Source organism: Ascidiella aspersa, chromosome 1 (genome assembly GCF_963924565.1).
Source record: "Ascidiella aspersa chromosome 1, kaAscAspe10.2, whole genome shotgun sequence".
Lineage (NCBI taxonomy): Eukaryota > Metazoa > Chordata > Ascidiacea > Phlebobranchia > Ascidiidae > Ascidiella > Ascidiella aspersa.
The window spans coordinates 15,875,659-15,930,760 of record NC_139447.1 but is presented as its reverse complement, the minus strand read 5'-3'; the positions used below and the strand labels follow the sequence as shown (position 1 = coordinate 15,930,760).

Genomic DNA, 55,102 nt, shown 5'->3' with positions numbered 1-55,102 from the left:
GCCGACCCCTGCTTTAGACAGTATCGTTATCTATAGTAATTTCTACTTGTAGAGCAAAATTCGCTCGAAGTGCGAAAATGCTTCAAATTTACGGGGCCTACAGTTTATACTATAGTAGCTGAAAGTACGATGCATTGTATAGTGCACAAAAAGCAGTTTGTAAAATAGGTAGCAGGCCGAATGATTTACATTGGCTGGCCGTAAGTTGTACCACCGTTTATAGACATAACCTTGGAAGAAGAACTGCATGGACATTGCCTTTGTATACCGTCGTGTGTTCATTTAACGTTTAACCGTTCGCAGAGCTGTTTTGGCAGTATTAATAAGCTAAAAAACAGTTAGTGCAAGTCGGATATTTTTGGCCGGTGCGTTTTATCTGTGAACTTTATGTCTAATAATTCGGAGGTCATTGAATTGCCACGGCGTACGTACCTTGTTATAGCCTTTAGAAAAAGAACATAAATTTGTTTTTACAAAATGTAAAATTTTAGTTTACGAAGGTGAACAATTAGATGTTTCATAGTCACGCAGATAAATGCAATAATTTATACCACGCCATCCGATTAAATGCCGCTTTCACACTAAAAGGTGTGACTCCCAATTGTGGGGAAGTATTTCGTTAACCCATTTCAGGCACAATCAGCAAAAAATAGTCAAGGGACGACCAATGCCTATAGGGTTAGGCTCTATAATAATTAACGATTCCGGAATTTAAATGTTTTATTGAAGGATAATTAAAATGTTTACCACTTTACACACTATTTAGCACGTATTGGGGCTTTGCCTTTCGAAGTCATCATGGTTTGATCGTAAGAAATAAGCTTTCGTATTAATTTGTGACGTAACTGACAAGAACTACTGTAAAAATGATAAATATATCAGTTACTATTCTCCGCCATGCTGATTACCTGTCATTTTGAGCAATATGTGATTCATTAATGTGCATACCGGTATTGCTTCACTGTTTTTCAAAATTATTTATTTTATGATGTCACGTTATATATGGCGTAATTTTGTCATTCCTAAAAAAGTCATGGCCCCGAACAAAACTCCTGAATCCGACCCTGCTTTGAAGCTATAGAACTTATTCTCACCCAAACACACGTGCCTCGTATTTTAAATTCAAAGGGGCACACCCAGTGTTCCCTCTAAGAAAATTTTCTACTGCGCAAATATTTTTTCTAGTGCGCAAGAATATTTTTGTAGTGCGCAAGAATATTTTTGTAGTGCGCAAGATTATTTTAAGGCTGCGTTGGCAGGAGTAATCAGTGTTTTTTGTATTGGGGCAAGGCATGAAAATCTAAAAAATGGCGTCACAAAACGTGACGTCATAAAAACAACAATTTTCAATAAAATTGTATGTGCAACTGCAATCGAGTAAAATATGTTCAAGGATATGGAAACAAAACAGTCTCGCGAACAAAATATCCGAGTTTTTGGGTTAAATTGACAAAATGTCTATTTTTTTTAAATAGTATGGGTGATGCCCTTAGCACACAATAAAAAAAACGAACTAATCGCTCATTTGCATTTATCAAGATCATTTTGTCAATTTTTGAAGGCCATTTTTGACCCCACAAAAAATTACTTTCTAAAAATTGCATTTCGGTTTCATGATCCCGAATTATTGTCAAACACTCCACTGTTGTTTTCGGCACTGTTCTAAACTCATTGTTTTTCTTTACGTTGATAAGAAACATACACAGCATGGATAATGTAAAGTGTAACTGTAAACCGATTAGACAAAGTAATTTATTACGTCACAATCGTCAAGACAGATTTGATTTGTTTATGTGGCTTTTAGTTAAAAACATCAACGAAAATATGGCCAATGCGAAATGCTCAAACAGTTGTGGCAAAAATGTGAAGATATTTTAGTTTTTATTTTAGAATTTAAGTGCGCAAAAGCAAATTTTACTGTACAATTTGTCTGATGTGGCTGCGCAATTGCGCAGTTGCGCACCTTAGCGGGAACACTGGGCACACCATTGATGCAGATAAGTCGAAAGGACACGCAGCAAAGATTTTGAGTAACCCTGCCCTGTGCAGCTTCTGTGATAATGCGAGGCCCGCTAAAGGGTCAAAATGTGTTCACTTTGTAAAGGTGCTCTTTTCTAAAGAAAAGAAATGGTCTTCCGAGTACGGTACACCGTCGTTTTATTTGGTTTTTGCTTTTTTGTTGCTTACAGTTTTACAGAAATATAATTTGTGTGACGTTTTTGGAGAGGGTATAGTGTTAAGTTAAGTGACTTTTTCGGCGAAAACATCAGGTCTAATAATTTTCCTATCATCGTGTTTTTTCGAAAATAGTTAAGAAATTCACCAAATATTTGTTGTATGAAATAAAAAAATTCTTTTCAAATGACTTGAATAACTTTTAGCTCATTTTGGTAAAATGACTAGACTTAATTGACTCTTGGACTTAAGTCATTTAGTCAAATGGCTTGTGTTAAAATTGAGTATTTTTATTTATCATTTTGTAATAAAACTGATCTATTTATCTTAAGTTTCGTATGTAACATTTTTTAGTTAAATTATAATTGCTTACAATCGTATACGGGCGACTTTACCCATTTTACTGGTGTGTATTTGTCTTATTATATCAGTGATCTGACTTGAAGATCATTTGCTCTAGTTGCTCTAATCGCATTTTTTTTTAAATGACTTGACTTGGGCAAATAATAGCTTGGATTGGTACTTGGCTTTGTTCTTCTTTTTTTCTAATGACTTGAATTGAACTTGAGTTATTTCACAAATGGTTTAACTGAGACTTTTATCTTCAAAATGACTTCTTTACAGCACTGGCAATTAATTCTAGGTCATGTCCTGGCCTTATTACATGTACTAGTGATATAGCGATTACATTCCCATCGCGTATACCATTGGTCGGCAAACTGGGGCCGCGGCCCAAATGTGGGCCACAGAGTCATTTATAGTGGACCACGAGTTATTGTTGAATAGTTTATTAGTGTTATAATGTAGTTACGGGCCGCGTGATAGCCGTGCATTCATTGCACTGCGTTTTAAAAGATGATGTGGCTAAGAATTATAGTGTCTCAAGGTGGTTCATGTCCGCGTGCCAAATGTGGCCCTGAGAGTGCCTGTTAAACTATTTTTTTGCCAACTTTAACAATTAACGCAAACATTTTCGAGCTTCGCGCGTATTTTCTTCGTTTTATAGTATAATTTACATGACAATAACACGTTTCCTAAATTGCTTCAGCTGCGACGATACCTATGTGATGGCGTCCAATGCAAGAATTGCGTCCAATGCACTAAATGTATTTTTATCCGTTTTACTTATATCTATTCAGCCCAATCAAATCTTTGATGTGCCATATGCATAAGAAGGACGCATCATTTTAAATAAAGTTTTGACAATTTAAACAATTAAACCCAATTTGTTTTCCCATATGTCCATTTAAACACGATTTTAGCTTCATAATTGCGCGCGAGTTGGTTTGAAAACAACAGTATTTCTTAGAACAATCGTATTATGACGTAATTTGTGGCGTCAATCTAATGGCACCAACTCAAAACAAATATCCTGAATCCCCCTGTTTTTAGGGTGGTTTTATGCAGTGGGCCTTCAATAGCTCTGAAAAGAGTACTTTGGGCCGCAAAAAAAAGTTTGCCGACCACATAAAACCTAAAACATGGCAATTTACCAAAATATTTTTTAAAACCTCTGTTATATTTTGATGCCTGTGCTTAACGTACTTACTATTGTATCTTTGTTTTTGTGGTATTAAGCAATTTAGTTTAAATAAAATTGTTTTTGTGTCATTGTTCCGAGGTTGCAGGGCCGATACGTGGGTCGGCAATATTTCTTATATTTGTTTTCAGCATTACGATTACAACATATGCGGCCCATTACCTTGCTAAGGCTTATATAGTGCCTGTCCGAGTCCAGTCAAATAAAACGATTCCCTAGTTTCGAGCCCGACTTCGACTCCGGAGCCATGCAGTGTACAAATTAACACTACCTGGGTAAGCCCCTTAAGGTGTTTGAATGTACCGGTAGTTTGTTCGAACAAACGAGAGAGAGATATAGACCCTAGAATAAATAAACAATTGAAATATAATCTTGCCAAATTATGTGTTTTTAACCTTTTTATTCTCCCCGTTAAAGTGAAAATCGATATACCCCTTTCGCACTTATAAAACATCTTGTGATCAATACGAGATTGGCTGCTTTGAGTTTAAACTAATTATCATGTGAGCCTAATTACCCTTATCCTGAGCTAAATCGTTTAAATGCTAGCTTTGAAATAAATATTTTCTGCTTTTAATTTGCTGTAAAATGATATTAAATATTAATTTTACTGAGAAGGTAAACTGATTTTTAATTTAATTGGTGAGCAAAAACTGATTTTTAGTCTTATAGATTCAAAATTAGAATATTTTATACTTTGACGTACTCTGTTTGTTAGGATAATAATAGCCTATAACTCCGATCAACAGACCATAACAAAAATAAAAAGGATTACATTTTTTCTAACCTATAAATGTTAACTTGGTTAGCGTTATCGTCAGGTCGTAATAGATTTAGCAATTAAAATCAGTAAATTTAAATACCATTAACTTTATTAATGTTTACGTATAACAAAATGAAGGGCGCTGGCTGGTCTACAGTCCTACCACAGCGATATAACAATTATATATTAAAGCAATGCACAATTTTTGGGTTAAGGTGTCAAAGTGTTTGGGTGAGGGTGTTTTTTGTTATTTTAGAAACAAGAAAAAACAAACAAAGGCTTTATTAAAAAAACAAGCCCTAATTTGTTTTAATGATAAGCCAACGTTGTTTCCTATGTAAATTTTATATTTCCTTCCTAATGTACATTCATGCTAACAGTTGCAAAATTTAGAAATAACTTTATTACAGCCGTGCAAATTTCAGCCTAAGTTTTACTACAACCCACAATTGGGCGCTGGTCTAGAATCCTACCACAGTTATGAAATCAAGGCACAGAATTTGAGTTAGGGTGCGAGTTAGCGTTTGGTTGTGGGTGGGTGAAGTATTATAATATTCTTTATTTAATACTATTACTTGACCCACCCTAACCCAAACGCTAACCCGCGCCCTAACCCAAATAATGTTTGTTGTGGTAGGATTCTAGACCAGCGCCCACAATTGTAATCTGAAAAATCGTCTTCCCGGCACAATATTTTCAATCTGGTTGCCAACGCCCAACTATAGGTACACTATTGAATTATTAATTGAACTTCGATAATTTTAAAGGTTGTTGCATATTTATATTGAAGTAAGTTGTGTCTGACTCCACTAAAATGGGGAGCTTGTTCCGCTCTGAAGAAATGTGCTTGGCACAACTTTATTTGCAAAGTGAAGCAGCATTTGCCTGTGTCAGCGAGCTGGGTGAACTTGGGATGGCTCAATTTCGTGACGTAGGAGAACTTTTTTACATGTCTTATGTTTTATACCTATTTTTAACTCATAAAATCTAAAATCGTTATGCTTTTTTTAAATAGTTTGATTTTCTAAGATACACTGTTCTCAAATGTAACCTAATTAGTGAGTGTTAATATTAAATGTTAATTAAATATTTCTCGCAATTATCTTCAATTTAGTTGACATTTAATAATTGTTTTATAATGATATTCTTTAGCTCAACCCAGAGGTAAATGCTTTCCAACGAAAATTTGTGAATGAAGTTCGAAGATGTGATGAAATGGAAAGAAAACTAAGTAAGAATTTGATGAAATATTTAGCCAGTGTTTTACATGTTTTACCCAAATCACTTTTTATAAATAAATTTGATACAATTTCTTTCTTATATTGACATGAAATAAGGACAATATAGCATCAAAAATAATCAGAAACAGCCAACTAATGTACAGCATAAGCGAGCCTTTTGTTTAGACGCAAAAGCGAACACGTGCTTTGGTAATACTGCCAGGTGCCAGCTGCGAAACCGCTTGGTGTGCAGTCGTTAACTTTAGGAAAAATCTAAACCAAGACCGTGAAAATTGTGTGATTAATTGAGGTAGAATCATCATTCGACTAACAGCAGCCATGTTTTCCAAGTTTCATGTACGGGACTGGCGCTAAATTACAAGAAAGTCTTTCGCCACCTGCTATACTAAACAAAGATATTTCTTTTGGTGTTATTATGCCATGATTAGCGCAACATCTGCGCCAAGTTGTTTGCCAAGTCGCTAAAATACAAGAAAACAAGTGTCAATTGCACTAAACATGTGGTCTTAGAATATGCTTAAAGAGAACAATTTTTGTTAACTATCATAATTAAAAAAATGGTGAAATGCACATGACAGTCGCCATTATACCACCTTTAAGAATCTGCTTCAGCCCAATTACATTAAAAACATTGCCGCTTCGGACAGCTACCACCTTTAAGAATCTGCTTCAGCCCAATTACATTAAAAACATTGCCGCTTCGGACAGCGAATTACGCCCTGACAAAAAACGAACAAAAAATATATCACTTACAAAAAGGGGGGTCCAGACACACAACCCCTCGGATACGCCACTGGCGAAAGAAGATTTTGCCCGGTAATTATTATTTGATAAAATCAAGACCCCAAAACGCACACTGTAGTCAAAGTTAGACCACTTTTCTAGAGATCTGCCATAGGTGCCATAGGAGGCCGTTATTTCTTCCTTCATCTATAATAAACTATATAAAACTTCTATTCATTTGATGTGTTGAATGTACACTCGCTGATCAGCCAACCTAAACGATTTAAAAAAGGCGCTTTGCGTAGAAAAAATATAGGAAACTAGTGTTTGATTTGGTCACGCAAATTAGCTTAGAGACTTGACCCAATTACATTAAAAAAAAACATTTCCACTACAGACAGTGAGTTGGACCAAAATAGATATTGAGCAAAAGGTGGTGGATACACCTCTGGATCTGATAAATTCTGTCTTAAAATCGTATTTTATAAATGTTTTTAAGGGTTTCTTGAGCGTGAACTGAAAAAAGATAACATTCCAATAGATGACAATGGAGAAAATCCGCTTGCACCTCCACCAAAAGAAATGATAGACTTAGAGGTGAGTATCTTATATATAGAGGACAACCAATGTTTTGGTTGACCAATATAAAGATTATAGAAACAGTTCAAATTATAATTTTATTGATTGCAACTGACATTCACTGTTTTACTGTTGCATGCGATGTCAATTTTAAAACCCTTAGCTTCAAGCCCAGCCTTAGCCAAAGAATCCTACATTTTAAACTTTGCTTTTGCCAGCATTTCAATTCCTTTTAAGACCAGCATTTTGTGACATACAAAAAACTTGTGCTTTTGTATTACAATTCGCCTTGGGTACACTTATTTAATAAAAATTGTTCAGACCTCTGCTTAGGATTACCCTAAAATCGTGTTGTGTTTAGTATCATGGTTAATAATGCAGTGTAAATAGTTTTCCTTGAATAGGAAGGTGGGATGTATGTTACAATGTAGCAGGGTTGTTCCTAAGAAAAAAATTACACTCACCAGCGCGGCGAGCGGCTATCAATCAGCACTCGCCCAGATGAAATAACACTCGCCAAATTTGTTGGCACGCTGTCTGCAAATAACCGCCCTAGCGCGGTCATTTCTTGGGTTATCGTTAACCTGCCTTTTGGTTTCTATATGTAAACATAAGTAATTATAAAAGTCTGATCGTTTATTTCCATGCATGGATGAACAAATTAATGACCCATGAAGCAGTTTACGCTTTAATTTAAACAATGTTTTTAGCTGAGATATTTTTTACAGTCTTTAGTGAAAAAAATAACACTGACAATTTAGTAGCCACGGCCTGCCTGTTTTCCATTGTTTTTTAAATGCTCGCGCTCTTTTTTTCATATTCTGGTTTTTCTGTGCTTAAAGGACGTTTCACCGCAGGTTGCTTCGCACCACAAACAAACGCCACATTTCGCCTAACACTATAGTTACTGGTTGAACAGCAAATAATCACAAAATTATTCTAAATTTACAACTAAACAATTTTTTCGCACAGTTAACAACCATATGCCAGAGGTTCTGTGCTGTGCGACGCATGTCGTTTCAATTTTACAAGGGCGTCAGCTAGGGATGTTCAAAGTAGAATCCCAAGGTATTCTAGAATAATAGGTTTCGAATCTAGAATAACAAATCCAGAATAGCGAATCCTAGTATATTTTTATTAAATTATCTAACCTTGGTTTTGTTTGGGGAAGGGATTAATCTTAATCTACCCCACAGGACAGGGCCTACAATCACAGCAATAAATCGCCCAAACAATTTGCTAACATGTGTACATTATAATAAAAAAATCTCCCATATGTTTAACATTCTTAACAACTGTCATTTGAAGCAGTTTTGTAAACTGTATTATGATAACTGTCCAGGTTGTTGCCAAAACTTATATTTTTGCCAATAGTGAGTACAATGAAACACTGCACACAGAAGTTTTAAGCAATTCGGTCCTGTTTTTAAAGCATTGTTGGGTTTTAGTGCTTCTTTTTTGACTAACATGATCTGTTATGCAGTCAAATAATGTACTGCAAAGAATACAAAGTTACTATTGACATAACGAATCTTGACAATTACGCTGTGCATAACTGCATAACCTCGCTGAATATTGGCCTAAAGTTGACCTTAAGTAACCCTATAGCGCATTTTGTAGACGGCCAGCACGTTTTACAACGGAATATTACTTTTGCAACTTAACATTTAGGGCAATTGCGAACTCCACACCAGACATTACAAGTCGCCCGAAAAAACGCTGACACTGCACTACCAGGTTACATTTAAAGCAAGCACTATAAATTGGTCGCCGCAGCGACAGGCCAACTTACCACACGCGTTTGTACAATTAGGCGCAACAATTGGCGGTAAAACATTAAATTATATCGGTTCCAATTACCCGAAATAAAGGGCAGAATTGGATTTGAATTCCATCTGGATTCGAATCCAAGGATTCGATATTCTACTTTGAGCATCCCTAGCGTCCGCAATGGTTTCGATTCGTATCTAAACATAATCGCCATAGCCCATATAAAATATTTAGAGTCAGTTATTTTTTAAGCTTTGGCTTGGTTAACCGCTATGAACTTGAGATACGCAACAACATACTTACGTAGACTTATTGCTGATTCTCAGCTGTAGTTACACAAGTAGGCGATATTTTAAAATACCGTAGTGTTCAGTAGGCCATTTCGGTCCCTCAAAACATCTTAAAAAACACTACTTACAAATAATATAAGACATTTGAATTCGAACTTATTGTTACCAAAAACTGCAGCAATTGCTTATAGTTTTCTTATACAAACAATTTAATAAATACAGAGAAGTAAAATTCTTATCGCTGGGTACATCGCAGGTTTAGTAAACTTTTCCAAAGGCGTCAACGACTGGGTTAAACAATTAAAAATTAACAACGTTTAAGTTAAACAATAAACCTCATAACTATTTACCACTGCAGCAATAACGTCTTTGATTGTTTGCCGGTAAACGATTTTTTAAAACGGGACAATGAGTCTTTATTACGATCATACAACGGGACAAAGAATCTTTATTAAGAGCTTCAAACGTGACTCCGATTAACCTTATTTTTGTGTGTAGTGTTGAATGTATTTGCTCCTTAGTGTTTAACGAAATAACCGGCGCTAAGTAATATTTCGATAAGAAGTGGTGCTTAACGCAAGTTAAAAATTTCTCGCCGAAGCCACTCGGCAGTCGGGCGAGTGGGTGTGTCAATCAGCACTCGCCCGGAGCGATTTGCACTCGTGTGAGCGAGTGCTTAAGCCCAACCCTGATGTAGTAATATACTTAAAATCCATTGTAATTGCAAGGAAATCGGTTAAAAAATTGGTATGAGTTGTACTTGGTTTAAATAGCTAATATTGTTGGTGTATTAAATCATGTTTTATTATTATAATATACAAACATTTTAAAATATATATTTTATTTAGGCCAAATTTGAGAAACTGGAGAATGATATGAAAGAGGTTAATGTAAACCAAGAAGCACTGAAGAGAAATTTTCTTGAGCTTACTGAACTGAAGCATATACTCAGAAAAACACAAAACTTTTTTGAAGAGGTATAGTTTCATTTTTATGCTAGAAATGAGGGTCTTTATCTTTATTTATCCATGTTTAATTTAAATGTTAAGTTAAATGCAATAAAAAATATTTATGTATATTTTTTATCCATTATTTCAACATATACATTGATGTTATGATTAGTTATTTAACAAACCTTATATTTTATACTGTGTATTAAGATACTTCCAATGCATGTGTTTTAATGTTGTTGTTTGTTTCATTTCCAGTTCTATATAAATTTGTTTTTTCTTTCTGTATTTATATTAAAATACTGCTCTATCACTGCATGTGTTTTAAAATGTTATGATTTATCAATTAACCTTTAAAATATATTATTCTTTTACATTTGGGTTGTTTAAACTGAATCTGAGCACGTTTGGTTCAGTATTAACAGTGCTCCGTCAATTTGAAAATTTAGACATACAGTAAAATTTAAAAAAACATTATCCTCCCGTTGAATTTTTTTTTACTTTTTTGGCATCTACATTATTTTAAAACTGCAAATATCATTTCGTTAATAATCTTAGAATCTTATACAAAACTGTCAACCTGGTTTTTGTTATTTTAAAACTTCGGATAAGACATTGTTCGTCAGATGAAACAATTGCTAAATCATATGCTGTGACTTTTAGTCGTTCAATGCATTAAGAAAAAGTTATAATTTCCAAAGTGTTGAAGTTATTTATGATAATGATTTTGTAATAGTTTAGACAAAAACTCCCAAAAATTTTGAAAGTTTTTCGTATATGTAATACTGCAAATAATGATAAGGCACCTTAACTTAATAGCATGAATTTTATATTGTGTGCATGTTAAAAAAACAACAAAAAAATAAGATAGCTAATTTATTTAAAGTGTGCCTCACTGTCTGATTGGCTAAAGAGCAACTGCTTCTTTCGTATTGCTGGGTGTAATATGATGATAAGCATTTATCATATTTAGCCATCTTATGTTTAGAGTGAGACATTTATTTAAATGGGTTCGCTAGACTTTTATTCCAGATATACTTAAGAATAGGGAGGACTGCTTAATCTGTGCATGGTAATATTTTTTTTTGCATGCCTAAAGTTTTTTTTAGTTATGCAGATGTCAGGCTGTATATTTCCTTTAGTTTTTGTCAGTTTATTTACAGACCCCACTGTTTTCTTTTTATCCTATGGCATGTGAGTATAATAACAGATCAGAACTCCTATTACAGTATTTCATTTGTAGCTAAATAAAGGGCAGTGTATCTCTTTAATTAAATGTAAATTACTATATACCTACATGTTGTTGGAACTAGGCTGTGTTACGTCAAGATGAGTTCTTTGAAAATGAAGAGGAAAGTGCACTTATTGTTTCTGATGTTTCCCGTGGCTCTGGCTCAAAACTTGGGTAAGTGAATTGTTATTTTAGCGAAAAAGAGGAAAAGGAAGTTTAGTATGCAATCAAAACAAGCCTGCCAGGTTAGCTGTTGGAGATAGGAGAGTTTTATATGCAGAATAGAAAGGATCAAGACTTGGGCTATTTAAAGTTTGTTCATTTGCTTGCCTGGCTCACTATCTTCGGAGTGAGTTATCTGTCAGCTTTTATGTTGTGTGTAATAGTTGATCTTGGCTTGGTTTTCTAACATAAAATCACACTTACATTTGCTTCATTCTGCTAATACAACTGCTTGCCTGCATGCTTGTGAAAACCATAATATAAATTGCTGATTGTGGTCATCATGGTTAGCAATTTATTTTACCAGTGTGAAATATAATGTTAGATGGAAAATTATGAAAGTTATGAAGAAGATGCAATAAGTGAATTACGGAGCCAACAGCAAACTTCACTTAGACTTAGGTAAGATCAGAAAAGCACAAGATTGTATATATTAAAATGATGTTAGAGTTTGATGATTGTGTTTACCATAATTCTGACAAATGGCAATGATATAGCGTTTACTTGTTCACCTGTTATTGTTGATCTAATTCAGTAGTTCTTAACCAGGGTTCAACGGAAACGTTTCCTGAAACACTACCACCCAGCTTACTTATAGCTATAACAACCATTGTTTTTGAAATGAGCTATAGCCCCAACCAAACTATGTTTTTTTTCTTCAATTTTTACCATGTAAAGTTTTCTATGTTTTTATCCGTTTCTAGGAAATGAGCCCATTGGCCATGCATAATATTGACATGGACTCGTAGAACTATGAAGTGCAATTTCTGCTAAGAATATAAATTGGTTATATTAGGTTTTAGCTGCATATTTGCACATGGGTATAACAACAACAACCAGAGAACAATGGTGTTTTGGCACATCTGACCTAACTTCATTCCTAAAAACTTTCATGTTCTCCAGAAACAAAAATCCTGGATTCACCTGTTTAAAGGCAACATAGGAGAAAGTAACAGATCTCGATTGTCCTATTGTTGGTAACGCTGCTCAGTTCATGTCGATTTGCCATTAGCATAAAATATTAACATGCATATACTTAACAACATTTTTTTGGCTAATGTATGTTCATAGAAAGGAATTAGTAATAAGAAACCAGAAGACGAGTTTTTATAAATATAAAGAAGGTTATATTGTTGCGTTTTCAATTATTCTTAAGTTGGCCAATGCATGGTTAGTTGATCAAACTTGACTAATAATCATTTTTTTTAAGATTTGTGGCTGGAGTGATTCTCAGAGAAAAAGTTCCTGCCTTTGAACGAGTTTTATGGAGAGCATGCCGTGGAAATGTATTTTTACGATATGCAGAGATTGATACCCCCCTAGAAGACCCGCAAACTGTAAGTCTAAAACTACTAGCCACTATTCCTTTAATACAAGATTGTTTTTCATATGTGTTAGGCATTTGCATATGAATATATCTCTAATTTTTGGTAAGAACCTTGTGGTAATTTTTGTAGGGAGATGCCGTGAGCAAGAGTGTTTTCATTATATTTTTCCAAGGAGATCAATTGAAAAGTCGAGTTAAAAAGATTTGTGAAGGGTAAGTTTAATGTTATAACATTACTGTCTTTGTTATATAGACAAAATACGTATATGTTTTTTTTATGTTTAATTCTGCTTTTTCATGTTTTCATTATATTTATTCAACGCATATCCAAAAATTAATGTTCAGTCCGGAGTGTATAAATTGTTTTCAAATATAGTATAATAATAATAGATTTCAGGGTAGAGTTTATCCTTGCCCTGACTCGCCTCAGGATCGACATTCTGCAATATTCTAGGTGGTTGCATTGATCATATTCAAGTTGTAAATACTCAATGATTAAATGAATCCAACCCCAGTTTGCTCTGAATGATAGTTATCCCATGTTCATGCATTTCTGCCTATTTGTTATGCATTACAGCAACTATTAGGGATTGCTTTTATATTTATTTATTTTATTTTCATGTTATTGCATGTGTATGTGGTGTCGTTTTTATATGTCAGTGGAGGTTCTGTTCTATTGTTTTATTTGGCTCCTGCAACATATGATTTATTGTAGAAAAATCTGTTTACTTTCTTTACAGACAATTTTTTTTTGCAAACTGGAGTTGAAGTCACAATCCATTGATTTTTCAAAACAATTTATATCTTACATTCTTTGCAAATCTTTTCTGCAAAATAATTAGAAATTTTAATTTCAATTTTTGTCAGGTTTCGAGCTTCTGTTTATCCTTGTCCCGACAGTCCCCAAGAACGTCGTGAAATTGCTATTGGAGTTATGACTCGTATAGAAGACCTCCAAACTGTAATTAAACCAAGCATGTCAATTAGATGTTGTCTTGTTTTAATTTTGATGTTTTTGAAAGAAAAACAATCCAATGTTTTTTGAATCACCACATTTGTTTTACCCTTTAATAAAAAACAAATAGAAAGCATTCACATTTTTAGCTATAGATTTTTGAAAGGCCTCAATTTTGTATGTCCACTGACATATTTTAAAGCTTGATTTGTTTTTGGATTTGCTGTATATTATGGTTTGTATTTTAACAATTTTCAGGTTTTGAATCAAACTGAAGATCACCGTCGCTTGGTCCTCTCACAAGTAGCACGGAGCATTAGAGTCTGGTTTATCAAGGTGAGTTTTAGATTTTTTGACACGGTTATTGCTTAATGATTATCAAATTTTAAATCCACAAGGTGAGAAAAATCAAGGCTATATACCACACTCTGAACTTGTTTAATGTGAATATTGCCGAGAAATGTTTGATTGCTGAATGTTGGGTGCCAACTCCAGATCTTGACAAAGTTCAGTTGGCTTTGCGCCGAGGAACAGTAAGTTATTTTACATACAACATTTTTTTAGGTTTAAGTTATATAGACATGTTTTGTTTAAAATCTAGGAGATGAGTGGATCTTCAGTTCCTTCGATTCTTCAAAGAATGAAAACTGACCGGACACCACCAACTTATAACAGAACTGACATGTTTACAGAAGCATTTCAAAGCTTGGTTGATGCCTTTGGTATTGCAAACTATAGAGAGGTTAACCCTGGTAAATAAAGTAACAATATCTAAAATTGATAATATGGTAGCATATTAAGTTCTTGTCTGTCTACAGCCCCCTTTACGATTATCACATTTCCCTTTTTGTTTGGTGTTATGTTTGGTGATGTTGGTCATGGATTCCTAATGTTCTTGAGTGCTTTTTACATGGTTGTCAACCAAAAGAAGTTTCTGGCTGCAAAGTCTGATAATGAGGTGAGAGTAAACTAATTGATTTTCCTTTTTTAGTGTTGCCCAATAAATCTTGTATCCTGTTCAAATCCGTCTATCCACATTATCTTATTACTAAGCATATGGATTTAAACCCACTGCTTTGTTTGAGCCCGTAATTATGATGTTCAAAAGAGTATATTAATTCTGGAAAATAGGTTACAAGGTTATTTTGCATATTTAATTTTCCTATGGTTTTGTTCAAAAGTGTTGATGTTATTATTAATCAACATAAAATTAGGAAGCAAACCAAAATATTATTTGAAAACGTGCTATTCGAAAGGTACTCAAGTATAATTTCAATTGAAGTGTAGAGCAGCATTGTTTGACTACAGGTCAGTATACCAAAAACACTGGTCTAATGACTTTGTTATTTCAATATACAGTGTAAAAGTGAGGAAAGGACTAACACATTTTTGCTATTTTTCAGATTTGGGAAATGATGTTTGGTGGCAGATACCTCATTTTGTTAATGGGACTGTTTTCCATGTATTGTGGATTTTTATATAATGAAGTCTTTTCACGTTCACTGGATGTATTTGGTACATCTTGGAATGTTACCGCCATGAACTATACGTAAGTACTAATCTTAATATTTCTTCCAATAAAAGATCAACTACCTCTCAATTCTATGTGAAACGCTCTGAAATTTCAGGACATCTGATTTGAAAGCCACTACATTGACAATAAGTCCAACAGCACCTGGGGTATTCCGTGGTGTGGACATGGTAAACTCACCTTATCCTTATGGAATTGATCCTGTAAGTATTTTTAGTGTTTCTATTTATTACGCTGAAAAGGTATTCATGGGCAGATGAATAAAATTTTGAGTTTTTTGAAAAAAGAAAAAAGGTTGTATGGTATAAAGCAGTGATTCCCAAACTTTTTTTCTCGCGTACCATTTTGAGCTTTTGTACAGTGATCATGTACCACTAATTTAGGCCTACATCCGACTAGAATATCTTAAACTATAACTATTTTGGCATATAGATAAGAAAATGAGCATGTAGCTGTATTAAAGTTCAACAAATGTCATTTCAGGAAGACATAAAATCCAAAAATTAAACAAAACACAGCAAACAGTTTTAATGCGATTCATGTAGTTGTTTTTTCTCCACCAGCTGCTAACAATTAGAGTTTTATTACTTAACAAGATAAGTGTTACGTCATAAACATGCGGAACCTCAAATTAAAGGAAACTAAAACGCAACATCGCAAATTGCCCAATCTGAAAGTTTTAAAAGTTGAAAGTTGTCGGAAATTGATATAGATGCCTCAAAAAGTTTTCGCAAAATTTATACGTTGTCGCGTACCACCTAAAAGACTCTCGCGTACCACCGGTGGTACGCGTACCACAGTTTGGGAACCACTGGTATAAAGGTATAAAAATGGTTGAAGATTTCAAATCATGTAGTATCACATATTGTTTTTGTTACCACAGCAGACCAGTGGTTTCAGAATACCCTGTTTTGCTTACACTTATGTAATCACCATACCACACAAAACATAGGTGCAGTGTTGGTGGACTGAATTATGGGTGACTTCAATATTGCTAAAAGAACCACTTTCACATCAGTTGCAATATTACCTTCGCCTAATTATAACCACTAAAGCGGGCATGTAGTCCTCATCTACCGCAGGTTGACAACTGTCAAAATTTCCTTTGGAGATAAAATTAAATATGTTATTTGTAGAAGTGGTATATGTCATATGACTTTACCATGGCTAAGTTTTAAGCAGGTGTTTTCAAATTTAAAAAGAGAGATCTCTGTGTTTTTATCAGCGTTTTGCAGATGTTAATATGTTCTCTATGTCAGGTGTGGCAATCTGCATTGAACAAAATCACATTTGAAAACAGCTACAAGATGAAGGGAGCTGTTATTTTGGGTCTTGTCCAGATGGTGTTTGGTCTCTGCCTGGCTTTCTGCAACCATATGTATGTTGTTAAAACTGTTAGAAAGTGTTAACTTTTTTTTTAAGATTAACTTATCCTATTGGGTATCATACACACCAACTTTTGTTTACACTATTGTGCTTCGAAGTCTTAAACTGTTTATAAAAACAGGTAAAACATAAAATCATTCCTTAAATTTTAAGATAAATATATATTTGGCCTATAAGGCATCATCAGTTTCCTAATTTGAATGAATCAAATTCGAGTTTCATTCGAATTAAGAAACTGATGATGCATTATAGGCAAAATATATATTTCTGTTAAAATTTTGTCTGCTTTAGATTCGTTGCCTGCCCTCTTAATATGAGATATTGCACTAAAAGTAAAATATGAATATGCTTGCTAACTGAATAGTAAATTATGGCTTGAACTTAAAATTATTACTATTGCTCTTATTAATTTCGGTATTGAAATGCCAACAGGGGCGTATCCAGAAATCCAAAAAGGGGGTCCCGAATTTTCAACTTAATGCCGTCATAAAATAGCGATTATAATGACGTCATAAGTAATAAAAAAAATCATCAGAATCACCGAATTAACGTCCAGCAAAAGCGAACATGTGCGTCGTCCACACTCCTGCCAGGCGCCAGCTGCGAAACCGCTTATTGTGCAATCGTTAACTTCAGGAGAAAACGGAAACAAGACCGTGAAAGATATGTGATTGGTTTTGGTAGATCCATGTACGGGACTGCACTAAATTACAAGTATGTCTGTCGCCATCTGCAATACTACACAAAGATTGTTTTTCCTGGGTGTTATTCCATTAGCGCGACATCTGCGCCGAGCTGTTTACCGGTCAGCTAAAATGCAAGCATGTCTCACACCAGGGGGAGTCGGCAACCTTTATTTTCGCGATTTTTTTGGCATAACGGCATTTTGTTTAAATTTCTTGCAAGTTATTACATTGCCAACAAGAAAAAAGAAAATGTCCAATATTTTGGAATACGTTTTCCGTTTGTCCCCGCACTTGCCAGCCTTCCACGGCACAACGGTAAAGAAACACTGATCTAGTTAAAAAGACAGTATCAAAACGTAAACAAACCCGATCTAGAAGGATCATTCGCGCGGTGAGCGAAATTTTTTCGCAATTACGTAGTTAAATGGCCAAAAAAAAAAGTATTTGAAATTGACTCGTGTATAGTTTGTCAAAGAGGTGGTGGGCCGATCCGGCCCACAGGCGTAGGTTGCTGACCCCTGTCTTACACCGACATCTGATATTAACGCGGACAGCGAGAAACATCAACACCGCCTAACTCGACGTTTTCAGCGAAAAACAGGCGGAGACCGCTTTATTTATTGTTATTGATTGTCGAACACACACTTCCTGATCAGCCAACCTGAACGAATAACGAAACGCGAGAGAGAAAAAATATCCTGCGTTTACGGTCCACCAAACAAGAAACGAAAAACAGCGATTTGCGTTTGATTTTTTCACATCAGCGATTTGCGTTTGATTTTTTCACGCGTGACCCAATTACATTAAAAAAACATGCAGCTTCGGACGGTGAGCTAAAACCTTACAAAAAACGATAATGTCACTTGCAAAAAGGGGGGGTCCGAACCCCAAACACCCCTGGATACGCCACTGAATGCCAAGCATTGGACATCTCTAGCAGCTATATTATTTTTTATTAATTGAATGACTACTATGCTAATAATACAGTATGGTTTTTGAAAGTATTGACTTTATAGAGGGACAATTTCTGTTTTAATTCATTATATGCATTAACAGAATGTACAGTAGTTTACATGTGGATTTATCATTGTTAAAAAAGTCTGTGTTAGGTATATGTGTCAAAATACAATGAAGTGTCAATCTTTTGCTAGATATTTCAAAGACCGTTTAGCGCTGTATTGTGAATGGATGCCACAAATGCTATTTATGTGGTGCATGGTGGGCTACCTATGCATAGTTGTTTTCTACAAGTGGATTGTTTGGTCATCATATGATTCTCATGTAAGTTAACGTAATATATATTTTTATCATACCATTGGCTAGAAAGTGTTTTTATAAGGTGAAAATATACTAATACTTTTTATTTATAAGTAGTCTTTTAAAAGGCCTTTCTAAGGGTAAATGATAATAAATGATCCACCCAATAAAGAAGCCCTCATGTGATCGATAATTTTGTATGTTGAGTAAAACCTATTTGTCTTTTCCCTTTTAGACAGCACCCAGTCTTTTGATTGGCCTGATCAACATGTTTATGTTCACTCCTCCTTCCAAAGCACTCTTTACTTGGCTTTACAGTGGTCAAACAATTGTGCAATTGATTGTTGTACTTCTGGCACTTATTAGTGTGCCATGGATGCTTTTAACCAAACCTCTTATTCTTTACTATCGCCATAAGAAGCAATTAAAACAGGTTCCCACATATATTTTGTTAATTTTTTTGTTTGATTTTGCATGAGCTTTAACTTGTATACCATCTATTTTGAAAATACCTGTAGTGTAAACAGTCCTTTTTGTTTTTAATCATTGTTTTTATTTATCATAACAATCGCTTACTATAAAGATAAACCACTACATTAACATTATAAACAACAAACAAGTATTGAACTTTTCCATCAACGTAAGTTCACTTACCAGAGAATTAACTAAAAAAAAGTTACTATTGTAAAGGAAATTGGGTATTTGATTAGAATTCACTCTTCAGTGTTTCTTGATGTCAAGTTTATATTGTTTGTAAAGATCTGTATGTAGCTTGAAAATAAATGTCAACCAAATAGGTTGAGTAAATAGACATCATTTTAATCGAAAGACATTTGCTACACACTTGGATCATCATCAATTAATGATTGAAATCTGTTCAAACTTTACTTTTCAAAGGTGGGATGCTATTCTTGTATTTCAAGTGCATAAATTGGCTTTTTATAATTGAAGTTTGAATAGACGTTAGTCACATTAACTTATCATGATACAAGTGCATATCAAAATCTCCATTTACTCGGCCTATTTGGCTTTGACATTCATTTTTAAGATAATCTCTACATAGTGTATCTAAAGTTCTTTATTTTGTTGTAAAATGTCTGTTCTAGTATGTTGTCCATGTTGATCCTGTATACAACCCAGGCTGTGCTATACCATCTAACATACAACTGGGGGTAATGTGGTATGCTGGATTGCTATTATTCTGTCTTCATATGTTGAGCAAGCATGTTTTCAAAAAATATGAATATGAATATGAAAACATCATTGAATTAAGTCACTCAGTGATGGCAGTACCTACTTAGGGAAATTATAAAACAATTAGTCTGATTGCATGGAAAATTTGGGACGCTTGTGCAAATTGATAAGGAACTTGTCTAAATTGCTAATAAAACAAGCATAAATCTTGTCTTGGAACCATATGTTAGATCAAGGTGGTCCAAGAGTGCCAGTACCCTTGGCCACAACATTATTTGAACAACCTTAAGGCTATAAACTTACGTCAAACTTTTTTTAATATTTTGAATTTGTTTTAACATAAACAGTGTTTTGTGCAATTTTTTACCACATGCCAGGTGCCCAAAATTTTGCACTTTGGTTGAAAAACAATACGCAAAGTGCCAGGATTATCAAATTGTGACCATAAGGTGTCAGCAGAAGATATTGACCATAAGGTGCAACTGACCATAAGGTGTCAACGGAAGACTTTTTTGGTCTTCACTTTTCTTTACAAAAATTATTTGATATTTTATAAATTTATGTGGTACTCAAACATTGTAACCTTCTAAATGAAATCAAAAATCATTATTTGTTAAACAATGTTAAGCAGAGCACAGAACATGATGTTGTTTGCCACAAAAGCCCTGAGATAGGACCACCCTGTAGCATTATGTCCCATTCAATGTTCTTTGTTTAGCACTATTTGCTGCCAATTTTAAGTATTTTCAGTTCCAAACATGTGGCCTGTGTAAACATTTTGTGCCCCTCATCTGGCACTTTGCACTTCATTGTTTTTAGTATTGTTAGCACTAGCAACTTTTTAGTGTCATTTTAATTAATTCTAAATCTGAAGGCGGCCAACAAAGTTCTGCATCCTGTTACTGGTATTATAAATTTACATGTCAGTATGCTCGAGGGCATGAAGGGATATCAAGGGGCCAAAATTACCCACTAAAAATACCTTTCTGTTAATCTTTAGGGTAATTTTTTTAACCCTTTTTCCACTGTATATGCATTATTTTATGTAAATATGACATACCTCACTGTTTAATGCAGATTTTTTTTACCTTTAAGGTGTCATTAAAAGCGCATGGCCTTTGCCTGTATGAAAAATGTTATTCAAAGAAGGTGACATTGAATTTTAATGAAGGATAAAAAGTTTAAGAAATCCCTATTGTAAACAGACTAAATTGTGTTCCTGTTTTGGCGCAAAAGTCATTGGTGTTTTATAAAGCATGTACTTTAAGTTGCCTACTAAATAGTAAACTACTAAGTGCTTGATAAAGAATGTTTTAACACCACAGAGGGAGAGTAATTATTTTAACCTTAGTTTATTTCGTTGGAGAGGAAGAAATGTTAAGTAACATTGCTATAATATTCTAGAAAATTGGCTTGTTGATTATTTTTTTTTTGCATCTATTTTTCAAGAAAAATATTGTATAGCAATGTTCTCAAATCCCAAGTTGTGCTTTGTTATGAGTAGCAAGGAGGCAAAGGTTACTTTCTGTTGCTAATTGCAATCTTATTACAATTTTGTTAACCTAAATAAGTCATTCAATTAATTTTAAACTGTGATCCAGGGTTCTGCTAAACACGGCGAAACTTCAGATGGAGCTTCACTCCTACACCACGATGAACTTGATCAACAAGCCTCCATTAACTTTGGAATGGATGAAATCCCTCCTAAAGAAGAGGAAGAGGTATTGCTTTTGAAGTTGCGCTTGTATTAGTGGAAACCGTATTTTCGCAGATTAAAAGTTTATTTTGGTAATCATTGCAAACTTTTATTTAACACAGTTCGAAATGGGAGAGCTGATGATCCATCAAATAATCCACACAATTGAATATTGTCTGAGTTGTATTTCCCACACTGCATCTTACTTGAGGCTGTGGGCTCTCAGTTTGGCTCATGCTGGTACGTCTTTACCGGATAATTTCTGATTTACGATTGCATTTTAAGTTTTACAAAAATACTTTCAGAACTGTCAGAGGTTTTGTGGACAATGGTGATGCATATGGGGCTATCAATGAGAGGGATTATTGGTGCTTTTATGAGTTTCGCAATATTCTGGTTAGTATTTTGTATTTTACCGTTAACAGTTGCATTGCATGTTCAATATTCATGTACAACTAGCCCAATTTTCTACATGCCTGGTTATCGCTAATTTTTAAAGACTTCTGTAAGGTTTTTGTATTTAAGGTGCCTGACCATAAAATAAAATCTTGATTTATTTTGGGCCATAACTTAAGCTATTTCTTTACTTAGGATGTTTGCAGCACTGACTGTGAGCATTTTGTTGGTCATGGAAGGCCTGTCAGCGTTTCTGCATGCTCTTCGTTTGCACTGGGTCGAGTTTCAAAGCAAGTTTTACCACGGAGAGGGCTATTTATTTATCCCTTTCTCGTTTGCTGCCATTGTTGAAGGAAAAGTTGAAGAGTAAATGTTAACGTAGTTTGTCAGACTTAAATCGTTTAGAGCGTAAATCTTGTGACTTGTGCAATCGTCGTACATTTAATATTTATCAAATAGCATGTTGTTACCATCCGCCGCTTCTTGTAAGGTATGCAGTTCTGAATGCTTGTAAGATGCTGTTAAATAATTGTTAAAATCTTTTTTTTTGAAGCAATCATTTTGAGATTTGTGATCATTATTATCTAACACTGAAAGTTTCAACGAAATTTTCCGATATACCAGTTTAGTAGTTGCCCTGAGATTTTACTTAAACGATTTATACTGAGATTTGAAACGAATTTTGACCTTCGATTTATCATATCTTCTCCACTTTAATTCGTGACTGTTACATATTTCGATTGCTCTTTGAATTATAACATATTTTTCTAAAACAAAATCATGGCAATAGTAACATCGTGTATATGTTTAGTATAGCTATTTGTCTTGTATCCAGGAAATAAATGTTTATTGAGACTCTTTGTTTGTATATGTCCAGCGTTTTAAATTTCCAGCGATCGTTTAACAAAAAATGTTAGAAATAGATGTACCTCAAAGCACTACAAGAAAAAGTCCTGAAAAATGTAACTCGGGGGAAAAAAAGCGCAAAACATTGAAAGTCCTGAATGCGATCTTGCGACTTTTGACATAGACGCAGTTTTGGTCATATGAAGCTAGACAGTAGACATACAGCCTATACGTTAACACAATAGGTGCCTTCCAGGGGTTTTAAATAATGTAATTTTACCACAACGCCTTATAATTGCTACATCTGAGACCAGCCATTCTTAACCCGTGCGCCATGCATGAAGGCTTTCATGTGCGCCGGCTAAAGAAAAAAAACTATTTTGACACGTAAAACATATATTTTTTAGGTTGATTTCACACTAATTTTGAGGGTCACGAATTAGACAAAGCAACAATATTTAAATTAGAATAATCTATAATACCATAGTACTAAAACCACCGACATTATAAAGCTAAATTCGCAGTATTAACCACGGCAGAATACAGTCGTCTGAATAAGACATAAAAATATCGGAATAAGTCCTGAATTAATCGAAAAATGGTCTAAATTGGTAATTTAACGTTTAAAATTGTAGGGAGTGGGTTTGGAACGATCGAGGGACACCTGGCATCAACTGTTTTGTTGTCGCTGTTGCGGCGCCCTGGTTTGTACGGCGCCGCTGTTTTAACACCGGATTGATCCCTTTTGTATATTTCAACAGGGGAGGACATGACCACCGTGCTATCTGACTCCACTAAATCGAAACTAAAACAAACTGCCATTGTAATTTAAAGAGCATACTGTCAGGTCGCTTAAAGATTTATTGTATATTCACATAATTTAGCATATTTCGCTTTCAATAAAAGAGCTTACAGCGCAGTAAAACACGTGTTGCCAGTAAGGCGTGCATTGTTGACTGTATTGTTTTTAATCACGCAGCCGCGTGACAATATATAGCACAAGAGCGACTGCGTTGGGGATTAGCTAAGCCGAAATGCCGGCTGGATTTGCCAGAACGGCCAGGAAAGGAAAAGGGTATTGAGGTGAAATATTTAACACTTTACCAGGCAAACACGCTATAATTACAAGTACAAACAGACATGCGTCGTTTCTCTACATCATCCCCCTTCCCCCAGGAACACGAAAAAAGTTCCGAGCAGTTCGTTTGGCCGCGCTTCTTCTTTAAAACTTTCCAGGATCCGATCACGAGTCGACCAGAAACCGTAGAACGTCGGACATTTATGCAATATGAAAACAGCACGTGTTGGGATCGTGGTGTCCAATAGAGCGAAGATGGGTCATGAATTCCTTGTCTTGGCGGCCAACGAACAACTTCAGGGGTAGCTGATTGTACGACACGATGTAACGTCTGAAATAGTACTTGCAAGGCACAATAAACAAACAATGCAAAACACTTTTGAATAGCCTATAATGCAGAAACTTCGTCGTGTTGATTTTTGTTAGGTGCTTCGCGGTCCCAGAAAATTGTCTCGCGGACCCCAAAAGGACCGCGGACCCCAGTTTGAGAACCACTGATCTAGAATATCAATTGAAGGGAGTAAGGTGCTAATCTCAGAAACGCGAAAACAAATTACATCGCCTAGTCCACATTAGTTGGGTTCCCTAAAGCAGAAATAATAACCTTGGTGCAAAAGGTCATTCTAGAAAGTTCCTCTCTGCATGCTAGTAACTTCATGTGGGCTACATGACAGTTATCTCACACCGTCTGAAAGGTAAATGAGGCTTCAAAGGCCTTAAAAATCATGGGTTTATAATATCCAGAGCATGCTCGCTTGCAGTCACAAATGAGATAAATCTCGCGTTATGTTGGGAATTGGCAACAAGGTTTGGCCTTCTGCTCTGATTTCCTTCTAATAAATCATAACGGTTTAGTGATGCAGGGATTTCAGACAAAGTGATCAGGTTAATATGGGTGAGATATAAAAAAAATAATCACAATAACACGTGACCAGAGACTACAGCCGCAGTGGCCTTGACACTTTAGAAGTAACGACTTCTTTAAGTGCTGGTTGAGATAGAATCTATCCGTTTATTGGTTTCGAGATTAAGTATAACGAGAGGTGTTCACAGTCAACCTCGATCGTAATATTTTCACCTTTAAAACTTTACCAAAATAAGGCGATAATTTCGCAACAATAACTATAACAGTCTTGCGTAACCACTAATTTGAAGCGTCAAACGATTTTTCTCTGCATTACGTCTAATCAAATATCAATTTAACAAGCAAGAACGCTGGCATAATCTTGGTAACAAACGTTTTAACAAATCATAACTAATAGGCGCAGCTTAAAAGTACTTACAAACGAGAAACTGCGCTAGCAAACCAATTCAATTCATACTTTCTATGCAACCTGACAGTATGCATAAAATTTCATTCAGAAGGATTTATTTGCGTGTTCATATCTCAGTCGGGGTCTCCAATGTATATTTCAACAGGGGAGGACATGACCACCGTGCTATCTGACTCCACTAAATCGAAACTAAAACAAACTGCCATTGTATTTTAAAGAGCATACTGTCAGGTCGCTTAAAGATTTATCGTATATTCACACACTTTAGCATATTTCGCTTTCAATAAAAGAGCTTGCAGCGCAGTAAAAACACGTGTTGCCAGTAAGGCGTGCATTGTTGACTGTATTGTTTTTAATCACGCAGCCGCGTGACAATATATAGCTCAACGGGCAGGAAAGGAAAAGGGTATTGCGGTGAAATATTTAACACTTTACCAGGCAAACACGCTATAATTACAAGTACAAATAGACATGCGTCGTTTCTCTACACTTTTAGGAGTTAGAGAAGTTAGTGATAAAATTTGGAGTGGGGTTAGATATAAGGTTGTAGGTATATAGGCCTTATTCTGGCCATTTAGGTCTTAATCCGATTTAGAACGTATAACGACAAATGGTTTCTTGTCTTATTCCGAATTGTGTTTTATTTCGACATTGGTGTTGTTCTAAATTCGGTCTTAAGGCTGGAGTCCCTTTCAAGATAAGTAGGTAACCATGAAGCCTATGTTATACATAATTGCAAGCAATTTACGAAAATATACTCAAATTTAAAAAAAATATATATATGTTACTCAAAATTTTTTGCGTTTGCTTCGCTCGCCAGGTGCGCCGCCAACTTTTAAATATCTCCAAGTTACTCAATATATTTTTTTAAAACGAGCAAAGATATACTATAATTGGGTTGGCCAAACAGTCAGATACCAAGACAAATTCAAGTTTAACAAATATTTAAAACATTTTAAATTGCAGCTCTGTTTGAAGAGCTGTTCACCACCCCTGTAGGCCTACATAGAAAGGAATCGAAAATGCTTGAATGCTAACATGTGGTAAATTCCATATTTGCAAGTCGCACCACTAGCCTTTTAGCTAAAAATTTAGATACCAGTTTAAGTTTGCCCAAATTTACTTACAATGTTCGTCATACTGATATGGCAAAGAGCTAAATGTGTTATGTCCAACAAACGACTACACATTTCTATTTTCTAGTTATCGGGTCATAGCCGATTCCTGTCCAAAGTAGCGCCGTAACATCGGTGCCAGTCTGGCTCGAAATAAATGTCAGCATTTTAACTGCATAATGGCAGGCTGAATATTCCTAGATGTGCTCAGCCATATTTTTCCTACTTTAAACGGTAATATATTTTGGAAAAGTTTTCAAGCACTTCAAACATTTTCCGGCTCTACAGCTCAGAATACATGATGTTTGCAATTTTGAATTTAATAGATTTTACTGATTTGATCATCGCAATAATATCATAGCGTACCGGATCGGCGGTAGTGTTCCGCCAAAGATTTGATATCAAAATTAAATACAAAACGCTGGATATCCCTATAGTAATGATTTAGGTTAATAACTATACCAACACGACTTTCGCGAGATCTATATGTCGAAATTCGGAAATTTTCAACAAATCAGTGTTTGTTCAATGTAGGCTACTTCAGCCAAAGTATATTGCTCTACCCTAGGTGTCAGTGTTTCACGTGACAATCGTATTTCGACGCAGTTTAAGAGCATAATTAAGACGTGTCAGTTTTGTCGCATCGCAGGCTTGCTATTAAATTTTAGGTTTAAGTTCGTGGGTTGATCCTCCTGCCATATTCGTATGCAGTGCGATCTCAAACCAAACCAAGTGTGTGTGGAGACCCGTGACGTGTGTTAATAATCTTAAGAAGTCACAAGACGTGGAACGTCACTGAAAAAGGCATGTTTTTATCGCGTGATTAAATTGCTTGAACCACACGTCTTTAGAAGTCAACCTATTTAAGATGCCTCTGTTTTCTACATGAGAAAGAATTGGTTGTGGACCGAAGTTTACAATTGAAAAAGTTCCTGGTTGGACATTTTGCTTGTCAAAGTCAGTAGTATGATATTACACTCTGGACCAGATTAAAGATTTACAAGATTAAATAGAATTGGTTTCTGGTCTCGAATCCTACCACTTTTTTGGCGCTCTTCTAAAATCTTACCACATTTTGTCTGGGGGGTTATATTACCATCAATTTGGGTTAGGGTGCGAATTTGGGTTTGAGTTGGTCAAGTATTAATTATTATTATATTCATTCTTTCATATTTATTTTCCAATTGTAATTTTATTTTTGACAACATACTTTTGTTACTGTAAAAAAAGTGGTAGGATTCTAGACCAACGCTAAAAATAGTCGTAGGACATTCTAAGCATTTAAGTACAGAAGTGTTGATTTGGCAGTTACTATAAATCAACACTTCTTAAGTGAGCACCTTTGGTAAATGAAGTTTCAAGCAGCAGGGGTTCTTACTCTGGGGGTGCACCTTACTATACACACAGTGTGTATATCAAAATAGTTTTGAGGAAAGGCACCAGGCCACTATTTTTACTACTTTTTCGCCATTTTCTGTAAAATTAACAAAAACACGAGTGTTAAAAAATGGCATGAGTTTCGATAAATTGTGTATAGGTATGGCTCAAAAAATTTGAAAACCCCTTATATTTTTGTCAAAAAACAAGTTTTTAGTGTAAATATAATATATTGTTTAATGTTATAAACCAGGGGTCGGCAACCTACGGCCCGGCCCACCGATGTAATTCATCAGGCCCGCCGCCTCTTAGTCGAATTAGACGCGAATCAATTTCACATACATTTTAAGTATTTTAACTGTGACGTAAGTTCGAAAATTCTTTGCGCTCCACGTGAATGATCATTCTACACCGGTTTGTTTGCGTTTTGATGAGCTGCCTTTTGTACTAGATCAGCGCTTCTTTACCGTTGCGCCGTGGAAGGCTGCCAAGTGCGTTGCGGAAAAACGGAATACGTATTCAATAATATTGGACATATATTTTTTTTTATTTTTTATTTTCGGCAATATAATAAAAACTTGCAAGACATTTAAAAGAAATGCCGGTATACCCAAAAAAATTGCGCTCGCCAGCTGTCCCCTGGCTTAAAAGGTTAACAAACACCGAGCTAGATTAACTTTAAATGTTATCGCGTTCCCTCGAAGTAGTTTTATTATACGTTTCATTAGTAGGCTTCCAAGGATGACGACATGTGAACTCGAATTTTAAACCAAACAAACGCTTTTTTCGCACTTTGCGTCAACACTTTACTATCTTCTTAAATATAATTAAACACGTTTTTAAGTGAAAAAAAAACCGACGCCCGCCTGATTCACAGTTGTTCTAACATGAAAATAACACAATTCTTAGTATAAATTTTGTGCGGCCCGCAAAGACCTTTCTAAGTTTGGTTTTGGCCCGCGACTAGAAAAAGGTTGCCGACCCCTGTTATAAACAGTTAGAAAAATAGACCAGTGTTATACCTTTTATAATGCATCAGACGTAACCATACTATCACAAAAATGGCACTGCTGGGCTAAATGAAAAGCCTAAATTTATATGATTTGTATACCTTTTACAGTATATGTCTTTTATTAAAGAAAAATAAATGGTCCTCTTAGGACACTGAAAACGTGGTGTTGTAAACAAGTCATTTTAAAAGGACTTGTCAAAAGTCCAAAGGCAAGTCTTTTTAAATAAATAACAAGTCAAGTCCCAGTCCATGTCATCAGTTGCTCAAGTCAAGTCATAATTAGTGCAAGTCAACTTTAAGTCACGTCCTTTTCATAAAAATAACATTAAACTATTACCATTTTTAAACTAGAACGAATATGAAACAAAAACTCAAATATTAAATAAGAAAAACGCAACATATAGCAAGCGATTTGTTTTATATGCAAACATTTGGATAAATAGCTTAATTTTATACAAAAATTACTTGAAGAAAACTCTTCATTTCACCAAAGTCATTTGTCCGAAAGACTCAAGTCAAGCCAAGTTATTTTGCCCAAATGACTTGAAGTCAAGTCAGGTCATTTGAAAACAGTGACTTAAGTGCACTGAAGTTCATTCATTGACATTGACAAATGTCCACCTTTTTTGCATTTATATTTGTTGCTTACATTTCCAACAAAAATATATTTTTAGCCAGGGTGTAAATTAAATTAAATAACATTTTGGCCACAGCATCCGGTTTAAAGCTAGGTTATAAATTGTTATTACATGTAAAATTTCATTTTGCATTGTACCCCTTATATTTGTAGTTTCCGATTTTTGGGCAATGAAAGTGCTAACCTATTATTATACTAATTTGTATATCCTTCAAATAAAGAGAAAGAAATGCTGCAGCACGATGGTTATCTTATTGCACCCGCTAAAGTAATTTATCAGCAAAACCTATCCTATGCTTCATAAAAAACAAAGCAGGCGCAACCTTTGTGGTGATTTCTATTCAGATATTTCTGTTTTATTGTCATTTTTACCTAGTTCACAGTGAATTTTCCATCATGTATCAAAGATTAAAACATAAACTAGAAGGGATGTTCAAATTACATTTGTGGATTCTTCAGTTGAAATCCAAATTGGATTTGAATCCAATTCTGCCGTTTATAATGAAGATATATTACAGTTAATATGTTGTTAAATATAACTCAAACTAAATTTCTTGCTAAATTTTAACTGAATGATAATTTCCAAAAGCTGACTTAGAGTTTTTTCAATTTTTTGAACGATTTATGTGCATTGTTAAACGATTTTGACTTGAAATAATTTTGACCCAACTGTAAATTTTGACCTTTTTTACATCAAAAATATAATCGCCCTAATTATAAGGTAATAACAAAGGCCCTGCATACCCTGAAAGCTGAAACTATAAACAATTTAAGTTATGCCAACTTTTAACATTAATCCAAAGCAAAAGCTTTTAAGTGCAACCAACACAAAACAAATTGTCATTTAGTTATTTAAAAATAATCGATGTGACTTACGTAATAAAAAATTGCAAGCAATTAAGAAATATGGGTGTGCCACAAAAATTTTTCGCTTGCTTTACTGGCAATGTCTTCAGGTATGCTACGACTTTGTCAGCATTTTAACTTGAACGCTGTTATATGTAAGTATTTTGTATAAATATCGTGTAATAAGTATTGTATTAGACAGACATTGGTTAGACCAGTGGTTTCCAACCTGGGTGCATTTCTAATGCCCAAGGGAGTGCGATAAATGCCCAAGGGAGTGCGACACAATGTTGTCTCTACATTGTACACTGTTGATATTTTGATTTATGTTACTTCACAGTTAACCACTTAGCGAAAATACTGTACTTATAAGTTTTCTGCAAAATAGTTATATTTTATGAAAAAGTTGAGAACTTCTGGCTTGGACCATTTATGTTTTGGGAACAAAGTAGTTCGCACTATAATGTTGTCCTTAAAAAAATGCGTGTTGGCTATTTGTTATGACCAAATTACGAGAGATGGACCGCATTGGTTCAGTAATATTATATAGAAGCATTGATGTCTTTCAAAGGACAGTTACGTTTTGTTGGTGATATTGACAAGTAACCGTTTTGCACTGACTATAAAATCCCCTAGAATTTTAAAAGTTTAGTGCCTATGTGATTAATATCCCCCCTTTTGAAAAAAAGAATAAACTGTTTGGTAAAAAAAAGTATTTTATTGTCTGCCGGATATTCCTTATATATATGAAAGTGTTTCAGGTTAAAATGAGTAAAAAAGTTAAATACGTAAAACCAGGGGTTCACTATTCAGGATTCGTTATTTTAGATTCAAAACCTGAAATTCTAAAATCCCCTAAGTTTAAACTTGATAGAGGCAAAGTACCAGATCAGCAAGCAACCAGAATCTCAGTCACTAACTTACATTTTATATATTAGCTTTTTATGACTTTGAACATATTTAATTACTACAACTTTGTGAACTTGAAAGGTTGCTGCATATTTATATGGAAGTAAGGTGTGTCTGACACAATAAAATGGGCAACTTATTTCGCTCCGAAGAAATGTGTTTGACACAACTTTATTTGCAAAGTGAAGCAGCATTTGCCTGTGTCAGCGAGCTGGGTGAACTTGGGATGGCTCAATTTCGTGACGTAAGCTAAATTTTTAATTTTTGCTATTTATCTTTTTTTTGCAATTTTTTGCTATTTAAGGTAATTTTTAATTTTTTAAGATGCATGATGGTTGTAGCCTTCATGGTTTGTCTTAGGCAAGTTAACATGTAACTTCCTTTATATATTTGCACCGGTTTCCTGCTTCTGTGCTAAGTAACTTTATTTGATTAGGAAGTATATCATAAATCTTACCTGCTCAGTGTTCATCTACTGATATCCACAATATCCAATTGACAATCAAATTTATACCAAAAACTAATTCAAACTTTCACATTATAGCAATTCAAAAGCGTCAAGATGGGGTGCAGTCTATTTTTTTTAACAGCAGGAAAACTACAGCCATGCAATTTTTGACCTCCTGGTCAACACTACTTAAAATGTGATATTTTATTAACTATAAAAGTTAGGCATATATCATGAAAGAAAACACCTAATAGTTGCTGATTTTCCACTCCCTTGGCACATGCACACTAGGGTTGTTCAACTTTAATAATTTAATAAAGTTAAACATACAAAAGTTTCTCACATGGTTATAACCTTAAAATAGGATAAACAAAAAATTGTTAAATTATTTCATGTTTTCTCTAACTAGTTGTACCATTTTATTCTTCTATGATGGTAATACCTCCAGCTATTTAAATATTTTTAACAGCTTGACTTATCTACTATTCATTAGGATTGATGTTATTGCTCAGTTATTTCAAAATATACAAAGCATATTTCATTACTTGACCTGGAGTTAGCAGGCTTGATCTACTAGTTCATTGCAATGATGAACAATTAAGATAATAATCTCCTCCTGATCTTGTATTAAGTTTTGTTTTTTGAGAACGATTTGTCTTCACTTTTTTTTCTTATGATTTAAATAAATAATAATAATGATGAATATAACTTTACATCCCTTACAAATGTGAAACACAAACTTATTTCATCTAAATTCCGCAAACAACAGTCGAACCACAACGTTGCTGCCTTTTTATATTTTTTAGTTTATCTATACAGTTAAAAAGTGGTATTTTAAAACTTTTATTTGTAAAATGATTTTCACTCTAATTCATTTTAAATGTGTTTATATTTAGCTCAATTCTGATGTAAATGCATTTCAAAGAAAATTTGTCAACGAGGTTAGAAGATGTGATGAGATGGAAAGAAAGCTACGTAAGAACTACATTTTTTTTGAATAAAAATACAAAATTGCCTATTTAAACATAGTTTAGGATCTGACTGATAAATTTTTCTTGATGAAAAAAGTCAAATCACTGATTTTGTGATATTATGGTGCCTGATTTCTTCTGTATGCAAATGTCACCTTATGATCGGATTTTTGTAAGAGGTTTTGAGTTAGCGCTAAGTTTTGTCAGAACCCTAATTGATATAGTTCAAACATCTTACGCACAGCAGACAGACACGACTAAACGCGTTTTTAGCGATATAGCGCGTGCAATACTTTTTTACCATGTCTGAAGATGCTTTTTGATAGAAACCATTAGTTTTTTACGTGTTTTTGTAGGTTTTATATTAGGAATGTTATTTTAAAAGGTTAAGCAGGTTATTTTTTTTAATTCCAATAAAAATATATTCCTGGAAAGGTCGAAAAGCCTTTTAATTCGTATCTTTCTTTCCCATGTATGATTTTACCAGCTTGACTATAGTTTAAAAAACAAATTTGAAGACACCCTTGAGTACTTTTAAAACTTATCTTCATGTCTTAATAAAGTGTGAAAAAGTACATGGAAAGAAAACTCTCTTTACCTTTTTTTCACAAATAGAGTATACCCACTACTTGTGTTGTCGTATAAACTGCTGGTTACTAGGGATGCTCAAAGTAGAATATCGAATCCTTGGATTCGAATATTCTGCCATTTATTTCGGGTAATTGGAACCGATATAATTTAATGTTTTACCGAAACGCGTGTGGTAAGTTGGCCTGTCGCCGCGGCGACCAATTTATAGTGCTTGCTTTAAATGTAACCTCGTAGTGCAGTGTCAGCGTTTTTTCGGGCGACCAATTACGTTCGTCTAATAATTAAGTGTCAATCAAGCGTTATTGGGCGAGCGGCTAACGTGTAATGTCAGGTGTGGAGTTCGCAATTTCCCTAAATGCGTTAAGTTGCAAAAGTAACATAGCATTGCAAAACGTGCTGGCCGTCCACAAAATGCGCTATGGGGTTACTTAAGGTCAACTTTAGGCCAATATTCAGGGAAGTTATGCAGTTATGCACAACATAATTGTCAAGAATTCGTTATGTCAATAATAACTTTGTATTCTTTGCAGTACATCATTTGACTGCATAACAGATCATGTTAGTCAAAAAAGAAGCAATAAGACTTAACAATGCTTTCAAAATCAGGACCGAATTGCTTAAGCTTCTGTGTGGAGTGTTGCATTTTCTCACTATTGGCAAAAATATAAGTTTTGGACACAACCTGGACAGTTGACATATTACAGTTTACAGAACGGCTTCAGATGACAGTTATTAAGAATGTTAAACATATGAGAGAGTTTTTTAATTATAATGTACACATGTTAGAAAATTGTTTGGGCGATTTATTGCTGTGATTGTGGGCCCTGTAGGGTAGATTAAGATTAATCCCTTCCCCAAACAAAATCGAGGTTAAATAATTTAATAAAAATATACTAGGATTCGCTATTCTGGATTCGTTATTCTAGATTCGAAACCTATTATTCTAGAATACCTTGGGATTCTACTTTGAACATCCCTACTGGTTACGTTTCCAAATACATATTTCTTCCAAAGTTTCAATGTTATTTGCCTTCGACTAAATTATATAGTGTATAGCTTTGACCAGTTGAAGTTTCGTGCGCTTTGTCGGTGGGGATTGGACAGAGTCGCTTTCAGGCACGACGCGACAAGTCAACAGACAGACATGTTTTGTCGCGTCGTGTCTGAGGTCCGGTGGGGATCCAGCCTAAATGTCGCTGGGTAGAGCAAAAAACATGTGATTTAATGCCATTCTTTAGAAATGGCAGTGTAGAATTTTATCCAATCTAAAATAAACACATTGTAGCCTAGAGTTGACCTGGGGTAACCCACTGAAAGATGATATATTATATAAGGCCAATTCCTAACTATACAAGGCGCAGCGCTATTTTAATGAGTGGTTAGTGTTAAAGCAGTGCTCCACAATCTTTGGCAAACTAAACAAGCTAAAAAATATGCCACATTAAAAAAATGCCGCTGAAATGTCAATAACACATGGGCAATTATCCAAGGCAGTCCTTAGCAAATGAGCGTTTTCTAATTAAATTAAAAGCATTTAAACACATCAAATATTTGACGGATAGCTTTTCCTTTTTTATGACTCTTTTAAAATATCTTAAGTTGTCAAAGTACTGGAAATTGTACCCCCATTTGATAGAGGATTAAAAGGTCATTGACTCTTGAAAACAAACATAACACTTGTTTTTGCTATTTTATTGTTTTTAATGATATGATGTGAACCAAGCCATCATAAATTAGAACCCAAATCCAATATATTACAAAGATATTTTGTCGCTTCAAAAGTCTCCCTTTCTAATTTGGTATAAAGATTGAAAAACATTATTGTACAGTGGTTTTAAAAAAAGTTGTAAATATTAAGGAAAGTTCGATTGTTCCATACATTCAAAAGTACCTGTCTCAGTGTATAATTTTTGTGTTACCTTTGACAAAAAAACAAAGCCTCCAGTTAACAGCGCACATACCTATCATGGTCTTCTGGCATGCCAACTGCTTAAGTAACTGCAAAAGTTTACAGACCTTGTTTTGTTGTGTTTAAGTAAATAAAAATAAAGAATATCTAGTATACTATACATTGTAAACACTTTTGTTACCTTTGTATTATATTGTGTCACATTAAAATATATTGTGCTGCAATAAAAAACACCAATTATACTTCACAGGATTTTTGGAAAGGGAATTAAAAAAAGATAACATTCCTATTGATGATAGTGGTGAAAATCCTATTGCTCCGTTACCAAAGGAAATGTTTGAACTTGAGGTAATGAATGAAAAAGGTTTTTATTAACAGTTGGTTTAATGAAATCAAATTATATTTTAAGTCGAAGTTTGATCGACTTGAGATTGACATGAAAGAAGTTCTGACCAATCAGGATGCTTTAAAAAGAAACTTTCTGGAATTAACTGAACTGAAGCATATCTTAAGAAAGACTCAAAACTTTTTTGAAGAGGTGAAATTATTGTTATAACTGAATTCATAAACACATTTTGAGGATGTCCAGGATTATCAGGATAGTTTTACATTGCATGTTTAATAACAATATTAATTATAAGGTATTATGCTGTTGTTTTCTCTAGTGATATTATTTATTAAACTTAAGTGTGCAATTACCAAAACTTTTTAAAGATGTGTTGGAAATCTTAAACATGACTTTTAAGACAAATTATTTGTAATAAGTAACCTAAAAAAAGTGTTTAAAAATTGTAAAAGCCTATAGTCTTATCAACAATTAAACAATGTAATTATATACATACCTGGAAGCTGCATCTTAATTGTTCAAAGTACTAATTTACCTGCTGAAAAATACTATTATTAGTATAAATAAGATTTCAAAGTTACCATTTCTTGTTTCTAGGCTGCAATGTTTCATGAGCAACAGGAGTTTGCCCTTTCTGTTGAGGACGAAAGCACACAATCTCTATTGGAATCTGCTCGTTCACCTTTTAACAAATTGCGGTATATAAGCAAGTTGTCAAACTTGTGCATTGTTATAAAGCTAATTCATTAAACACTATCCAGGAATTGGATTTAATTTAGGCCCTAAAATAACTCATTTATCAGGTTGTAGCAAATTAAGACTTTTATAGTTTGAAGAATGCACCAGGCCATATTTAGAAAAATAGTTAAGAGTTATTTTAGGATTTTTGTATGGGCATGTCTGAAAATCAGTATGTAAAAACGGAAAGAGTTAATTTACAAAAATGAGAATATTTAATGATATATTCATGCAATTGCACATCTTTTAAAGCAGTGCACAACCTGCGACCATGTATGTGCTTAGTAAATCACGATTGTTGGCGGCCATATGTTGATACAAACTTTTTTTTCATACTGAAACAGTCAAAGAGTACACAGGTTTTTTATATTGTAGGCAAGACATGTGCTTCCTACAGTTGTTATCTTTGGATTCGCTGTTATTATTGAGATGTAATACGTTGTGTACCCCTAATCTTTAGAGTGGAAGTTTTCTTAAAATTTTCAGGCAAAAACATAATACTTTGTTTAAGAACTTAAAATCACCTAATGTTACCAAGTTAAGCTACAAAAGAAACAAATTAAAAACACTTGCGGATGTCTTGATATTATCCCATTCTGCTGTACATACTACAGTTTGTGCTGCCTGTAAATTTAAATCTTTTACTGCAGTTTTAAACAGAATGTATTTACTCAGGTTTGTCGCTGGTGTTGTTGCACGGGAGCAAATACCAGCATTTGAAAGAGTTCTCTGGAGAGCTTGCCGTGGAAATGTGTTTCTTCGCTACACAGAAATTGAAACTGATCTGGAGGATCCCCAGACAGTCAGTTAAAGTTGTTTTCTGTATAACCATTAATTGTTGGTCAGCATAAAATATTGGTAATGGTAGATATTAGCCAATGGTATGTTGGGGGTACTTTCAGTTGAGTTAGGGATTTTGTCTAAACATTAGGAGTGCTTTAACTAATTAGAAAAATATAACAACTGCATCTTTGTTTCATGATTAAAAGTAAAAAAAAACAGAGAAAGCAGCTTACCTTTAATTGGTGATTCCTAAAATTTGCCCCAGGAGAACACCAAAAACACAGCAAAAGTTGGCAAGGTTTATTATTTACAGTTTCTGAAATTTTACAGTTTAATTTACTCCTCCTTATTAAGTTAATTTACACAAAAAAATTTAAGTATAACAGTATTAGGTATAACAAAATTAAAATTGATGAGTTTATTATTAAATAACAATCTATAATGGTAAAGTAGGTATGTAAAACCGTTATGGTATCATGGTTTTTTCTCAACTTGCTCCCACCTAAGCATATCTAGCTCAGTTTTAGAGCGATGGTCCCAGTTAGGCCATGAGTTTGAACCTCAGTGCATGCTATTTTTTCTGGCCTGGCCTTGCTTGCATTAAAATCCGGATTTAATTGACTGATTCATTCTCCTGAAGGCACCCGGTTAGGATTGTTTAGATTTTGAATTTTTTTCAAATGTTACAGTTGCTGATGTTTCTCCCATGCTAGCCTCATAAGTTTTATAAAACATTGCATACTGCTTCCTGATGTAAGATATAAGCCCTTTGCATTTTTTTCATTGAAGTACCCGCCAATTTACATGGTTTGCTTAATAAGCTTTTGTATTTTAGTTTGGCATAAATCAGTTTGAATACCTTTTTGCTTACTTTTCAAGAATTTAAAGCGAAATTTATAAAAATATAATGTGCAAATTTCATTTTTAAAGTCCAAAACATGGGGAAAAGTTTGAAAACAAAACCTAAAAACTATCTGTAAACGAATAAATTAACTTATACATTTTTTATGATTGAAGGCCATGAAGGGATGCTATATCTTGTTTTTTTTTTATCAAGAGTAAAAAATAAACTCTTTGTGATGTTTCAACAGTAATTCGTTCAGGATGTATCTTACATAATAACAAAGTGTCTCCAGCAACATGACTAAAATTAGAATAACATCAATGTCATACTATAACACAGAGTAAGACTTCAATAGGACTACTACTGAATAGTCATAATATCATCCAAATCGGAATAAGACCTACCGGTAACCCTGTCAGAATAAGACCAAAACGACTAGAAAAAATTATTTTAACCTTGCCCCAAATTGTAATCCACTCCTAACCCCAAACATGGGCATCTCAAACCAGTCCCCAGTTATCCAATTCCTTCTTCCTAAAGTTTTAGGTGATATTTAGGCGCATTATGTCTTGTTTTGATGAGTTAAGAAGCTATTCAGACAGGGTTAGGTCTTATTCCATTGTAGATAGTGTTGTGCTTTTGGCTTTATTATATTGTTGGTCTTACTACTATGGAATTTTAGATAATTTTGTTTAGCAATGTTGCTTTATAGGTGATTGTGTGTTCTCTAAAAAGGGCAAGATAAATATAAAGTTTAAATATTGGTTTTGTGTATTTCAGGGAGACACTGTTTGTAAGAATGTTTTCATTATCTTCTTTCAAGGAGAACAGCTTAAATCAAGGGTCAAAAAGATATGTGAAGGGTAAGATAACTTTGTTTAAATAATAAATACTTTTTCTTATGTTTATCTGTTTTGCCAGGTTCCGGGCTACACTCTACCCTTGCCCAGAAACTCCACAGGAGAGGCGTGAAATTGCAATTGGAGTCATGACACGTATTGAAGATCTCCAGACTGTTAGTATCATGTTACTACCTTGATTTTGTATCAATTATAATTTGATAGTGTGCAGTATTGGTTCCCTAAAATTAAATAATATCTAACTATTTTATCATTTTCAGGTTTTGAACCAAACTGATGACCACCGTCGTCTGGTTTTGTCGCAAGTAGCTAGAAGTATAAGGGTGTGGTTTATTAAGGTAACATTTTAATTGAATTCACTATTTCTGTTGGTATGTAGTCAATTCTCCTGTTTAGTATTAAATTACCTTTAAAACCACAGCTTCCATTGGCATGTGCAACTTTAAACATTAAAAAAATAGATTTAAAAATTTGAGCACTTCAACTAAGAAGTAAGTGCTAGAGCAGAGGTTCCCAACGTGGGCGGTTCCGCCCCATTGTGGGCGTTGGCGAGTTACAAGGGGGCGTTTTTGGTCTTTTTCTCATTTGGGGGGCACTGAACCCACATAAGGGGGCGTTACATGAAAGTACGGATGGCAAAATTTTATAAAAAATTCACATAAAAATTGTAACAAACAGCACTTTCCTGAACAATGTTACGTAATAATTGGCTTTCTTATGTAAAGTTGTTGGTTGCTGTTGCGTTTCACCGTTTTTGGCAAAATGTTTGTACATTTAAAGCAGGGGTCGCCAACCTACGGCCCACGGGCCTGATTCGGCCAGCCGCGGCCCTTTGACAACTAGACACAAGTCCCATAAAAATACTTTTTGACTATTGTACTATAGTACAGGCGAAAAAATTTTCGCGCTTAACCGTTGCGCTGTGGATGGCTGCCAAGTGCGTCGCGGACAAACGGAAAACACATTCAAAAATATTACACATATAATTTTTTACATTTTCTTTGGCAATGTAATAATAAAACTAGCAGGAAATTTAAAACATATGCCGGTACACCCCCAAAAAATCGCGCTCGCTTTGCTCACCAGGTGCGCCCGGACTTAAAATAAGGTTTTTGCGTTTCCTCAAAGTAGCTTTATTACACTTTTCATTAGTAGTATGGATGAAAAAACGCGGCCCACAGACACCTTTCTGAGTTTGGTTGGCGACTAGAAAAGGTTGCCGACCCCTGATTAAAATTCTTGGTGCAGAAAGTTCAAATTTTCCTGGCAATGACATAACCTGGTGAAATAATGTATCTATAAATTCCTATAGTGAATGTATGTTAGACACCCTAAAATATGACTGACAGCTTATCGAAACGAAAGTGAAGTCAATATGATGTTAGACAACGATTAATATAATACTTTACTGTAAAACTAGATGAGGGGGAGATATGAAATAATATTGAGCCCAATGGGCCACTAGTGTAAAAAAGGTTGGGAAACACTGTGCTAGAGTAATTAACCAAGAGTGGAACACAAAACTTTCAAGTTACTAAAGATTACAAGTAAAGTACTTTTAATCTTATTTACTTTTTGTACCATTTTTGTTTTTTTTACACTTTACAGCCGACAGATTGCTGTTATTCATCCTAAAACACAGTTGATTTGTTATGGTTTATTTAGAACTCTTATAAATTTTATTTATGTAAAGGTAAGGAAAATCAAGGCAATTTACCACACACTGAATCTATTTAATGTTAATATTGCTGACAAATGCCTGATTGCTGAATGCTGGTGCCCAGTTATTGATCTTGACAAAATTCAGTTGGCTTTACGCCGTGGAACAGTAAGTGCTTAAGATTATCTATTGTTAGTATATATTTGTAGAACTGTAGGCAAACTGTTTGTTAGGGGACAAAATTTAGTTGGTTTTTAAAGTAACCAGGAAACTAATTTTATGCTAATTGAAAGTTGCTTTTACCTGTTGTGCATCTAATCTAGCGGAGTGTGCCATAATGAAGTTATTACTATTGTCAGGAATTAAGTGGATCTTCTGTTCCTTCAATTTTACAAAAAATGACAACTGACCGGCCTCCACCCACATATAATAGAACTGACATGTACACATCTGCCTTTCAAACTTTGATTGATGCTTTTGGCGTGGCTAATTACCAGGAAGTAAATCCAGGTACATGATAAAAAACACATTTACTGTAATTATTTAAAACTACATTTAACATCTAACTGAACATAATATTTACTTTGGTTTGTTTAGCACCTTACACCATTATCACTTTCCCGTTTCTGTTTGCCATGATGTTTGGGGATGTTGGTCATGGCCTATTAATGACTCTTTTTGCCATGTATATGGTCAGAAATCAGAGAAGGTTTATGGCTGAAAAATCAAATAATGAAGTAAATATTATGTTTTGTAATTTTTTGGTTTTATGTATGTGTTTAGTTTCATGTTGCAAGACGTTGTTTTGGTTGTGTATGTATAACAACTGCCTTAGTTTGTTTGAAACATTTAAACAATAAAATTTGAGTACAGTATAATATTGTGGATTTTAACTGAATATGTATTTCTCAGATTTGGTTAATGATGTTTGGTGGGCGTTTTCTGGTGCTGCTTATGGGAATATTTTCAATATATACAGGATTTTTGTATAACGATTGTTTTTCCCGATCAATCAACGTATTTGGATCAAGTTGGAATGTGTCAGCAATGAATTTGACGTACGTGTTGACACCTTTTTTAATTAGTCCTAGGTCTTGTTTGAACCATGAAAAAGGGTTGTGCTGATTCACTTTATCAATGTTTGGGATAAGAAGTTATACGTTTACTTATATGAATAATGTCCGATGCAATAGTGTACCACATGGCTAGTGTAGTTTTTGGGGTTTTTCTTGTTAAAATAGTAGTTAGGTTTTTAGAACACCTAATATCTTCTAGCATAAGCCCATATCTGAATATCCGTCTGTCCACTTATGTCAAGTTATAAAACAAATGGCAACAACTAAATATAACCAATAACTTAATCTGATGATAAATAACATGAAAAAAACAAAAACAAGGCCAGCTTTTTAAAATTAATGTAAAGGTATTTATTGCACATCACAATGGCTATTTTTACAAAAATATAAAATAGTTGTCACACTTTGTTTTCAGTTTATAATTTAGAACACACTAATTTACAACCTTTTTTGCAGGCAATATTAAAATGGTATTCTTGTCTATAGGAACAGCACCTTAGCCGAATACACAGAAATAATGATTGATCCCAAAAAGGAAGGTGTATCACGTGGTCCAGGTGGATGGGGTTCACCATATCCATACGGAATGGATCCTGTAAGTACCAATAATTTGTAAACTTTAGTTTTCTTGTCATTTAATAAAATATATTTTTCTAGATTTGGCAGTCCGCATTTAACAAAATTTCGTTTCAAAACAGTTACAAAATGAAAGGTGCTATTATTATGGGATTTGCACATATGGTGTTTGGGCTGATTTTGTCTCTTTTTAACCACTTGTAAGTTGGATTTGGTTGTTTAAAACGATTATTACAGCTTTAAATAATTCCCAATAATTATTCGTATTTTTAATTTCTATAACTTGTGTAAAAAATCTTAAACATGCATATGAAAAATGTGTATTTGCGTAATAAATTTTTTAAGCATTTCTAATTTAATTGATCATTTTGTAATATTTTGTTTGGTTAAAATTGATCTGCATCATATGTTTTTTAAATGTGTTTGGCAAAATGTTTTGTATGTTCAAGACATTTTAAAGACAGAATGACACTTTACTGCGAGTGGCTTCCCAAGATGATATTTTTGTGGTGCATGGTCGGGTATTTATGCATCATCGTATTCTGCAAATGGATAACTTGGCCATCGAGTGAATCAAATGTAAGTGGATAGTAAAACTCGTTTGTTAGCAACAGTGTTCACAATACTTTAAAAACTAAATATTTACAAATTTAGTCTATATTAGAAACATATTTGAGTTATTTAGCACTTTAGCTTTGTTTTTTGCCCCTGGTTAAATGCATTTAGTAACTTTTGTTTTATAAAAACTGCACAATACACAACTTTCTGCACAAAATCCTAAACCAAAGTATTAATGGCATTCACATTTATAGTTGGCTTACCTCGAGGTTGAACACTTTTTTCAACGAACATAAAATTTTAATATAACATTGATCTTATCATGAGTTTCAACTTCATTTATGGGAGGTTAAAAAATATTATTTTTTTATTGCATGAGCATTAAAGTAAATCTGTTTATGGTAATTGCCAATTTGGTACATCAAGTTAAATTTAAAACCAATCCACCAAATTTTAATAGTTATGTAGTTGGAGGTTTTAGTTAGAAGTAGTAGGAATATCAAAGCCCATATAGAAGTAGGTAACATTGTGAACGTTTTCGATTATTATTATTTATTTATTTATTGCAAGTTAGTGATTTACCATCCCTGTCTTGTATCATGCAAAGCTCTTTAGACGGGTGAAACATTTTTACCAGCAGTAAAGCTTTTTAACATATTTTATTGTTTTCTTTCAGAGTGCACCTGGTCTTCTAATTGGTTTAATCAACATGTTCATGTTCTCACATCCAGAAGAGGCGATTTGGTACCCAGGGCAGGCTGTTGTTGAGAATCTCATCGTGGCTATAGCAGTCATATGTGTGCCTTGGATGCTTCTGGCAAGGCCTATCATTCTGCGACGACAACATAGGCAATCCAGACAGGTATTTTAAAGTCAACTAACCATTATTATTTGATAATATTCTGTTTATTACATAAATTTCCATTTTGTGTACAGTTGGATTTAGGTTTTCAATAGAAAGAGAGTGACCCAAATAATAGATAAAAGATTCATTCTTTTATTAGCAAACGTTTCGACAAGTGCTTTTGCCATCATCAGTGCGGTCACTTGTCGAAACGTTTGCTAATAAAAGAATGAATCTTTTATCTGTTATTTGGGCCACTCTCTTTCTATTGAAGATTATGATCAGATCCGTGTTTAGTGTTCCTGGATTTAGGTTAATTGGCAAAATGGTATACATTTGCATACTTCATTCTGGTATAGTTTAATTTTATTCAAGTTATCATTGTGTCTTCAGAATAATATTATGCTATGCTATGCTAAGATTAATGTAAATATATTTTAGCTAATAGTCGAAGTTGATCCGGTGTACAACACTGACAGTGTCTTGCCGTTTAGGCGACGAGGGGTATGTGGTTTAATTATAATTTTTATGTGTGGTTTTGGGAATGTTTTTTGGTAAATTTATTTTGTAACCTAAATTTGTCATGATTTATTTTTTCCTTTGTTTTGTTTGGAGTGGTGAGTGAGAGGTTGGTGTTCATTTACTTTGTTTAAAACACTTTTTTTAATTTATGTTTTTGTGAGCTCAAGGTGCATGGTTGTTAGACTCTAAATACTGGCATTATATATAAAAGGAACTGTATTGGTTGGCTGCCCCAAATTTATGGTTTTGAGAAAACACATTTTAATGTTTTTTGTTTTAAAACAGAATAATTTAATATATATTATTAAGTACTACACAGTAAAAGTAGAAGTACAAGTTAAATTTCTCATTGCCTATTTAAGGCATTGGTTATTCCATGTTAAAGTAGTACTGTATAGAGCGGCAACAGTTTTTCATAATTGAATCATTTCTGTTTTACGTTTGGTGAAGAAGTTACAACACTTTTCAACAACTTACTACTTACTTTTTTTTAACAATTCGGGCGGTTATTTCATAAAACGATCGTAAATTTATAAAAAAACAAACACAAAATCTTAAAACTGTCATAAATGGATGGACACAAAAACAACACTATTAAGAAACATGAAGTCACTGAAGTGGTTCTACTACAATTTTAAAAATAAAAAATAATTTTGGCATTACCGGACAACTGTTTTTGGTATTAGCGACGATATATATTATAGAGTTTTTCTAGCGCAAATCTTTTTTTAAATGACAGTTTGTTGTGACTGACAAATATTAATTTATGTCAACCGCATATCAACTCTACTCAGGGTATATATATATTTTATCATACTATACACACAATACACAGTGTTGACAGATAAGTCATGGGGAGCCATGCGGGGAAGGCAGCAGGTCATCTCCTAAAACTATATTTTTGCCAACTTGTACTATATATAAACGAAAATATTTCTGCACCTTTTTGCGCAAACCATTTTTACCTTTTTAGTAAGTTGTTGCTTGTTTTAAGTAATTTTTTAAAATTGCCACAACATGCCATGCACACTATGCATGATATGTTGCTCTGTATAAATTCTGGTGTGTATACAATACATAGTTGTTAAACGGCAAATCTACAAGTTGATTTACATGCATGGATGTACAAATAGAATCACTTGGTGTTCATATTTGACACTTACTTTCATCGTAAAGTCTTTTGTGATGCAATAGGCATAACTATACCTTTGGTGTGTTCTAGAATATGCTGACACACATGAGCGCTGTTGTATTTCTTGTATTGTTCGCTCAAAGAGTAAAATAGAATGGAAGTAACGATTAAATGAAACCAGCTTTTGTAGCTTGGATAATTGCCAATTTACATAGCACAGACCAATAGTAAACACCATAGGCAAAACAGTAAAGAAATGCAGTTCAATTAACGGATCACGTGACTGTGAAATGCGCACGCGATTACTGCCTTAAGGAAAGTACACAAGGCGGGACCACAACAATCACATTGTTAAACTAACAGTTAGCTAAAGAAATTTCGATTTCCAGTTTTACTTTGGGCATCTTTTTGTAATGCAGCTTGTATAATCTAAAACACTCTACAATTAAATTTTTAAGTAATAGTGAAAGCATGTGGGCTTTGTGTTTGAAGAGGTGGCGAAAGTATTGGTAAATCATGTCAAGGGGCTGCAACACCAAAATTTCAAGGGGGCACTACTACAATATATAACTTTAAATAGGTACTAGATGCAAACCCTACACATCATAAATGAAAAAGTCCGAAATTTCCTTTACAGACATGACATTGACAACCAAGTTAAGCTTAAGCCTTAACACTAAGGCAGAGGTACTAAACCTGAGGGGGGAATTCCATCCTAAGGTTTAAGGGAGAATTTCAAAATCTTATTTTTGTTGTTTTTATAGTCAGTATTTGTATTACCGGTGAAAAAACTATGTTTCTTTTTTTTTTTGGTTAACAATTTTGTTCGGTGCCATCTCTGCACTTTTACTCACATGTTATTTTACTTCACCGATACTTTTAGCTTAACTAAAACTTCATACAGCTGTGTGGTTAATGGTCTTGCAACTAGTTCAAACCATCTTGAAAGTTTTGCCCGAATTATCCATTACGGGCTAATATTTTGGCCCAATACACCATGTGACCTCGTAAATCACTGAACTGAAAATGTGCAAAACCATTGAATGTAACCGGTAAATACATTTTTGCTTATGCTTTCTATAGGTAATAGAATTAATGTTAAAAACACCGAGGTATAGACATAACATGATCATAAATTAAATTACTATTTTAAACCAAACAAATCAGATTTTTAGTTTACCCTGTCTTACACCGACATCTATGGTGGCCCATGACTGCCATCCTGTTTTTTTTTCAATTTGACAAAAAAAAAATAATAATTTAAAAAAAAAAAAAAAAAAAAAGAAAAAAAAAAAAAATTATTGAAAAAAAAAAAAAATTATTAAAAAAAAAAAAAAAAAAAATTAAATTTCGACGTGGCCCAGTACTGCCATTCCCATATAAAACGCATTACGGTCGGACCATCACTGCCAATCATAGAATACCAAGTTGACCGCGCAAAACCAACTTAAACCTGATAACAACCTGTCAAGGTTTTCATAAAGCCTGATTGAAAGATCGGCCAGGTTGCTTAAGTGATGCAGCCTATAAACGTTTTGACAAAATTTGAAACTTTCGACCTTTATGAATTTTTGAAGGAATATTAATAACTTATCCCCGAATAATTGGTGGTCGAGTCATATCTTATTTTGAAGAGTAGACTCGTAGCTATCACCCTATGTAAGTCACTTAGGGCACATTTTAATTTAAGGGCCGAATATTACTGAATATTAATATCATAAATATGAATATTTTTATGTTTTTTTTTTTTAAAAGTCTGATTGCTGGCTAAGTTAGGTTGCTTTGAGTAATGTGTAAAAATTTCTAATCGATATCTTGTTTACTCTGCCAACTTCCCTTTGGTGAATCCCACCAGAAGGCCTAAAAGACTAAGTGGCAAACCTCCCTGCGCTGGCTTGGAACTGAACAGCACACAATAGAAGGTATTCTATGATTGGCAGTGACGGTCCGACCGTAATGCATTTTATATGGGAATGGCAGTCCTGGGCCACGTCGAAATTTTCAATAATTTTTTTTTTTTTTTTTTTTTTTTGTAATAATTTTTTTTTTTTTTTTATTTATTTTTTTTTTTCAATAATTTTTTTTTTTTTTTTTCAATAATTTTTTTTTTTTTTTATTTTTATATTTTTTTTAATTTTTTTTTTTTTTTTTTTAATTTTTTTTTTTTTTGTTAAATTAAAAAAAAAACAGGATGGCAGTCATGGGCCACCATAGACATCTGATATTAACGCGGACAGCAAACAGCGAAAAACATCAGCACCGCCCCTAAATCGTCGTTTTCAGCGAGAAAAAGGCGGAGACCGCTTGATTTATCGGTATTAATTGTCGAACACGCACTTGCTGATCAGCCAACCCGAACGAATAACGAAAGGGAAGAGAAAAACCATCTAGCGTTTACGGTCGACCAAAAAAAAAAGAAAAACGGTGTTTTGCGTTTGATTTTAGTTTCGCATTAGCTTAAGACGCGTGGCCTAATTACATTAAAAACTAAAACATTGCCGCTTAGGACGGCGAGTAAAACCCTGACAAAAAACGATAATTTCACTTACAAAAAGGGGGGGTCCGAACCCCAACCCCAACTCCCCCCCCCCCCCCCCCCCCCTGGATACGCCACTGACTAAAGTGTACAGTTCCTTATAATTGCGTCACAATGTGCTGTGTGCTCTGTTATATCCTGTCATGGTATCTATTGTTGTCATTAAAAACATTCAGCTATGTTTACTACTAATAAGTTCGAATTAATATAGCGAATCAAAAGCCTATAATTTTACAGACGTGTACTCAATTTTGTATGAACATATTGAAAGGTACAGATGCTGTTAATTTTCTTAGGGGCAATTGAATTTTGTATCCAAGGGAAGAGAAAGTTTAGGAAAACCACTGCACTAAGAGGACTTAATCTCAAAAACAGGTTCTTTCCAACAGAAAAAAAACAGGATAAACAATCCAAAGCTGCCTATGCCACTTTCAGAAACCCTATGCATCTTGTTACACAAGTGCATAACATTGCTGTTTGAAGTACATTCCTACATAGACTGGATCCAGTTGGGCCTTGCTCCCTGAGAACTATATTTTAAGACAGCCTTTACTGTATAAACACCAAAAAGTTACACATTTTTTAATGAATTTATTCACCCCAGCCATAAACTCTACTAAGTTCAATTTCTGTTTAATGCGGTTATGTTTGCCCATTAGTTGCCTTGAAAATCAACAGCTTTTATCAAATTAGTTGTTTTATGATGTAAGTTTGTGACATAATCTCTGAAAAAAAATAGTGAAGTATTATGCTATTAAAACATTTTCAACTCTTCGCTAAAAACTGACTAAATTCACTACAAACTAACTTAGTACGTCATATATATTAATTTATTGTATGTGTCTTGGGCACTTAGAGCTCTGAGGACTGGTGATCTCAGGCTGGGTATAAATAAAGTAATAATAAACCCTGGACTACATTGTTGTCTTATTTGTATTACAGGTAGAATTTTTTTCATTACAAAAAAATAGTCTTGTAAGATTAAACATTTAATATGTAGGGAATATCCCACAGACAATAAAATGTCAGTAATTCTTTCCTGCTTTCAATCTGAGTAATCTTTAGACTGTTTATAAAAAAACAGAAATTATTTCTCTAGATCAGGGTTTTTTAAACATGGGTACATGTACCCCGCTGCATGTAGAATAAATTGTATGTACATGAATTTCTTGGATTAGACCTTAAATCAATTTCCTGTTTTATATAGGGTTTCACTAAAACGTTGTTAACCTGTCCATACACAACATTATTATTTATAGAGCTTGCCATGAGCTTGTTTCTGCACTTCTATTAAGTTTTTTTGTTTTTTTTCTTTTAGCTTAAGAGTTATCTTAGCTAGTGGGTAATCTCTACACTTACAATAGTAAAGTTAAGTATGTCCCAAACTTTATCTGGGTTGAAGAGTCTATACTTGGTTTCTCAAAATGTTGTACCCACTGGCTTCATTGGGTGTGATGATTTTCCTGTACTCATATATCAATTTGTTTTTAATTCCCAAGAGAGGAAATTATGCTGCTCTCCCACAGGCAGCTGATGATACATCTGATGAAGCTTCCATCATTCATCACGATGAGTTGACTTCGTCCACTCAGATAGATGATCAGGACCCCCATGTGGAATTGAAAAATGAAGAGGTTTATTTGGCATGCATTACTATTTTTATCGTTTTATATAAAAATGTGCATGAAATAGTTCTACAACATTACAACATTTTGTGTATAAACATAATTTTTATATTACAGTTCGAAATGGGAGAGCTGATGATCCATCAGATAATCCACACAATTGAATATTGTCTAAGTTGTATTTCTCACACTGCGTCTTACTTGAGGCTGTGGGCTCTAAGTTTGGCTCACGCAGGTTTGTACAGTTGAGCTTATAGTTACAAAGTTATTGTATTTAATCTAAAAGAGACAATTAGTATTAAGCTAATCCTACGATCTTCAATAAACAAATTAAAATTGTAACCCGGTTTCAAGTTACCCCGGCAGTATACTATTTTAACCAAAGGGTTTGCTTGTAGACCATTTTGATGATAAACAAGAAAATTTAACCTAAGAAACCCCAGAAACGGAATGCAACAGACAAAGTTTCCCAGATGTTTGTTTAGGGGAGCCGTAAATTGTTTAGGTTTAATTCAGTGCTCCGCAACCTTTTTCCACTTGCGGCACACCAACAGATCTAACACAATTCGGCGGCACACCTACGAAGTATATGTCGATCGAAAATAGGGAACATCTGCAAATATCCTAGACAGCCAAGGAAAAATGAGCGATTTATAATGAAACGCGCCGAAGGCTCCAAAAATTTTACGTATCATATTCCTTTATCTCTCGAAATTTCTGAAACTGGTAGAAGTCCTGAAAAATGTTGCAATAGTTGATTGTAGAACAGAGGGCTTTTAATAGCATTTGGAAAATGAAACCTGACATTGGTGCTTTGAACCCTTTAGCCTAATTTAATTTTGAAAACAGCTCCCAAGACTAATAATACAATCACAAAATGCCAATAAAGTATTTAGGCTACAATGATTTTAGGCCTTAATCGTTGCCCAAAAAGAAGCTTTCCGAGGGGCTAGATCACATCAAACACATGTGTGTGTGTCTTTTATTGAATGATTTTAGGGGTTTCAAGCATATGGTTAATCTTGTTTTCCACTTTGGTGTAAAGTTTGAAAACAATTGTTGTATAGAGCAGTGCTTCTTAAACTTTTTTAGTTTTGTTCACCCCTAGCATCTATCTCCAGATTTCATTCACCCTTGTCTCATGATATGATAAAACTATCTTGTCTGTATATGACAGCACAAAATTACTTAAGTTGTTTCGATTTTTATTAAATCAACTTAAGTTAAGTTTTACCATTGCAAATCTACAATTTTTGAAGTCCAGAAATATAAATACAAAAGCACAACACACAATCACCAAACTTTTGTACTCATACACTCAGTGCAAACCAACTTCACTATTACAATAAGCACAAAAAACACCAAAAAACAACAGTTCAGTAGTTGATTTACTGCAGAGCTATCATCCATTTCTGACGGTTCACCCTTATTCACGCCTTTTGGTTGGTTCACCAGGCTGCAAAAAAATTATTAACCCTGGGTTGAACCATTCACCTGTTTAAGAAACACTGGTATATAAAGACAAAAAAACAAACACTAGCAACTGGAGCAATTGTTGTATATTTATACTACTAGTAGTTAAATCACTTAAATAACTATTTTGATTTTTGATTTCCGACTATAGAAGGTAACGTAGGTTTTAAAACAATTTTAAAAATGATGGCATGTTCATGAAATTACACCTGGGTTATAAGGTCGAAATACCTGCCTTAATAAGATATTCATTTTCGCGTAATTGATTATTATTAAAACTAGTTACTTGGAAAACGCAATGAAAGACACACACAAACATATGTGTTTAATAACATCTGTGATCTAGCCCCTCGGAAGTTGCTTTATGACCAACGATTACGGCTTCCTTATCAATAGTTGGAAAACGCAAGTAACACACCTCCAGAAACGTCGCGGCACACCGGTTGCGTAGCACTGGTTTTATCCACCTCTAGCAAAAATATGCACCTGAAATACAGTTTAATCCGCGCAAAGCTAAAAAAATCCACATAAAAGAGATATAATGCTGGAGATAACGGCATTCCAGACATGCCTTGAGTTTATGACCGTTGGGCCGAATACATTTGCTTTAAACGGAGAGAAACATAGTAAACTAGACGGGGGTGCGGTTGTTGTATATTTTGTCAGGGGGTATATTTTCGGGGCTTAGTGTTTATTTTTATTTTGTTTAAATTTTTTTTTTTAAATTGATTTTTTTTTTTTTTTTTAATTTTTTTTTTTCAATTTTTTTTTTTAATTTTTTTTATTTTTTTTATTTTATACTTTTTATTTTTTCATATTTTGTATTTTGTATTGTGTATTTTATATTATATATTTCATATTTTGTTTTTTATTTTCCTTAATTTGTTTCTGCAAGTAAAAACAGAAATGAGCCATAAACTTCCCCACTTTGATGCGAGAATGATCGAAACATATATTTGATAAATAAAATTTACGTAGATAATGCGTATGACCATTTTATTACATTTTGGTCAGATAGCATGTTTAAAAAGCCAATATTTTCATTTTCTCTAAATGATTTAACGTCTATGGTTTGCTATACATTTTCCAACTTTTACTGGGTAAATTTTTACCATGCCTTGGTCTGAGCAATCACTGTTGAAACAGACTTTAAATCTGTAGTTTTGAGCAATATGCAAACACGTTTATGTGCCTAATAAGCCACGTTTTATATTGAAAGTTTTGCCAATTTAAATCCAACAAACGCAAGATTTATTTATTTATGACGTTATGTTATGACGTAGCTTTGTAACGTCGTCGTTAAGAATGCGTTAAACTTAAGCCTTTTGTTGTTGCGGCCCTTGTATAATTATATTTGTTTAGGCCTGGTGTTGATATGTTTGAATGGTGCAACAATTACAACAGGTCCTAACAGAGATGTGTCCACTGCCTCAAGGATTCGCATTTAAATTTGCGGTGGTAAAATATTTTGTGTTGTAAGAGCAATATGTTTTTTTAACTTAGAGAGGCCTCAAAGGCAAGTCGCATGCGCCTAGTTTTACTAGGCAAGCCACTTCGAACAAAAACGTTGCACGCGCAGGATAATAAGGCACAGCAGGGATGCCAGCAGCCGCCTCATCGCGACGCGAGCTGAATAAAGCAAGTGAATGAAAGCATTCTGTATTGAAGTTTTTCTGCCGCTAGATAGTAGTATTTCTGCCGCTAGATAGTAGTTTTTTCTGCCGCTAGATAGTAGTATAGCTGTTATGAACTAAAACGATGACGTAACACTGTTGTTTTTTGTCCCCCAATTGGAGGTGCCTAGGGGTGCAGCCTCGTAAACCTCTACATAGCACCTTCATACCACTCTACGCCATGTCTGAAAATTTGAAAGTTCTACGATGTTCACTTTTTCTATAATGCTCTGGACAAAAATCGGTCTGAAACATGCCATAGCAAACCATAGCAAACCATATGAAACCAAAAAAAAACAACGACAAAAACAAGATATGTCCCGAAAATTGAATTTCGGCCCATATAATAACGGCAAAAACAAGATATGTCCCGAAAATAAATTTTCGGCCCATATAAATAGCGGCAAAAACAAGATATGTCCCGAAAATAAATTTTCGGCCCATATAATAATAAAGAACTTCACGCGAAGCGCGTTCAGCGTAAAATAATATTTGGGGTGGGGGTATGTCTTGGTTCCTTCTCCAAACAAAACTCAGTATACACTTTTGCAATGGGGATATTTATTGATAAAAAAATCTTTGGCAAATTCAATCTTGTGACCATATATCAGCTTGGGGGAAAAACAAACTAAAACAATTTGTTTAAAAAAAACACTCGAACAAAAACTAATTATGTAAGTTTATTTAAACAGAACTGTCCGAAGTCTTGTGGAGCATGATTATGCACATCGGACTTTCAATGCAAGGAGTTCTTGGTGCTGTCATGACTTTTGTTGTTTTCTGGTAATTAAAAGTTTATTATTATTTCATTGTTAGTAAATTTTATCTTTTTATTAATTTAGTTTTGTTCACAAAATTTTAGATTTTGAAAATTATGTGTAAACAGATATTAAATCTACATTCGAAATTAAATCTGTCTGAAATATTGTGCTTTAGGGCATTTGCTGGTCTCACAATCGGAATTTTACTTGTGATGGAAGGACTTTCTGCATTTCTGCATGCTATTCGTTTGCACTGGGTCGAGTTTCAGAGCAAGTTCTACAAAGGAGAGGGTTACATGTTTGCCCCCTTTTCTTTTGAGCTTATTGTGGAAGGGAAAGTAGAAGAGTAGCTTGCTTTTTAAGTATGGTGGCCTTGTTAATAGTGGTGTATGCAGATTTTTGTAGCAATTTAAGATGTTTGGTGATTTTTGAGCTTTGTGGACTTTTGTATATTAAAGACACTGATTCCGCTACTAATGTTATCCGCCTTTTTTTCGAACAGTGTTTAGGTTTGCTATTAAAGGCTTGAAGAATTTGTTTAAAATAAACGGCTATGTTTTTCTCTTCAACTGTGTAATTATTTAAGCCTGGTAACAAGTATAATCCAGTGTATTATTTGTCGCCCATCAATATATTTTAACCCAACCTACAATGGCAATTTGTTTTATTGCAGTTTATTGTTATAGACAGCCGAATTATAGCTGTTGTATTAACGTTAGTTGACAAAATCAACTACGCAATTGCCAGATCTTAAGGTGAAATGCAAAAGTTGTTTCTTTGTAGCAACTAGACCAGAGGTTTATTAAGTTATGGGTTGTAGTGAAATCAAGGAAGAGCAGTGCTTTTTTAGCTTGCAAAATTAAATTAATTTGCGGGACACTGTCTGGATAACCTCATACAGGTATTACTGACTAGGGAGATACTTGACATTTTATTTCGATAACCGATATTTTGGACACGATCGCGATCCTATACCAAATAACGTCATTAGTATGCTTAAAAAATCAAGATAGCCAAAATTAAAACGATAAAAGATTATTTTTGCGTTTTTGTATGCCAAAACGTGCTTTCGCGCTAAGAAGTTTAGTTATTTCTAGTTACCAACTACTTGGTAAAAGGTTTATACCTTTCATATTATAATCGCTGCGCTAAACCGTAAATCATACATTATCGGACATCCCTATTGCTGACCATCACATTTCTGCACACGGATCACCATTATACTAACGCCATTAAATCTGAACAAATAACATGTATAGTTGTTCATTATAGCTCACCGCGCAGCACAAACATGTTACTTTTGTATAGCGATCAAACATAAATGAAAAACTTTTTGCGTCTGTTAGCAGATCATTTTTGGTGATGAACGTAAATACTGATAGAGCATCAAATACCGAAATTATTTTTTTCGGCAACGTAAGCACTAAAAATAACACATTTGTGGCCATAACATCCTATCCATAGGCACCCACCTTCTACATTCAGGCTATGTGTAAGGTGGGTAAAACAAAGTCTTTTGGCATATGATTAATACTGTGATCAAAGGTAATCAGGAGAAATACACTGCACGTGGTTACTGTATTACCGGTTTAGTGCAGAGTTTTTTTATCTTTTGTGACCGAGCCTCCTTTACACATTTTTTTCAAATTCACCTAATAGCCTATATTTTATAGTCACGTCCATGTGCGTTTAATGCAAAATTATCTTCCGTTTTGTAAAATAGTAGCATTTAAAAACAAGGGAAAATATAACTGTCTTTACGGCGACTTTACAGAAGATTTTAAAGACATTCCACGTCTCCAGCACGCAAAATGCGCAGAAATGAAACAACGTGAACCGGGAGTTGTCGGAACCCCATGTTTTCATCCATGAAACATGAATTTGAATTGCAGATAAAATAGATTTGGGAGTGGCCATTAAAACACTGCTACACGAATAGTTTACCGCAGGCCTGCACAACATAGGCTGCGGCCTTCGATGTAAAACATTTTACAGTTCAACACAGTACTTTCTCTAGCCTTCAAACTAAAAAATTGCCAACTTTTACTCTTTGAAAACCATTCCTTAACTGGTATTCGTTTTTAATTATTATTTTTGTCAGTTTTAAGCAAATCTGTTCATCCCCAAAGCGCTTAGCGTCTTATGGCACTATAAATTCGAGCAATGCGGA

General features: G+C 34.2%; 2 protein-coding genes across 5 annotated transcripts; both read left to right on the top strand.

The window, feature by feature from the left end:
* Nucleotides 1-5,217: 5,217 nt before the first annotated feature.
* Nucleotides 5,218-22,774, top strand: LOC146168039 (V-type proton ATPase 116 kDa subunit a 1-like). Its single transcript, XM_083380394.1, has 21 exons — nt 5,218-5,409; nt 5,631-5,709; nt 6,942-7,039; nt 9,930-10,058; nt 11,345-11,436; nt 12,695-12,821; nt 12,942-13,024; nt 13,679-13,772; nt 14,025-14,102; nt 14,165-14,299; nt 14,368-14,518; nt 14,585-14,724; nt 15,170-15,315; nt 15,395-15,500; nt 16,557-16,675; nt 18,521-18,650; nt 18,862-19,059; nt 21,422-21,541; nt 21,639-21,756; nt 21,822-21,912; nt 22,108-22,774. Exons 1-21 carry the CDS (start codon nt 5,293-5,295, stop codon nt 22,280-22,282), a joined length of 2,526 nt encoding a protein of 841 aa, XP_083236520.1. The 5' UTR covers nt 5,218-5,292; the 3' UTR covers nt 22,283-22,774.
* Nucleotides 22,775-27,033: 4,259 nt separating this feature from the next.
* Nucleotides 27,034-53,405, top strand: LOC146168038 (V-type proton ATPase 116 kDa subunit a 1-like). Of its 4 annotated transcripts, none has more exons than XM_083391869.1 (22): nt 27,034-31,250; nt 32,351-32,429; nt 35,176-35,273; nt 35,335-35,463; nt 35,869-35,969; nt 36,685-36,811; nt 38,417-38,499; nt 38,558-38,651; nt 38,757-38,834; nt 40,190-40,324; nt 40,516-40,666; nt 40,754-40,893; nt 41,069-41,214; nt 41,719-41,827; nt 41,890-42,008; nt 42,258-42,387; nt 43,043-43,228; nt 43,652-43,714; nt 48,927-49,034; nt 49,143-49,260; nt 52,864-52,954; nt 53,108-53,405. In XM_083391869.1, exons 1-22 carry the CDS (start codon nt 31,134-31,136, stop codon nt 53,280-53,282), a joined length of 2,577 nt encoding a protein of 858 aa, XP_083247995.1. In that variant the 5' UTR covers nt 27,034-31,133; the 3' UTR covers nt 53,283-53,405. The 4 variants fall into 4 exon arrangements, with proteins under 4 accessions (XP_083247995.1, XP_083247987.1, XP_083248012.1 ...); XM_083391861.1 differs by having other exon boundaries at nt 27,035-31,250; nt 48,900-49,034; XM_083391886.1 differs by lacking the exon at nt 43,652-43,714 and having other exon boundaries at nt 27,035-31,250.
* The last annotated feature ends 1,697 nt before the right edge of the window (nt 53,406-55,102 follow it).

Excerpts from the sequence above, each read along its gene's own strand:
- LOC146168038 (XM_083391861.1), top strand. The coding sequence starts at position 31,134 with ATGGGCAACTTATTTCGCTCCGAAGAAATGTGTTTGACACAACTTTAT. Across the intron at positions 35,274-35,334 it reads AGGAAATGTTTGAACTTGAG|TCGAAGTTTGATCGACTTGA; the intron begins GTAATGAATGAA and ends TTATATTTTAAG. Across the intron at positions 41,215-41,718 it reads GTGTCAGCAATGAATTTGAC|GAACAGCACCTTAGCCGAAT; the intron begins GTACGTGTTGAC and ends TCTTGTCTATAG.
- LOC146168039 (XM_083380394.1), top strand. The coding sequence starts at position 5,293 with ATGGGGAGCTTGTTCCGCTCTGAAGAAATGTGCTTGGCACAACTTTAT. Across the intron at positions 5,410-5,630 it reads GGATGGCTCAATTTCGTGAC|CTCAACCCAGAGGTAAATGC; the intron begins GTAGGAGAACTT and ends GATATTCTTTAG. Across the intron at positions 14,519-14,584 it reads CTATAGAGAGGTTAACCCTG|CCCCCTTTACGATTATCACA; the intron begins GTAAATAAAGTA and ends GTCTGTCTACAG.